The 67,940-nt window shown below is 64.7% G+C and overlaps 2 protein-coding genes across 4 annotated transcripts; one reads left to right on the top strand and one right to left on the bottom strand.

The window, feature by feature from the left end:
- The first annotated feature begins 24,941 nt into the window (after positions 1–24,941).
- Positions 24,942–26,119, top strand: FAM163B (family with sequence similarity 163, member B). The gene is made up of 2 exons (XM_012664703.1): positions 24,942–25,057; positions 25,511–26,119. Exons 1-2 carry the CDS (start codon positions 24,965–24,967, stop codon positions 25,913–25,915), a joined length of 498 nt encoding a protein of 165 aa, XP_012520157.1. The 5' UTR covers positions 24,942–24,964; the 3' UTR covers positions 25,916–26,119.
- A 3,405-nt stretch (positions 26,120–29,524) lies between these two features.
- Positions 29,525–60,745, bottom strand: ADAMTSL2 (ADAMTS-like 2). 3 transcript variants are annotated; one of them, XM_012664716.1, is made up of 19 exons: positions 60,616–60,745; positions 58,813–58,903; positions 58,149–58,291; positions 57,315–57,390; positions 55,926–56,028; positions 55,135–55,256; positions 54,869–54,992; positions 52,073–52,153; positions 49,565–49,740; positions 44,588–44,936; positions 43,349–43,721; positions 38,906–39,003; positions 36,497–36,623; positions 35,179–35,392; positions 34,935–35,090; positions 34,155–34,325; positions 33,319–33,495; positions 30,483–30,627; positions 29,525–29,970 (listed from the first exon to the last, which is right to left on the bottom strand). In XM_012664716.1, the coding sequence occupies exons 2-19, from the start codon at positions 58,900–58,902 to the stop codon at positions 29,852–29,854; spliced, it is 2,844 nt and encodes a 947-aa protein (XP_012520170.1). In that variant the 5' UTR covers position 58,903; positions 60,616–60,745; the 3' UTR covers positions 29,525–29,851. The 3 variants fall into 3 exon arrangements, with proteins under 3 accessions (XP_012520170.1, XP_012520169.1, XP_012520171.1); XM_012664715.1 differs by having other exon boundaries at positions 55,111–55,256; XM_012664717.1 differs by lacking the exon at positions 57,315–57,390 and having other exon boundaries at positions 55,116–55,256.
- Positions 60,746–67,940: the final 7,195 nt, after the last annotated feature.

A 67,940-nucleotide genomic window follows, 5' to 3' on the forward strand; every position in this document is an offset into this window, starting at 1 on the left:
GACCCCGGGTGGGCCTAGAGGAGACACAGCACGTGCATGAGATTCACCCTGAGAGAGCAAGACTGGTCACCCTGCATCCCGGCCCCTACACTATGCCTGCACGCAGTAGGTGCTCAACAAGTGTGTGAGTCAGTCTACGTGGCCCTAGGCTTAAGGTGCTCATGCTCAAACAGAGTTAAACAATTGTAGAAGAGGCAACATTACAATTTTGGTCAAAGTGCTATGTGATGTCTTTGACCCTCCTGGTCTCCGAGAGACTGCAACATTGGAGCCGGGCCTTGCAGGGTGAATAGGAGTTCACCACTGGGTAGGGATAGGCAGGGAGGGTGTCTCTGGCAGAGGGACCCAAGAGGTGTGAAAGTCTGAGGATGTCCAATTGCTGGGTGTAGCTGGGGCACCAGGCCTGGGGCGGGGGAAGGGGCCTTGAGTGGCGTGCCGAGGGCTGGACTCCATCCTGGAGGGGGGAAGGTGCCAGGGCTTCCTGCAGGGGAGGGTTCCCTGGCTGAGAGAGCTCCAGACACGCGCGGGATGGGCTGGGGAGGTGGGGAGGGGGCGTGGGCGGGGGGGCCGAAGACCCCCCGGGTGCCTGGCGTGGTCCAGCCTCCCCAGGGCAGCTGACCGAGCCGGCTCTGCCCGTTCTCCAGGGAGCCCGGGGTGTGGGGACGGGGCTCTGGGCTGCTCATCATCCCCATCCGCCTGGCCGGCCACTTGCCCGTTGCTGCCTCGGTGTCCCCCTCTGTCCAACAGGAAGAATGGTGGTGGCCAGTGGCTCCAGAGTGGGCTACACGCCTCTGGATGACGGGCACCCTGGGGCCAGCTGTGTTTTCAGGGGACACCGCATCCGACTCCGCAGAGCCCCGGGCAGATGCTTTCTCACGAGAACACCATTCATTCACTCCACACACAGCTGCCGCAGCTCGTGCTGGGCGACAGCAGAGAATAAGAGACGCGGAGCCCCTGCCCCGCGGCTTCCAGCGCAGAGGGCAGAGGAGGAAGGAGCAGACGGCGGCCGCTGCAGAAGCACCAGGGCGGTCAGGAGAATGCGCAGGCGCGGTGCAGGCAGAGGCTAGGTGGGAGAGCCCGGTGCAAACCGTCCCCCGGGGCATCTTCCCAGTTCACAGCTCGGGGACGGGCCCAAGCCACGGGGGTCACCCGCTCGTGAACAGACCAGTGCTCTTTCGGCTGCCCTAGGCCACGGAGGGTGAGGGAGGTGGCGGCTGAGGCCAGAGCAGGAGGGAGCTCAGGCCCCCACGGCCCCCGCAGCTCTGGCCGCCCCTCGACCCCTGCGCCGGTCTGCGTCCCTGCCCTGCCACGCTCACCTGGCATCCGGCAGTCAGCCCTGCCACCCCCTCTTTCTCTCCTCCTGCGCCCTCCTCTCCCCTACTCCAAATCTGCCGTCGTCGGCCAGACGCCGGGCTGGTGGCTCTGGCAGACTCTGACAGGAGGGCAGGGCAAGTCCAGGTCTTTGTCCTTGTGCCCGAGAAGAGACCACGTCCGTGGGTGGCAGAGCTGCCGTGGGCACTCTCGGAGACTGTCCTGAGGGGAGGAACGGCTCTTCCCCCTCTGAAATGAAAGGGCGTCCGTCTGGCGTGACAGTTTGCTGTCATGTCACGGTGCCGGCCTGTGTCCGTCACGGAAGCGCTCTGCTTCCATCCTGTCACTGCAATGAGCAGGGCTTGGCGCCCGCCACCAGCCTGCGCTAATGGAAGCAGAAAGGCTGCAGGCAGGTTGCTTTAGTTTTAGGTTTGCCTCGTCCAAATGGGCAGTCTCATATTTTTATCTCTTATTTTTTGTCATGATAGATCCGGGGTCGTGCCTTGGGCACAGACATGTGGTCAGTGTGGATGTCGGGCCGGCGGGTCCTGGCCGCTGTGTGGCCTCAGGCGGTCTCTGCCTTCTCCAAGTCTCAGGGTCTCCGCCGGCAGTGGAGGGAGTAGGAGACTGTTCCTGCCTCGCTGGCCGTCAGGACAGATTAGTGACAGTCACGAGATAAGTGTGAGCTACCGATCGTGCGCCCTGGGCCTGCTCACCTCAGGGGACCCGGTCCGGCCAACCTCGGAAACCTCACCCACCTCCGGGCTCCCAGACACCGAGGACTCTGGCCTCTGTCGCTGCACCCAGGGTGTGTGGCAAATGAATGAATGCATGCGTGCACGCACCGCCTGGATTTGCTCGCGCTGGGAAGGGCTGGTGCGGCTGGGACGGGGAAGACAGGTTGGGAGCACTCAGTTAGTGCTTCTCTGGAGTAAAAAATCCCCGAAAGGGAGAACGGTTCTGAAACAATAAATCCTCCGCAACTCCCACCCCAGCCTCCTCCGCGCCGCGGGGACCTGTCAGGATGAGCCGTGATTCACCGCGGGAGCCCGAGAGACCCTTGACGGATCCCCGGGAGCCTCGCGCAGCGCCGTCTCCTCCTCATCCATCACCGCGGTGGTTTCTAAAGAATGAGCACATCGAGCCTGCTGTCACAACGTTTTAAAATGTTGCAGTAATTAAAAACCACCGTAATTTCTTTTCAAACAGGCAAGGCTGTCTCCCAGCCAGGGCCACGGAAACACCCCACACGCCACACGTGAACCCACACCCGCATGCACGCCCCACGTGCCGCCCGTCCCTTGCACGCTTGGTCGTCTGACCCCCTCGCCCTCTCCTGCACGCTTTGATGCCGCGTCCTCCCGGTCCTGCCTAAACAATGCCCAACCTAAAAGCTCAACCTGGGAGGCAAAGTGCGCTCCACCGAACATCACAAAATAATCTAGATTTCTTGCCGTTGCCCATCTCCCAATATTTCTTAAAAACCCACCTACTCTCTAAATGGGCTGGACCTGGACAGGTCTTTTGGAGCTGGGAGACCCAGGTTCAGTCACATAAATGGATCCAGCACCGGGCCCACTCTGTGAACCGCTGAACCCCCACCACTGCAGACTGAGATACGAGAACAACTCGACAACCAAACAAAGGTTAATTTAGTAACTGCCTGAAGCGCGGCTGATTTCCATAAGTAGCAACCGCTTCTGCCTTTGGCCTGGTGCCAGCTTGGGGGAAGACGAACTCGGAAAGCCTGGTGGGAGTCTCTCTTGGTGCCCGGACAGCCCAGAAGCCGGATCAGAGGCCAGGGAGGGAGGCCCAGCGCCGGCCAGCCGTGCTCCCCTTCTGAAATCTCACAGACCCCACACTGGAGGGGTCCCCAGGTGCCAGCCCTGCCACAGTGGACGGTCACCTCTGCTTCGACGTGTCTAGAGACAGCGACTCACCCCTTCCCGAGGGTTCCTAGAGAGGGAATTGGAAGAGCTCTTGGCTGTGGTTCTCCGGATCCTGGCAGGAACATTACTCCTTGAGCACTTTGCCCCGTCTGCCTTTGCAGAATGAGACTGTGGGTCGTAAACAGCCGCGGGGTGCTTGCCCTCTGCCTCCAAGAACCCAGCGCCCTCCATACGAGCGTGTGCATGGCCGTGCATGGCACGCGGGTGTGATTGGAGGTCATGGTCCCTCACCACTAGCTTTGGTTTCCCTATACATCCAGAGCGCACAGAGCCCCACAGAGAAACAAACGCGGTGCCTCCCTTCCAGAGGTGAACCTTTGAGTGATGGGGCATGCACCCTGGCCCCCGAGAAGTGGATGGACACAAAGCTTCTGTTTCCATAGCATCAAGCTGATCTTACAAAAGCCCCGTTTGCCCCGAGTGGAAAACGAACCTCTGTAAACCGCGGCACATCTTCCCACGTGTTGGGGTTTTTTCAACGGACTTGGCCATCTGTTGGCTTTGGGTTACATCCATGAAGCGCTGTGTTGTGGGAAGACACTGAGGGTGAGGACAGAGTAGCTGCCACCCGCTCAAGTTGCCAGGAGACTGAAAAGCATATTGTAGTGGAAGGGGTGCCAGCAGGGTGGCAGAATGCTGCTTCTCCGCCCCCAGGCCTGTTTTTGGCCAACCTGAAAGAACTGCGCGTAACTGGAGCCCTTTTTGGCGCACAGCAGGAGCGCTGGCTATTTATGGAAACCTGGTGGTGAATTGTTTCTGTCGAGCCAGACAAAAGGCTCCTTCTTATCTCCCCCTACCCATTTTTATTTTTGGAAATTGGGTTTTGCTTAAAATTAGGGCACGCTTTTGTACACAGAGGATGAGTTAGGTGGTGACCATCTGGCACCGCTACCCAAATGAAAGCTGTTGAGTGCGGCCACCTCCTTGCGGGCTGTGTGACCTTAGGTAAGTCACTTCCCCCCTCTGTTACCATCTGTAAAGTGAGGATAATACAGACAGCTACCTTCCATATCGTGGGTAATATCGAGTCCTGGTTTGAATAAAATGGGCTCGGTTTTAAGCAAGATCGCGTCATCACGAGCATCAGGAACACGGCCCTCCGCACAGCCCGGGAGAGAGACCGGCGCGCAGGAGCTACGAGTCTGAGCCGGTTCCACAGAGGTTCGGCCGCTCAGACCCACAGCTGCAGGGTCTGCCGAGTGAATGGAACGTAGACGCGGCGAGAAGTGGCGGCACGGCGCTGGGGCTGGCTGGTGAAGACGGCGCTTGGCGGCGATGCCACTTTTAAAATTCTCGGCACACACTTGCCAGGATCTAAGCAACCCCAAAATAAAAAACAAGTTGCTCAGTTGTCATAATGGGGCTTTTGACTAAAAATGTTGATTTAAAGGACTCCCGCGCCGACTCCTGGGGCATCGACGGGCTGGTGTGCATCTGCCCCTGGCAGCAGCGGTCTCGCGCTGTCTCTCTCTCTCTCCTTATATGGAATTTCTGCTAGTGTTTACCACCCTTTTTTCTAGGTGGGAGTAGTTGGGGAGAAAATGGAAGATCTGGAAGAAGGGTGTTAGGAGCGATGCTTGGGAGCCGGTCAGACCCAACTCAGGCCAGCTGCTGCTAGGCCCGAAGGTCCCATCGCAAAGCCAGGGCAAGGACAGTGTCTACATCTCCCCGTTTCGCGGAGGGGACTAGATGAGCCCTGCACGCAGTGTTAGCCTCGTGTCTGGAATGCATCGAGTGCATAATGGGTGGTGTTTATCCCGAGATAAGTGCCCGGTGGAAGCAGGTACTGCTCACAGTTAATTAGCGAATCAAACACAGCCGCTGGTCCCTTGGGAAATGAGGCAGGTGACTTTAATTATCCTGCTTGGAAGGGACACAGATACACACAGGGCTGGGGCCAGCTCTTCCCATCAGTTCAGAGAAATGAAAGATTGTCAGTTGGCTGTAAGGAAACTCTCCATGGTCAACGTGACCTGACCGGCTCTGAGAAACTTGGCAGGGGGCCCTTGCTGGGGGGCCGAGCAGGGGAGGGGGCAGGAGGGCACCTGGAGCTTGTCTGTCCGTGCCCCGTTTGGCGTGAGAGCATCCGCCTCTCGCACCTGAGCACGCGTCGCTCACCCTCCTGTGCCCGGCCCATCTGTGACGGGGAGATGGACTCCAAGCAGTGATCTCTAGAATGGGGGCGAAGCACGGTCGTGGGCGCTACCAGGATGTCGCATCTGAGAGAGAACTTAAAGCTCAACAATAATAAAGGCAGCCGTTGATATGTTGCTCTCAATGTGCCAGGCACAGCCCTCAGTGCTTTACACGTTCTGACTCCAAAGCCCTTTTCTTGCCAGATTTCTCATTCCGGGGTCCCTGTGACTGCAGCCTCTGCCTCTGCCGGGGTACATACAGGGACAGAGGCCACTGCCTCTCGTCGGGGCACCTCTTGCACAAGGAAGGGCCTAGGATCAGAAAGTTCTGCCCCATCCCCAGCCCAGGTCTGCCTTGCTTCAACTCCCAGCCATCGGTCCTGGCTCTGCACTCTGGGCCAGGTGGGAGAGGTCTCGGAGGATCTGAAGGCAGCCACTGCCCCAGACACCCACCTGCCCCGGGCAGAAGTAGCACTGCCCTTCGCCCAACAGCCAGGTCCTGCTGACCCAGCCGATGGAAACCAGTCACCTGGGCGAGCCCTTATTAAGCACTTCCGTTGTGCGGGGACGCTAGACAGGGTAGAATTCCATTCTCAGACCAACATCAGAGGTGCTGCTGTGAACCCCATTTTAAAGATGAGAAGCGGAAACTCGGCGAGGGAAAGGGACTTGCCCCAAGGTCGCACTGTGGCTAAGCTTCGGCCCGACTCCAGATCCTAACGCGGCAGAAGCCACGGAAGTGGCGCGGAGCAAAGAGAGCCCGCAGGGGCTGCCAGGCTGGGGCCACCCCAGGCCCCGCAGGAGGTCGCCAGCCCCGGGCCCGCAGGACGAGCCATCAGCACCGGGGACAGCTCCCAGCCGCTCCCGGCATCCCCCGACGACGCGCGCGCGGAGCCGGCGACGCGCGCTCCTGCCAGGCTCGGGCGCGCGCCCTCCCCGCCAGCGCGCGCCCTGCGCCCGGGACTGGGCTGGAGCCGCGCGCGCCGCTCGCAGGAGCCAGCCCGGGCGTCCGGAACGGCGGCCGCAGCGCGCAGCTGGCAGGGGCTCCCGCCCAGGCACGCAGTCGCCTCCCCGGGGGCTTCCCGGGCCTCTCGGCGCCCACCTCGCCCGCCGGCCCCAGCAGGCGCCACGGCCCGGCCTGGGCATGAGCGGAGGCTACTAGCTGCGCCCTGCCCGGGACGGACGCCCGCCCGCCCCGTCACGTGCGCCCAGGTCCCGGCCGGGACAGCACCGTTCCCATGGTTCAAGGTAAGGGCCGAGCGGGCGCGCGGGTCACGGGGTGTGGGGGCGGACGACGCAGGCTGGGGAGCACCTGCCTGGTGCCCACGTCTGGAGAGCCCACTGCAGCCCGCCTGGCCGCCTTGCGCCAGGTCCCTGCCCTACGCAGCTGTCCGCCTCGTACCCCGTCCGACACCGTCTCCCTCAAAGTGCGCCGCTGTGGAGGAGGCTGAGACGGGAGGAGCAGCGCGGGCCTAAGGGAGAGGACGGGACCCACGGTAGGAAGGGACGCTTCATTTCCCTCCAGCAGTGGCCTGGGGGGGTGGGGGGCAGTACTAGGGAGGGAAAGTTTCCCAGAAGAGCCCAGGGAGACCTGGCCCCATTCTTTCCCTGCCAGGAGCTGAGACCTTGTCATTCACCGAGATTTGCCTGTGCCAGACCCCATCCTGGTCACTTGACCTGCCTGTTATCCCTCATTCAACCCCCCCAACGCCCATGAGAAAGGGGACATTGGCCCCACTTCACAGATGCAGAAACTGAGCCTCAGAGAAGTTTGGTCTCTTGCCAAAGGTCGCACAGCCAGTAAGTGGCAGAGCCAGCCTCAAACCCACCAGCCTGTCCCCACCGCCTCACACCTACCTTGGTCTGTTTGGAGCCTTGGCTTGAACGGCAGGCGGGGGGCACCAGACTGGCATTTGGGATTTCCCAGCCAGGAATGAAAAGACCAAACACGAAAACCCAAGAGAGATTTCACATCCACCCTCGGGCTCCACTGCCTCACCCCACTCAGTGTCCCGTCTTCCTGTGACCAGGGACTGCCTGGGCACAAGTGGCCCTGCCAGAGAGCATCTGGAGCAGCCCCAGTGGCTCTGAGACAAGAAGCTTAAGGGTCAAGTTCGTGGACCCTTCTCTAGGAGAGTCCTGGAGGCTGAGCCCAGGTCCCCCCGGCACCTTCCCCAGGAAGCCTGAGCTCGGGAGTGCCGGAGAGATGCTCCGCCAGCCCGCTTCCCTGCGCTCCCCTGCACCCCTGCCAGCCCAGGCTCTTGGGGGGCTCCCAGGGACAGTGAGAACTTCCAGCACCCCAAAAGTTCAGGCTGGGAAAGCACCTGTTTCCATCTTCCCACCTTTCCTGCTAAACAGAATTGTGAGCAGAGCCAGGGTGACCAGGGCTCTGCCCACCTGAGCAGGCGGGTACAAGTGCTCCCTGGGCTGGGGCTGGTGGCTTTAACTCTCCGTGCGCTGACTACAAGCTTTCTAAACAGCTTGGGTGCTGGCAGCTTGTGCAAAAATCCCTCCCCCCTTGAGGGAGGGGGTTCAGGAAACGTGGGGTTTTGTTCACTCGTCCTGCTGTGTGACCGCAGGTTTATTGAGCAACTACATGATGCTATGGAAAAAAACGGACAGGTGGTCTTGGTGCCCTGGACCCCGCTGGGCTTTGGTTTCCCCATCAGCTGGATTTCTGTGGGTCTGGCTGGTCTGGACCCACCTGGAAAGCTTGGAAAGGGCCTGCTGAAGGGTTCGGAGTCTCGGAAGGACCCACAGGCTGTCCCAGCCTCAGCGCCCCAGATCACGGGGATGGTGGTGGGAGCACCAGCAGGCCTGCGCGGTGTGCCAGCACCGTCTAGAACACTGGCACACGCAGTGTGCAGCTTCTCCACGCTCGCACAGAGCCCCTGTCGGCCTCTTAGGTTGAGCCCCCAAACGCACACGGGCTCTGCCAGCACAGCCGGTGAACACGAACAAGGGCGCCTGGGAAATGGCGGGCGCAGACGGAGAGGTCACGTTCTGCCCAGTTCTGTCCACCTTGCTGGGTGACCTTGGACAAGCCACTTTCCCTCTCTAGACCTTCTATAAGATGATCCCCTTTCTATAAGATGATCAGGTGGATCATTTTATGTCCCTACTGGTCATGGCGGCTCTGTCCCTCTCGGCCCCGAGGCAGTGGGGGAGGCCGGGGGAGTGGAGTCCTTCCCTGTGCGCCCTGGCGTTGACCGGGTGCCGAGTGGTTTTGAGATCTCCGGGCCGACCTGAGTTCAAGCCCCCAGTCCCTGCCAACCCTACTCCCCACTCACATGATCACCCCAGTTTTTCACGTTTGGGGCCCAGCTGCAAATCCCCGGCTCTTGGTGCTGGTCCTGGGTGAGGCTTCTCAGCACGGGGACCCACCCCTGCAGGGGGACCTCTGGCTCCTGCCACGCGGGCCTGCTCTGCAGCGCTCGGCCGGGAGGGATTTATTTCACCTCAGTCAGTTACATCTGACTCTGACCTCCCGGGCAGGAGGGGAGGCACAGTGGCGGCCGGGCCTCGCTCTGTCCCCCACCCAGCTCCCGCCCCACTGCCACCTCCCCCCCAGAGTCGCAAGTCCTGATCCGTGTGTCAGTAAGACGGCAATTCGGCAATTCGTGTGGTGGAGAGAGTGGATTCCAGGCCGTCGCTCGGCACCCCCATGTGCAGGAACCCTGGGGGGCCACCGTGAACCCGGGCCCAAGGCTGCGGGCGTCCAGCACTCGGTGTCAGGCCCACCCTGCGGGGGCCGCAGTGGGGCTGGGGGCTGCTCCGCTTGGCTCCGCTGCTGTTCCTGGCGCTGGTTTTCCCCGCAGAGCCTCAGGCCCGTTGGACTTGCTCCAGCGGGGGTTGGACAGGTCCCGCGTCTTCAGCTCTGGGCCCCCCTTCCACTCCGGGTGGGGCGGGCTCGTGCCGTGGGCTGCACTGGTCTCTCTTCCCGAAGCTTTGTTCCCTTCGGAATTAGGACCCTGAACAGGCTCACGCTGTTGAATCTCCCCCAGCCTTGGCCCAGCCTCCCTCGCTGCCGTGCAGGGGTGCGCTGGGGAGACAGCCCTGCGCCGGGGAGGGGGCTGCGAAGGACCCGTAGACCGGGGACCGAGGAGCGAGGTGGGGTTCAAAGCCCGGCTCTGCTGCTCCCTGGCTGTGGGCTCCTGGCTTTGAAGTGGGGACCGGGCCCCTGCTTCCCTGGGGCCTCGCACAGGGCCGGGGGCTGGAGAGGCCGGTGGGGTGGGATCAGGCCACTGGTCAGCCCTGCACCGAGATCCCACAGGAGCCACAGGCCGTGGGAGCCTGGAAGGGACGCAAACACGCTCAGGCTGCAACAGGGAGGCGACCTGGGGAGGGAGCCTGTGGCCCGGGGCTCCCGAGGCCTCTGCGTCAGCCCAAAGGGGAGCATGGAGGCCTGGGCCGTGCTGTAGGAGATGGGCAGATGCCAGGCACACGGGTGGTGACATGTGCGCTGGGGCAATGGGAAGTGGCCCAGGACTGAGCAAATACCCCCTCTGTGACACTCCTCCAGGCCGAGTTCAGGCAGAGCCCACCTTGGCCAGAGACCGTGGCGGGGGACGGCTGGGATGGCCACGTGTGAGCAGTGAGGACGCAGCCCGCGGGGCATCCTTCAGCCGGAACTACATGTCAGCCCGTTCATCCCGCCTGGCTGGGTGGTGCCGCCTGTGCTCTGGGCTCTGCCAGCCGTCACGGAGGGTGTCTGTGGGTGCCCTGGCCAGGCCCAGCCGGTCTCCTGTACCCTGTACTCGGCTTTCCCAGGTGGCAGAGGTGGGAGAAGGCTGGACCACCTGGGAGGCCCAGGTGGGGGCTGGCAGGGACCTGGGCAGTGGCCCGGGAATAAGCCAGGCTCCCAGGGCTGCAGCCTTGTCAGTCACATTCCCTGGCTGCTGGGGGTGGCAGGGTGGCCGTGTGGAAAAGAGCACAGCCATGTGTATGCCCACGCTGTGTGTTCTCAGTGAACTTACTTAGCCTCTCTGGGCCCCAGGTTCTTAATTCAGAAAATGGCAATAATGACATCCACCTTGCAAGATGTGCCACCTTACCTCTGGGCCAGCTGACCGGGAGGAGGGTCCATGCACTGCTGAGCCCTCGAAAAGGCCTCTCTCACAGGCTGCGTCCGCCCCAGACGGCCCCAGCCAGCGTTCCCTTCCCAGCTCATCCATAGCCTCGGGGCTGCAAGCAGGCAGACCCCACACAGTGGGACGGCTGTGGCTCCCTGACCACGGTGTTCACGAAAGGCAGAGCTGTGGCCTCCTGCATCTCAGTTCTTCCACCCAGTCACGGCTTCTGCATGCACCGGTGATGGCGGAGCTGGCCCTCGGGGCACTGCCTGGCTGGCCCTGGGTGAGGGCTGGGCCTGCAGGCAGCTCCCGCGTCCCTGGAGCGTAGACCTCTCTCTTGCTGTCACTGTCCGTGTGCGCCGTGTGTAGTTGCACATGACTTATAAATCCGGAACAGCGCTACTCAGACGTGGTCCGAGGACAAGCAGCGTTCGCGTCCCTGGGAACCTGTGAAAAATGCGGGTGCTCAGGCCCCTCCAGCCCCGTCTGAACAAGCCCACAGGGAGTCTGTGCTCCATGAAGTGTGAGACGCGCACTGCGCCACACGGCGGCGCGGTTCTGTTTGCACAAAGCTGCTGTAGGGAACCACGTCTGCTTCATGCTGCGTACGTGATTAATCAGTGTACATTAAGCTCTAATATATACTGAAGGGTTTTCACTGAAAGAAAGGCCTGCTTTCTGTCGAGGAAGCCCGGCAGTCCAGCTTTTGTCGGTCTTGCAGTTTCCTGGCCAGGGCCCCCAGCGCCCAGCGCTGTGGCAGTATGCGTGTCAGCCGCAGAGGGCGCCCGGGGGCCAGGCTGTGCGTGCTCCCTCCTGCCCTTACCGTGACAGGTCTTGGCAGTGTCTGCGTGTCCACAGCCGTTCTCCCGTGCGTCCGCCTGGACCCCTGTCAGCAGCGGTCGTGTAGGTCACGCGCAGGCTCTGCTCTCCGTCGTGCTCATTTTATAGACTTGTTCAGCGACGTGATCGCTCCAGGCCGGGATGCCATGGTGGGGCGTGGGACGTGCTCTTGTGAATAGAGAGAAATAGCGGCGCCGGCGCAGCTCTCTGTGGACTGGACGTGGGCGCAGGGCAGCAGGGGCCCAGACCCCAAGGCACACCGTGGGCTGGAGCAGGCGGGAGGGCTTCCTGGAGGCAGGGCTGGAGCTGCGCCCTGAGGATGAGCGTGAGGGGGAGCGGCAGGCGTGGCACAGAGACGGGCAGGACGGGCAACACTGTCTGTTGGCGCTGGCTGGTAGTCGGCGGCCTGCCAAAGATGCCCCTGGATTTTCTCCTCTCCCTTTGAGGGTGAAAGGGAAGCAGCGGGCCACTTGCTGCCGTCTCGAAACCGTGCTGTGACCAGCCGGGGTTGGGTTTCCCATGCACTGTCCCCCGCTCCCCTCCTCCCGCCCCTCTGCTGGCCCAAGACCTGCCCCTGCTTCCCCCCCACTGTGGATGAGCGAGGGGCGCTGCACCCAGCTCTGCCTCAGCTCACCCTCGCCCCGCGCCGGCCACCCCTCCACACCGCCACCTGCCACCATCCCCCTGGCATCAGCCCCTCCTTTGGTCAGGAGTGCTGGGAGGCAGGGGAGGAAAAGGTCGTGGGTGGGGAGCCCTAGGGAAGGGGGCACCCCCCATCGCAGGGGCCGCCTGGGGCAGCAGTGGCGCTTTGAAGAGGGCCTCGCCTTTGTGTTTGAAACGTCCGTTCACATCTGGTCACCGATTCCAGGGTGTGCTGGCCCCACAGTCTCACTGGGTGGTCGGGGAGCTTCCCTAAGGCAAGATGAAGATGTTCATTTCTGCGGCTCAGAGGCAGGCACCCTCCACACGCCCCTTCCCCGGTGCTGGCCTGAGGGGGGTCCACACCCCGGGCCGGGAGCCCCGTCTCAGTCCCCGCTGAGTGCCTCCACTGGTCGTTGCCTCGAGGGGCCGAGTCTGGAGCACGACGTCGCTCTCTGGCAGGAAGGAAGACGGTGTGAAGAGTGCGCTGTTTCCCTGGGAGATGGCAGCTTCCGTGCGCGGCGCTGGCGGCCGTGAGCCTCCGCTCTTTACCTGCGTTTGGAGTCTGTTTGGCTGAAGCGCTCGCCTCGCAGGGGCTCCCAGCTCCGGGGGACCCATTCGCAGAGTTAAAACTGCAGCCAGTCCAACTTTAATTTTACCTTCACGAACTTCCCACACGAGAATTCCCTCTAATTACTAAACAGATCTCTATTTCAAAGAAAAAGATTGTTTTACCACACAGTGTGTTGAGTAATCAGTGTTGTGGCTGTTTTTATCGCCACTGGACTGGGCCCTGTGGCTCCCTGCCGGCCTGGCCTTCCCGGGAGCCCCGGGGCAGGAGCAGAGGAGGGGCCGGCCGCAGGGAGGAGAGGGAGCCGCGGGCGCTCTGAACAGGCTCCCGGGGTAGGACCCGCCAGCCCCGCCCGGGCCCTGACTCCCGCTGGTGGGCGCAGCTACTCTCCTAAGCCTCTCTGTGCCCTAGATTCTCCGTCTGCAGAGTCGGGCATGGCTCTTCCCCCGCAGGGTGGTGATGAAGCTTCGTCGTCACCCATAGATGATCCTGGACGCCCAGTGGGCGTGTGACAATGGCGCCTGACGCTGGATTCCGGGCTCTCTGGGCACCGCTGGGGGCGGGTGGCCCCGGGTGGAGCTGAGGCCGAGATCTCAGACCAACACCCAGCTGCAGGGTCCCGCTGGGGTGGCCCCGCTAGTCCACGGAACTTAAAGTGGGGCGGCGAAGCCGGGAAACGCATACCCGCGGCGCACACCCCTGCCCTGGCTGCCAGGTGGCCAGCGGTCCCTCGGGATGGGGCAGGCTGCCGACTCCGCCTTCGCCTCTGCCCCTCGTTCCAGGTCAGCGCTGCACACTCGCGCACGCAAAGACACGTGCACAGACACACACGGACACACACACACGCAGGCACACGCACACACACGCAGGCTTCAGCGGCTGTCGGGCTTGGAATGGGGTCCAAGATCTGAGCAAGAGGCCGCGACAGCCATGCGAGGGGCGGACGGCGGCTGCAGGTGGGCAGACACGAGGAGGCGGGGCCAGTGCCTGGCAAAAAGGCCGAGTGGCTGGAGCCCAGAGTCAGGACCAGAGGAGGGTGAGGGACAACGCCGAGGGAGTGAGGCCCAGGCCGGTGGCGACAGCAGCCGGGAGGTGCAGACGGAGGGTGCAGGGCTGCTCCCAGGGAGCAGGAGGGCAGCACCCTGAGCAGGCGCGGCCGAGTCCCGCGGGGCCGGCTGATGCCAGCCTCGTCTCCCCGGGCTCTCTGCGGCGCGGCAGGGACCTCGGGGCGTCTCTGTCTGGCCGAGCAGCCCGGGCTTTCCTTTCCCTGTCTGCTATTTGCCGGTGACTCCGACCCGTCCCAGAGCCACCTGTGAAGTAAGGCGGGGACCCCCGTCTCCCCCACCCTCGGGGCTGCTCTCCAGGGAGATGCTACACCCGAAACCTCCACCGAAGCTGCGGAGCACTGAGGAACACAGGTGTGATTCCAGTTAGCCACTGACGTCACAGTCCTGGGGACAAGCGGCCCCTCCGCCCTCCAGCAGCAGAGATTGTCCAGCGCCCCAGCGTGCCCCACCTCCTCACCACAGCCCGCGCAGCCCGCGGCTGTAGCCATGGAAACTGCCTGTAACCTTTTGGATAGCTAAAGTATACATTGTTTTGTTTGTTGTTTAAAAAATATTTTACATGGATGTCTCCTTTGTTTTCACACCCCTGTGGCGATGGGTTTGGCTGACGTGTAAGACACGAGGTCACTGTGTGCCCAAGCCCTGTGCCTCGCTCTGCACCATGCTTGCACCAAAGGACCCATGTCCAAGGGGCCGGGGTCACTGAGGGGAGAGTCCCTCCAGAGCTGCCATCCCCTCCACCCGGCCTCCGCAAGACAAGCCACACTGCGCCCAGGGACCCGTGAGCACAGCCCCGCCCAGCTGGCCCCGGAGGGGTCACAGAACTGCCGAAGGCCCGGCAGGGAGCTCCGGAGCGGCCCACTCGGATGTTGCCACCACTGCTCAGGTTGGGCCTCTGGGAACCCAAACCCGGTGAGAAAGTCAGAACCCGCCAGCGATGGGTCCAAAGGGCGTGCCCTGGCAAGGCACGGAGCTGGGGACCCTCCCGGAGTAGTCTGGAAGGAAGAAGACTCGAATGTGCCTCTTTATTTCACCGGCTCTTCTCTGCAGAGCACATTCCGGGTTGACGGCTGCGGCTCTTTTTTCAGTACTTGAGGGCTGTCGTTCCACTGTCCCCTGGCTTCCATTGTCCCCGACGCACAGTCTGCCGCCATCCTCATCCTCGCTCCTCCGTGGGTTGTGCACCCCTTTCTCTGTTTTAGATTTTCTCTTTGTGGCTGGTTTAAGCCGTTTGGTTATAATGTCCCTTGGTGTTTTCTTCGTGTTTCTTGTATTTGTAGTTTGTTGAGCTCTGTCGGGGCCCCGGAAGGCAGACGACGGTGCCCGGGAGCTGGGCCTGCCTTCCCAGAGCCGCCTGCCGTGGGACCAGCGCAGAGTCCGCCCGCCACATTCGAGAGGCAGGCGCCGCTGTCGCAGAGCCCGCACTGCCCTGGGCGGGTCCTTTCCGAAAGGTAGCGGTGGTGTCCAGGGTTCTCTTGACCCGGCCCCGCAGGTCCCTGTTCCGACTGAAACACGGACACAGCCCAGCCCAGCGCGGGACACGGCGTGTGCAGTAATGGGAGCTCGGACCGCCCCAGGGTCCCGGCCCGGCCCTCCCTCCCATCTGCCTTCCGGGCCCTGTTCTCGGAAGAGGAAGTTGAAAACAAACAACAGAAAACTTAAGTCCCGCAGCAGAAAGGGCCCTAAGAACGCAACTTCTGCACGTAGTTATGTTTAAGGGCAAGAAAACACGAGCCCCTCAGCAGCTGGGCCGGGACCTGCCTGGCTCCCTGTTCCCCACCTCCCGCCGCCTGAGGGCACTGCGTCGGCCTTTCCCCCCCCCGCCCCGCACCCATGGTGGGATCCCCCGGAAGCTCGGCCGAGCTGCCTGGACCCCCAGCAGGAGCACAGACCTGGTGGCCGGAGGACTAGGAGCCACAGGAAACTAGGTCTCGCCTTCCCGCGGCTGCGGGGGTGGGCCAGCTGGACTTACCCTCGACCCTCCCGCCTGCACGCAAGTGGGGTGGGGGCACGAGACGTCCGCTTCGGGGTAGCGCACCCTGTTCACCCCCCGGCACCCCAGCCTTCAACGTGGGACCTCTCCCCATGCTGAGGTCCCTGGCTCTGTGTCCTTGTCTGCAAAACGCCCAGACTGTCCTAGGGGTTAAAGGAGACGTTGGTGAAAAGTGTCACCCGTCACAGAGGCAGCGGTGCTCAGTACGGGACGACGTGCTTATTATTATGCAGAGGCATTGGGAGCACTACAGGGTGTTTGAGGGAGGCAGCGTCCTGTCCAGACGTAGGGTTCAGGAACCCCCGTGGGGCATTGCAGGACGGCAGGGGCAGGAGCCCCAGTCGGGGGATTACCCCGGTCCCAGGGATTTTTCTGAGCGTTCTCTTTGTTGAGAGCAGATTTCTCTACACTGTTGGGATCAGCAGCGTCAGTGGCTGAAGGGCTGGCCAGAGAGATGGACGTGAACCCAGATAGGCGAGCTGCTTCGTGGACGTGCATAAATACATCAGACCACGAGGTGCGGGGACCAGGGGAGCTCTGGGGACTTCTGGGAGAGTCTGCTGAGCTCAGCACCCAGAAGCCTGGTCCCTTCCCCTCCTACCCCCCACACCACCACCTTGGGGCCCAGAGGCAGTTCAGGCTGGCTGGGCTGTGTCCAGTCGTCACTCTGCAGCAGAGATGCAAGGTGACCTGGGCAAGGCCCCTTCTCTGGGGGGGCTCAACACCCATCTGCACAACGAGGGGGTGGGCCTCATGCTAGATCCTTCTGTGCCACTGCACGCAGCCCCAGAGCTGAGGATCCAGCCTCCTGGACCACACAGCCCAGTGGCCGCCCTCTGGGCAAGCAGGACCCCAGCCAGAGGCCACAGCTCCAGGCCTGACAGCAGTGGTGACAGCCCAAGCTTGGCTGTTGCAGGATCTCCCAAGCTTTGTCTTCCGAGGGCTTTATTATTATTATTATTATTATTATTGTATATTTTTTTGAGACAGAGTCTCGCTCTGTCAGCTGGGTAGAGTGCCGTGGCGTCATCGTAGCTCACTGTAGCCTCAATCTCTTGAGCTCAAGCGATCCTCCTGCCTCAGCCTCCCAAGTAACTGGGACTACAGGCGTGCACCACCACACTCGGCTAATTTTTCTATTTTTACTAGACATGGGGTCTCGCTCTTGCTCAGGCTGGTCTCAAACTCCTGACCTCAAGTGATCCTCCTGCCTCAGCCTCCCAGAGTGCCAGGATTATAGGTGTGAGCCATCTCTCGGGGCCTTGTTCTGAGGGCTTTATATGGCACAGTAGCCTGCCTGACAGAAGCGCCCCGCAGCAGGGCTCCCGCCGGCGTGATCTCCCCAGGCCCCCTGCACCCACCGTGGCCAGCGGAGGCAGCGGCCCCAGGTCTGCCGCACAGGCCCTGACCGGGGAGCCCCACACAGCTTCAGAGCAGCCCATGATAGAAGCCGGGGGTGGGCTGGAGCCCCTCCTGACGCCCTCTGCCCCACCCCAAGTTTCCTGAGATTCGGGGACAGTCACTGCCTGTGGACTGTGCCAGGAGGGGTGGCCACCCACCTGGGATGCCTTCTTTCCCTAGGTAGTGGGAGGCTGAGCCCCCTGGCCAGCCCAGGTGGGGCAAACACCTGCTCCCTCCAGTTTCCTGCTTCCTGGTCGTGGACCAGGGGCCTCCAGCCACCCGCGGCCCTGGGGTCTGCACCAGCCCCTCTCTTCTGGGGCCACAGCACCCCCCAGACTCCCCTCCCCAAGACCAAGCCATGTCCTTGGTGGGCCAAGCAGGGCTCCAGCCCCGGGTCTGCTCTGGCCTCAGGCAGCAGGAGCCGGCCCTGAGCGTGACCTCTGTGGCTTGGTCACCAGACAAGGACCGGCTTTGAGCTCCATCCTGGCCTCTGGGGCAGGACGGGTGTCCGTCCAGCGGGCTTTCTGCTCGCTGAGTGGATGGTCTCGCTCTTTGGCCTCCATTTACTCCCTGGAAGATGTGTCAGGTCACCTCCCTGCAGAGAGGTGTCGAAGCCTGGCTCCCCAGCAGGCCCAGGGAGTGTGTCCCTGGCTGGTAGCTTTGCACCCGTGCCTCAGCTGACTCTGCCACCAGGGAAGGTCGTCTCCCCCAGAGGAGCCCAGGCTGTGGTGAGGTCAGTGCAGCAGACATGGCGCGTGGCGCAGAGCGCCCACGAAGCCGGCAAATGGTGTCCCTGTGCACTTTCTGAGGGGCCCCCAAGACATCTGGGCCACCAAGTGGGCCAGCCCAGGGCACCCGCCAGTTTCCTGAACCCCAGCCCTGCCGGGGCATTGCTGGCATCCCTGGCTCCCGCCCTGGCACTGGCACAGCCGAGCCCAGGGGCTGCTCCGGCCGAGGCTGGGCTTACAGGGAGACGCTGGGTGCTGGGAGCTGCGTCCAGGCCCCAGCCCCTCCCCCGGCCCGCCCCCGCTGGGCTCTGGGTAATATCTCGGAGACCAACCGCGGCAGCTGAGCACTTCCTCGCCTGTTTATTACGGAACGCAGGAATCCGGGAGCCCGCGGAGCATGAAATTAGGAACAAATGTGGAGGAGGTCTAGACAGGAACTCTGTGGGCCGCGCTCCGCTCACGGGCGACGGGGCCCTTGGGCTTCCAGGTAGCGGGAGCGCCTTGTAGCCAAACAGACGTGTGAGTGGAGGGAACGGAGTCCTGGTGTCCGAGCCCTGGAGAGACGCCGGCCTGGGGCAGAGTCTGGCGGTGAGGTGGAGAACCTGGCGGCCCAGCCCGGCTCCGCCCGCGCCCCAGGGCCAGCCCTCCACCGGCCTTGGTTTCCCCATCTGGACACGAGCCGCACTTTCCCCTGTTGGTTGGGAGGCACGTGTTAAGCCGTGTACTCCAGGCCCCCGCGGTGCCTGGGCGCCTGCGTGTTCGCCAGGCTCTCCGGTCTGGTCCCGGCGGGTTTGGAAGTCCCTGGGCTGGGTGAGCCGCAGGGCCCGGCCAGCACAGAGGGTGCTGGACATGGCTTCTCCTGGGCGCCTGCAGGGCACTGGGTCACAGGTGAACCAGGCGGACAGAAGCCTTCACTAAGCATGGCTGCGTGCCCTGCGCCACGCCAGGCACCGGCTGGGCCTTGGCACAAAATAAACAGACGGGGGAGGTCCGGTCCCCGCTGCCTTTAGGGCGGGTGAGGGCTGGGGTTGCAGCGAGAGGGACAGAGAAAAATGGAAGTGTCTGGAACTGAGCACAGGACATGTGGTCCAGATGGCAGTGAGGCGGGGCCTGCGGGGGGCAGGTGAGGCCGGCGTCTGGCCCTGCGGCCAGGTGTTTCCTGCCCGCCCCAGCTCCGCGCCGTGGGGTCTCCGGTGCCGCGGGAGACGATCCCGGCTTGTAAACGCGCTGGCTGTCCTCGCCAGCCACGGGAGGAGGCCTGGGGCTACCGGAGAGGACTGTTGCCTGCGCCCCTCACCCCACAGACTCCGGGGGTGAGGGTGGGGGGTGCACAGAAGAGCCTGTCTCACAACCTGTCTCTAAAAATCCAGAGTGGGAACAGGGAAGCAAAGCCATTTGTAAAGCTTTAAAACCGTTTACGGTCCCAGGGGGCAGATTAACAATTCAGCGCTATTCTCGCCAAATTGTCTTGGCTGGCAGCACGGAGACAGCAGGGCAAGCTGGAGGAGGGTGTGCCCGGGTGCAACCAGGCAGCAGAGCAGCTTCCGCCAGGTTGTCCCTGGGCCTGCCTGGCACCTCTCTGCCTCGAGCTTCTGCCTGTGCTGTTCCTGCACCCGCAGCCCCTCTCCCCCTTCTTGCGGCCCAGCCAGTCAAGACAGCCCTCCTCAAGGACCGGCTCAGAGCCTCCTCCTCCAGGAAGCTCCCATTGGTTTACCCCCCCATTACCGTCATCTGCAGCCCAGAGCCCCAGGGACCCCCCACTACTCTCTCAGGCACCCAGCATTCTCAGAACACAAGTGTCCCTGGGACACTGGGTCAGCCCCACTGACCGAGAAAGGCCCCAGGCAGGTACGAATCAGAGTGTCTGCAGCCATCCCCTTCTCTGCCCACCCTTGGGTGGTGCCATCTTGACTCACCGCCGGCACTTTTTCACATTCGTGATCCTTGAACCCTGTTAAGGTATCTACATCACCTGGGCCCTCCCTGGGCTAATTAAAAACAAAAGCCCCACAGAGCCCGGGGGAATCGGTTGCCTAAACCTCGCCATACGCACTTTGCAGATAAGCACACAGCCCAGGAGAGAGGCCCCCGCCCACGTCACCAGCAGGTACTTAGCCGGATACCCCTCGCCTGCTGCCCTGTTGGGCAGGACTCATGTCACGCGTGGTGCAGCCAGGTGGAGTCCCAGGACCCACCGGGATCTGCAGGCTCAGAGCAGCGCAGGGCGTGGGGGAGGGAAAACAGCCCCGGGTCGGCATCCTGCTCTTCCCTGTGAAGTGGTGGGGGGAGGGGGTCCCTCCGGCACTGGCATTACGAGGTTCCGTGACATGCGTTAGAGAAGTTCAGGAAGTCTTCCTGGAGGAGGAAGGCACCTGCTTGGCTCTGACGCCAGGGTAGGCCAGGAGGCGGGGGCGCCCCAAGTGTGGGGACGAGGAGGGTGGGGTCCCGGGGGCTGTGTTGCTCTCGGGGCTGTTGGGAGTTAACTGTGGACTGATGTGGGGCCGGTGCTGGCGGAGTTGCCAGCGGCGTGTGCGTCTGTCGGCCGGGCCTGGCCGGGACCTGGCGCCCGCCGCAGGCGTTGCTGCTCCTCGGCGTGTGCGTATCTGCAGAGTGAGGCTGAGACGCTCCAGCTGGACGGGCCCGGGTGTCGGAGGGTGGCTGCTGACAGCCCTGGGCGCCTGGCCCGAGGCAGCACCCTTCCCGTCATGCTGCCAGGCTGCCGGCCGCCAGAGGGGACCTGGGCCCGGAGGAGCCGCGGCCTGGGGCCTGCAGTGCCAGGCGGAGCGCCGGGCCGTCTGTGTCTCGGGCCTGGCGGAGAGACTCCAGGAGTGTGGCTGCTCCCTCAGGGCCCTGAGACAGGACTTGGACCCAGAGCACAGCCCCCGCCAACCACAGAGCCCTCGTCCTCCGCACGTCACAGAGACACAGGGACACTGAGGCCCGCCCTGCAGCCAGCCAGACGCGGAGCTGGGCTGGCCATCGGGGTCCCGTCTGAGTGCACTGTGGGGGTTGGGCCGGGGTGTGCGGACCGCAGCCTGGGCCTCCCTGCGCTGGTCTCCTCTCTCCCTCCTGGACCGGCTCTGTTTGGCTCTCCACACACATGGCTGAAAATGCCACCCCTGCCCACAAGGTCAGGTGACCACAGGGACCAGCCAGTGTCCCAGGTCCCGATTCTATGTCCCAGGGGAGAAGCTGGCCCAGCCGGGCACACGTCCATGCTGACCCGGCCAGCTGTAGACACAGGGGCAGCAGACGTGGGGCAGAGGTGGCTTCCGGCTTCTTGGCTCAGGGCAGGACACAGAGCAGAAGGCCGGGACTGCCTACACCCCAAAACCGGCACAGAGTGTGCTCCCCTAAGAGTGCCGCAGGACTCGGGCTGCTCACACGGGGGCGGGGGCTGGGCAGCACTCAGGGATGGCAGCAGCAGGTGCGGCCCTGACCCGACCCCTCACCTCACTGCGCTGGGCCCGGGCAGCTGCGTCTCCTTGCCAGGCCGTGGTGTGCGCGTCTTCAAAGTAGGCCGCACACCCTGGGGCTGCTGTGGGGTCTCCGGAGGACCCGCCTGGCAGGTGCCGGATGGGATGATGGGGTCGGCAATGGCTTCTGTGCCCAGGCGGCCCTGGGCTCCCGTGCAGGCCGTGGGGCGCGTGGCCCTGATGTCGTAGCTTTCAGCTGTGAGGGGGCCCGTTTGCCAGGATGGCGCACACAGACCAGCCTTGCCCCGGGGGTTGCTGGGGCTTGGCTCTGTCACCCGGGGGTGGCCCTGCCCTCCCCAGGCTGTCCGCGTTCCTGGGGCTCCAGCAGTGTCCCTGCGGGCCTCCGAGAGGAAGAGCCCCACGCTCCAGCAGCCACCTGCTTGGCTTTGCCTGTCCTTGGAGAAGAGTGTGGAAGCCTCTGGACCCCTCACCAGCCCCTCCGCACATCCGGCCCCGTGGGGCCTGCCTGGGGTCAGCCTGTACCCTCAGCAGGGCCGGGCGGGCCAGCTGGCCCCAGCCACCCGGGAGGCCGAGGTGTGCAGGAAAGTGGGGTCCTGGGGCTCCTTCTCCGTCTGTGTCTGTCTCTGCCTGATGTCTCGTCGCTGGGTCTGTGTGGATCTCCGCTCCATCTGCTTCGTGGGGTCCGGGTCCACTCCCGGCCCGGCCAGAGCTGCCTGGGCAGGCCCCGTGTCGGCACAGGCCCACGCCCTCCACCTGTCATCCCTGCCTGGCCAGGGCCCTCCGGGCCTTCGACCCCCCCCAACTCTTGCTGCGTAGTCTGCAGGGACACCACGATGCCTGCGACCTCCCCCACATCCCTCCCCGCACCCCCTGTCCCCACCCGCCCACCACCCAGACCTTGAGTTTCCAAACAAAAACCCCATCTGTCAGTTATTCTCACACATTCCAGGAAGGGGATAAATTGGCCCAAATTCCAGCAAGTACTTGGCAGCATTTACCAAAAACTTCAGAAATGTTCATGCCACAAAGCTCTCCCTCGCACATTTCTGTGATGGCGCAAAGTGGGAACCACGCGCTGCCGCCCAGGGCCCGGCGGATGCGCTGGGGCCGCCCCGCACGGCGGGGCACAGGCAGCCGGGACAGGGGCCTGCGCGCCCCACGCCCGCTCTGGAGGGACCCTCGAGGACAGCTGTCACATCGAGGGGCCGGCTGCTGAATGAAGGGAAGGAAGTACACATAGACGCCACTTCCTTTTAAATGGGGAAGGGAAACATCTCTGCTTGTATTTTTAGAAAGAGGCGAAGGAAGGGTGAGCCCCAGAGCGAAGTAGGACTGTTACCTCTGGGGTGGAAGCAAGACCCCCCTGAACGCAGCTGCTTTGATGCTTCGACTTCGGAACCAAATGTTTTCTACAATTAAAAAGCAAAATTAAATAAATTTTTAAAATTAGAAACAAACCGAAAAATAAACCTGAGTATCAAGTTGGTGGAAATAATCACACTAAGAATTGTTTCAAATGACTCTGAAACAGTTTTTTTACAACACATCCTAAAGGATAAGAACAAAAAGGTTAAAGGAAAACCAAATTCCTCCCAGTAGACTTGTTGGTAAAGATATTGGTGAAGTTATTTCAAAATTATTATATGTAATTGGAAAGAGTAAATAGGTTAATAATATTTGGAACAAGATTTTCACTGTAAAAGTTACATAGACATCAAATTTTAACCAGTAAAAACCCTGTAATCTCTAATTTTAAGCGGAAATATTGGGATGATCTCATGTTTCATTTTTTCTCTTTCTAAAAAATGAGAAAGTCTTGCCCCGTCGCTGAAAACGCCCAGAGCCGCGGAGAGCAGGAGCGACGCGCGCCTTCGCGCCACGCCGTGTTCTCGATGAACCGCTTCCCCCCGGCAGAGCCCCGGCGAGGCGTGGCGGGCGTCACCGAGTGACGCAGGAGGCAGCGCGGCGGCTCCACGCCCACCACCCCGTGAATAACGACAGCAGCGGCTTGAAACACACCGAATATATTTTTACAAAACCAGCGAGGTCACAGGGAGGCTATAAAACACCCGCAAACCCGCAGGGCACCAGCCTCCCTGCAGATGGGCAGCGCCGGGACTGAGCATCTGCGCCTCCCTCTGCAGACTGCGTTTCAGGGTAACCACGTAGGGCATAAGGGAAAGTTCTTTAGGGTTTGTTTTTTTTTAAAAAGAACCGGAGCCCATACATGTGGAAGAGATGACCGCATTTGGAAAGTCGCTATTTGTGAGTCCCCAGACGTAGGGATCCAGGCAGAGCGCGAGGATCGCCGCAGGGGTTCCACGGGAGGCCAATGGGGACACTGCCGGGAGTGGCTGAGCCCAGTGGGCCATCGCGACGTCACAAGAAGGACAAGCAGACATCAGGCCCCTGGGAGTGACGCGAGACAGCGAGAAAGGAACACGTCAGACGCCACATGGGGAACCCAGCCAGCTCCATCAGACGAACCGGCTTCTTCGACGGACAACGCAAAGTGGGTTGGGAGTGGGCAGACGAGAGTGAGCAGGAGCTGAACGGTTCTAGAACAAAAGGGGCCAGACGCACCCGGACCCTGATTTGGACGCACCAAACATAAAAAGGCATTTTGGGATGTGACGGGAGAACGCCAAACGCAGACCGGGCATTGTTTGACGTCCTCGCCAGTGAGACGTTGCGCGGCAGCATTTGTGGGTGAACCGGGATGCTCCGAGACGCCACCCCTGCACCCAGGCCCTGCGAGAAAGGGCCAGGCCGGGGAAGCAAGGCGACTGGAAGGAACCGGCTCCCGCTGGCCGTGAGCGGCGACCGTGCACGTTCCGGAATTCCGTCAGCCGGTCGTGCGACCCCGCTCCAGCTGAGGCAGGCGGTGGCGGGAACACCCCCAGCAGGAAACGCAGCTACTCCTGCAGGTCAGGGCACTTCTCCTCCGCACACGGCGGGACAGCGGCCGCGGGCAGCGCTGTCCCAGCCCCGCCGTGTTGCGTGTGCTGGGCGTTCCTGCGGCAGAGTTTGCAGGGCGCATCGCCTCGGGCCTCGAACCCCCCTTCTAAGAACTTCGCTGAAGTGGGTTCTGTAATTCAAGCGGCTCGCATTCCTTAGCTACAAAGCTGCCTATTAAAACATCGCTGGACGTATTTCTTAACGTGAGCCCCCCAGATACAAAAGGGCATCGGTTTTCCATTCTGCAAGACGGAGAAGTCTGGAGATCCGCTGCATGGCAGTGCGGGTAGACGTCACGCTACTCAACCGTGCCCTCAAAAACTGTTCAGAAGGGAAACGTTATGTGTACTCTACCACAATTAAAAGTTTAAAAGCAATGGCATCGCTTACATTAAACAGTGGAATATGGTTAGAAATTATGTTGCAGAGGAAGACTGAATGATATGGAAAAATAAGGGTAGCCCCGTTCGGAGCAAATGCAGGGAAGCGGGTTGAAAACCGTATGTTCAGCTTGACTGCATTTGGGTAAATGTGAAAATGTGTGAGCCTGCAGAGCCAGGCTGGAAGGGTGCCACGCCCCGCCAGTGCGCCACGCAGCGCTGAGGCACGCGCCGTGAGAGTGTCGAGGGACCCCACGCTCTCAGTGTCCACCTCTACGGACGTGGAAACTGAGGCCAGGAGGGGGAAGAGGCCGGCGGGGCAGAGGGGGGCCGATCTCCTGCCCATGTCGTCCTGGGGTGTCTCCTGTTCCTGAGACTTGTCCTTTCAGTTCCCTAAAGTAGCGTGGTGGCCTCGTGATGAGGAGCGGTGACGCTGTGGCTGTGGCGTGTGTTGCAGGCCGTTGATGGAGAAGGGGGCGGATGACAGCCGGGACGGTGGTGATCACCGGCGGCATCTTGGCGACTGTGATTCTGCTCTGCATCATCGCGGTCCTGTGCTACTGCCGGCTCCAGGTACTCCCCGGGGCCCTGGGCGGGAGCCTGGGGGCTGGGGCCAGGGGGTGGGAGGGACACGGGGCCAGGTGACGCCCTGGGGGGATGGAGAGGCGCAGGCAGACAGCCCTGGCAGAGCCCAGGCCGCCGGACGCCTTCGCCCGAGAGGAGAAGGGAGTGGCCGAGGGCACAGGCCGCCCCAACCCGCGTCTTCCTGGGAGGGCGGGGGAGCCCTCCGTGCAGGGCCGGCTGCACCGCCAGCACCCACAAACCTGGCTCTGCGGCTTCGGCTACCTGTCCTTCTGTGCCTCAGTCTCCCCACCTGCAAAATGGAGTGGGGGTGAGCATGATGGCGACGTGCTCAGCACTGCCTGGCGGGCGAGGCCCCGCGCAGTGCACACGAGCAGGTGTCTGGGCTGGGCGCGGTGCGGGCTGTGGCGGGCAGCGCGGTCACCAGCCCCCACCCGCCCGCAGTACTACTGCTGCAAGAAGGACGGGTCCGAGGAGGACGAGGAGGAGCCGGACTTCGAGGCGCACTCGCACCTGCCGCCGCTGCACTCCAACCGCAACCTGGTGCTGACCAACGGCCCCGCGCTCTACCCGGCCGCCTCCACCTCCTTCAGCCAGCGGTCCCCGCAGGCCCGCGCCCTCTGCCGCAGCTGCTCCTACCGGGAGCCGCCCGCCTTCTTCCTGCAGGAGCCGGAGGACGAGGACGACGTGCTCAACGGCGGCGAGCGCGTGGTCTACAAGAGCCTCAGCCAGGAGGACGTGGGGCCGCCCCCCGGGGGCTTCGGAGGCCTGCAGGCGCTGAACCCCAACCGCCTCTCGGCCATGCGGGAGGCCTTCTCGCGGAGCCGCAGCGTCAGCACCGACGTGTGACCGGCACCCACGGCGCCAGGGCACCCTGAGACCATGGCGGGGTTCCGTGGCGCACCAGCCCGGCCCTGGGCCGGCGCCTGCTGCCCTGTCCTCAGGCTGGCCCAGGCTTGGGAGCCCCCAGGCCCCCCACAGGGATAAGGCTCACTGGGTGTGGGCCTGTCCTGCAGGGGTAGGGCCAGCTGGGGCCAGGGGCTGGGAGGGACACAGGGCCAGGTGACGCTGCAGAGGGAGGGGGCTGGGCGTGGACCAGGGCGCTCAGGCACCGGGCCACCGTGCGGGGGCCGTGGGAGTATGGCCCCTGTCCCAGCCCCAGCACTCGGCCATCGCTGGGTGGCCTTGGTGTGACACCCCTGCCCTGGGATTCGGCCCTCCTGCTCCAGGGCGGGGCGGCCTCAGCGACGCTAGGGGCCCTGCAGCCCCCGCCTTCCCTGGGACCCTGCACCAAGGATTCGCACCCTCCCCCGGTCCCAAACTCGTGAGCCCCCTCCCTCCCCTTCTCTCTCCCTCTCCCTCTTCCCCTCCTCTCCCTCCCTATCTCCCTCCATCTCCCCCCATCTCTCCCTCCCTCCCTCTCAATCCACCCCCTGCCCGCCCACACACACACACACACACACACACACACACACACACACACGCTCCCAGCTTCCAGGGCTGAGACGCTGGCTGTGCTGAGCCCCCCGCAGATGGACGGGTCCCCCCAGGAGGGCGCGTTCCGGGGCAGCAGGTCTCTGGGATGCTCGGCCTGACTGGCTTTTTGGTGAAAGGAGGCACAGGGACCCGGAAGAGGCTGAAAGGCCGTTGCCTGGTCCTCAGCCCCAACCGTGGCTGACAGGCAGGACCCCCAAGAGACAGCCTGAGGCTGGGTGGGGTTGGCAGAGCCACGGCCCAGGGTTAAGGACCCCCCCAGCTGCCCCCGGGCCGCAGTCTCCCCACCCTGTGTGGTGAGGGGCTGGTCTCAGCCCTTTGAGCCCTCTCTCTCATCCGGAATGAGGCCACCCTCTGCTCCGGCTCCTCGGCAGGATCTGGGAGCCAGGCCGGCCCCGCCCGGGCCGACCCAGTGGGCCCCAGGCAGCCAGCGCGAAGACCCCATCTGGGCCACTCTCCGCCAGCTCCAGCTGGGCCATGGGCTCCCAGGCAATTCTGACCGATCCCCAGCTCCATCCGTCTAAGGAAACGGGGCCCGGTGAGTGGCACGGAGAGACATGCCCAGACCCGGGCACCAGCGTGGGCAACGCGGCTCCCCCACCCAGAGGGAGGCACTGTTTCTTCCTGGCAGCCGGGCCACGGAGCCCCAGCGGGACAGCCCTTCTGCCAGGGGAGGCACCTTCCTGAGAGACACACTTTGGGGCCGGCGGCCTCCGTGAGCCGGGGGCGGCCGGAGCAGGACGCTTCTCACTCTGCCCCCAGAGCGCCGAGGTGCAGGTGAAGACTTGCTATTTTTGGCAGTCTCAATTTTTTCCTCCTCTTCTTCCTTTTCTCCTCCTGCCTGGTCGGGACACGCTAATGGATTCGTCCCAAGGCCCCTGAGCCCCTTCTGCGGCTTCCGTTGTCCAGTCCCCTCCCAGTGGAGTTTGCTTCTGATGCATCAGCTTGCGGGGGGGGGGCCCGGAGGCGGCACTTCCTGCGGCTGTTCTGTCTCCATTTCCCACTTCCTTTCTGCTCTCCATCCTCTCTGTGTAGACACATAGGCCTCTTTGAAACGAAATAAGCTCCATCCATCCTAGCCCACTCCGCTCCACCATGGGGACCTGCCAGGGAGCTGCCGGCTCCCCAAGGAAAGCGAAAGCCAATAAAACTTGTCTCCCACTTACCTGCTGAGTCTTCAGTCTGCGGGGCGTAGGCCGGTCCAGACCCCTCTGGAGCTTCCGGGGAGGTGCCATGTCCTGCCTGGTGCTGGGCAGAGTCCGCCTTCCCTCTCGGGCCGGGTGGCAGGGCCAGGGCTGTCGGGCGAGGGCGCACCGCGGCATGCCTCGAGGGCCTTCGTGTTCCGGGGGCGTCTGTGTCGATCTTCCAAGATTAGGATCCCCCCAGCGTGGACTCCTGGAGAGCGGGTTGTGGGTGACCAGCTGGGTCACCTGGGACATGTGACCGACCCTCTCTGGGCCTCAGTTTTAACATCCACACGATGGTGATGACATCGGCTTCAAGGGGCTTTTAGGAAGATGAAACCAGGCAGTGCCGACGCAGTGCTTGGCACAGAGCCCGGCATACAGCAAGCGCACAATAAGTGTTGGCAGAAAGGAGGGTCGGGGAGGAGAAGATACGGTAAGAGAATGTGGGGGGGAGGGGGAGCAGGGAGGGCAGAGGTGAAGACGGGCAGGGATGAGGTGCGGGCAGACGCCCCAGAGCCCTGGGCCACGGGCGCTCAGCCCTGCCCGGGCCACAGGCGCTGACCTGCGGCAGGCCCGTCCCGCCGGCCTCTAACTCCTGGACTTTGGGGACCGAAAAGAACCTTCGATGGCAGTCGCCCGGTTGCAGCCCCCTTGGGGCACACACATGCAGGCACATGTGCACAGACAGGAACTTCTGGGGGGGGGGGGCTGCTGCCTCAGTTTCCCCAAAGCCCCAAGTCCTTCGGAAGCCGTCCTTCTAAAACTGTGTGATGGACCCCGCTCCGGTCCCAGTCAGGAAGCGACGTGGTGGCCATCGCCTCCCTGCTGCCGGTGCCCAAAGGGGACACTTCCTGTGCCGTGCTCGGCCCAGGACGGACTTGCTGTCCCGTGGCGGGTGTGCCACATCCTCCCTCCACTGCATCCTCCACGAGGCTCTGTGCCTGCTGTTGGTTCCTCCTGTTTACATTCTTCCCACCCTCTGGCCTGGGAAGAGCCACTCCTGCTGCGGGATCGGCCGGAACAGCAGCTCCGAGCTGCGAGGCCAGGTCCGGAGCCCCCGGGAGGCCCAGGACGCAGTGGTGGGCCTCTGTCACCTCTCACCTCCTATTCTTCCCGCACACCCCCAGGGGGAGCTCCTGGGTCAGGCTCTGGGTGGAGGGCAGCAGCTCCTGCCACGTCCCTCCAGGCCACCGGTGAGCCCCCTGCTCCAGGGATGACGGACTTGAGGTTTCGGCTCCATGCAGACTCCAGCCCCCACATCCTGATGTTCCACAAGTGCTGCTCCCACGCGCCCCGCTCGTCGCCTTCGTGCTCTCCTGACTGCTGTCTCTCAGAGCAGGTGCCACAGTCCCTGCCCGCCCGCCCTGCACCGCGGCCTCGGCGAGCCGGAGAGACCCGCTCAGCCACACTCGGGCTTCCGATCCCCAGGCCGCCCACCCCTCGGGCCAGAAGCCAGAGAGCCCACGATGCCGCCATAAATACGACCACTTTATTAACATACACAGACCAGCACTGACGGCGACGGGGGCGGAGCCCGCGGTCCATAACCACACGCCCGTGGAAACAGCCTCCCACGGGGGCGTGACGTGTGGCGGCCCCGCCGCGCACACGGGCTCTGCACACGGGAAGCCGAGCGGAGGCCAAGCTGTGAGAGGGTCCTGTGGAAGGAGGGCACCCGGCCTCCGGCTGCCCGGGCCCTCCTTGCCCCCCAGGGTGCTCCCCAGTAGGGATCACCTGCAGGCTCCTCGAGAAGGCCCCGCCCCCCCGGAGCAAACGGCTCCCCCGCTCCCCGCTGGCCTTCGGGCCTGGGCCCCTTGGCTGGGGACCGCTAGGCTAGGGAGCGGGAACCGCAGCCCAGGAGCCACACGGGCAGATGTGCGAGTTCCCACAGCGGGGCGGCTCTGTCCGGGAGGGGTGGAGGAGCGCTGGGGGCCCCCGCACAGGTCCGTGGGCTGTGGGGTGTCCCTGTTCGACAGCCGAGGCTCAGTGTCACACTCGCAGCACAAGCGCCCTGCGGGACGGTGTCTGTGGGGCCCCCCCGAATCTGCAGCAGCCCTAGGGCGGGGTGCTCTGTCTGGGTCTCCAAGGGGCTGCAGCCGCCGGCCTAGGAGTGGGGGGGCCTGCAGGAGTGGCAGCACGCCTTGCTGTAGTACCAGTGGCCGCACAGGTTCACCTTGATGGCCAGGGCGCAGTTGGTGCCCGGCTGGTCCTGGCAGCTGTCGTCTGGGGGAGGAACGTGGAGGGGCAGGCATGTCAGGAGGCGGTGATGGGGTGAGCACCCCACGGGACCCTCCGCCTCTGCTCCTCCGCTGCCGGAGGACGGCCCTGGTGGCCGCGCCCCTGTGGACAGGTGGACCCATGCACCGTGTCCAGGTGCAGGGCAGCAGGCCTCCCACCCGGCAGGGCTCCGGTTCCGGCTCTCTTCTGCTCCCCGAGGTGTCCCAGATCCCGTCAAGTGATCTGATCTGTGCACCAAGGGGGCGACCCCCAGGGGCCAGGATGTGGAGGAGCTGCCGGTCTCATCCAGGGGTCCAAACACCCCAGGAACTGCACAGGTGCCTCCCCCGCCCACCGCGCGACACGTCCAAAGCAGGACCCATCGCCTGCCACGCCCACACCCACCTCGGCCCGGCACCTTCCTCCATCTCCCAGGTGCCTAGGCCGGTGGCCCGCTCCAGCCCTCCCTCCCTGGCCCCATGTGCCAGCGCCTGGCGTGCCAGCTGAGCCCTCCTCACCTGGGGGCTCCGTGGGGCAGGGCTGCAGGTCACAGGCCTGTCTGCTGACGGGCTTCACCAGCGGGTCGCAGCCTCGGACGATGTCTGTCCCCTGGTAGCACTTCACGTCCCGCATCCTCACGCCCACCCCGCAGGTCTTGGTGCACTGTGGGGAGACGGGCGGCATGGGCCAGGCCCCCGCCGGACGGGGCAGGGGTTGGGGCAGGAGGAGGAGACCTTCCCCACCCTGCCCGCCGACCTTCCCCACCCTGCCGGCTCCCAGGCTGACGAGGGAGGTGCAGAAGCTCATCTGAAACTAGAGCCTGCAGCTCCAGGGCCGAGTGTAGGCGACCAGGAGGAGAGGGCACAGGCAGGCGGCCAGACACTGACTCTCGTTCCTGCCCAGCCTGCCTCAGTCTCCCCAGTGCACGGTGAGGGCGTCCCCTCCTCCCTCAGCTCCTGCTTGCTGGGTCTGTGACGCAAAGTGCTCGTCGTGTGCCAATCAAACGCGTCTGCCAAGGCCACCACCCCACCATGGCTCCCTCGTCCAGATGTTCCCCTTGGAAAACCCCGCTGCCCTCCCAGGACACCAACTACCCTGCTGTCCTGCCAAGATCCTAGGGGCGCGGCTCCCTCACACTCTCCCAACACAGTGACCCCACATCACCCAGGCACGTCTGGGACCCAAGCCCTCAGTTGCCTGAGGCGTGGGGTGGCGGGTCCCAGGCCAGGCTCCTCTCCAGTTCTGTTTGCAAAGGCGCAGGGAGAACCCACTACCACTGGGCAGAAAGGCTGCCCGCCCCGAGCTGGCGCGGTCTGGGGGCCAGACGACAGTCGCCCTTTGGCAGGAGCCCCGGGGAACCTCTGGACGTGCCCTGGAGACCACGCTGGCCCTGGTGCCAGCCCCGCCGTCCCCAGGGAGTGGACAGGGTGGGGTAGTGAGAGGCACAAACACTTGCCGAGCCACTGCTGTGCCCCAGCACCGTGGGGGACAGCCACAGGGGAAGGGGGGCTGCCAACTGGGGCGAAAGTGACAGAGGCCCACGTGCCCTCCACGCATCTGTGCCAGCCCCTCCTCCACCGTGCAGTAGAGGGGCCTCTGTCGCAGCTCTCGGGCCTTCCTTTTGGGGTCCTCCCCTTCACGGCTCTCCCTCCTGCCCCAGCCCAGCACCCAGTGAGATACGTGCACCCCGCAGTGGCCCCCCCGACCTGAAGCCGACGCTCTTCCCAAGGACAGTTCTCAGCGGGGCTCCTGGCCCCCACCCTCGCCTCCCAGCTGGGCTTGGCCGTTCCAGGGGGCAACCTGCGCTCCCAGCAGCCGGGGTCTCTGCCACTGGCTCCGGGCTGACGCCTGCTCCTCCTGTGGGCCTAGCTCTACCCGGAGAGCCCCCGCACCCCAGCCTGCCCCTCCTCACCTGGGGGTTCCTTTTGTGGGCCACAGCGGAAGGATGTCACCTCGCACAGGCGTGTGTGGTGAGGACAGGGTGGGGCCCAAACGCTGGGCCTGGGTGGGTGCAGGAGGTCCTGGACCCCACATTCCGAGTAGGGGCAGCACTGTTGTGGCCCCAGCCTCGCCCCATTTGCAGACTCTTGGGATCTTCCCTTTGAGCTCCTAGGTTTTAGGATCTGGCCTCTACCCGCCACAGCGGCCCAGGGCGCCAGGGCCTTGGACACATTGTGGAGCATCTCGGTGCACAAATGGGCTCCAAGTCTCATCTGATGCCCCTGTTTTGTCCCCTGGGCATGAAGAAACTGAGGCCAGAGGCGGCAGAGGCCCAGGTCACATGGTCTGGCCATGGCGGCCCTAGCCTTGCTCTCCAGTAGCGCTCACGGAGCCTGGCACCTCCCCAGGTGGCCCCGGGAGCACGCGGCCCTGCCAGGTGGGGACGGCAGGGCACGGGCGGCACTGCTGCCAAGGGGACCATGCAGAGTGTCTGGCACGTGCTATGAACACGGGCGTGTCTTACGGCCGTCAGACACGCCTGCCGCTGTGGTGCAGGAAAGGCTGGGGGCTCACGCCCCCAGGGCCGCACAGGGAGGGGCCCGAGAGGCGGATCCGCCCGCTGCACTCTGCCTGCCAGGCCGCCCGGTGAAGCCAGGCCTCCTGCCCACCTCGGGCTCCCCACCTGGCCCCCGGGCAGGCTGGTCGGGGCCTCCCTTCACGCCGCAGAGCACTCACTCCACCTGGGCTTGGCCCCTGGGACAACGGACAGACCTGGGCCCCAGTGTCCCTCCCCCCAGGAACCGTGGAACCCTGAGCGGGTCGGGTATCTCTGAACTTCAGTCTCCTCCTCTGAGAAATGGGCAGAGGAGCCCTCCGCATGGCGCTCTGAGGAGAGAGGACGCTCTAGGGGCAAAAGCTGGGCCTGGGCTGCCCACTTGGGCCCTGCTCCCTCGGCAGAGAGGGGAGACTTCAGCCTGTCCCCCCCCCCCGACATCCTGAAGGCCGCGGGGTCTGTGGGCTAAGGAGCCCACGGAATCACGAGGGGCCAGGCCTGTGCCCTCCCCTGGGGCCCTGCCTTGGCTGTGGCTCCCTGGGACCAGGCCCGAGTCTGACTCAGCCTGGATGACCCCAGTGACCCCCAGGGTCTGCCTGCCCTGGCGCGTCAGCCACGCGTGCAGCCACACGCACAACGTGGAGGCCACGACTCAAGGCCAGAGCGACTGGGCCAAAGCACACCCAGGACGGGCGCTGCAGGGAGCCCAGGGTGAGATCGGGGACGGTTTCCGGAGCGAGTGGCCCCGCGCCCGCCAACTTGGCGGAGCTGAGAGGGCTTCCCAGACAGGCAGCCCCGACAGAGGCCGTTGGAGGGGAGGTGCGTGGCGGGATGGGCGCTCTGGCCAGGCGGGAGCTCACCTCAGACCACGGGCTGGTGTACCACTTGAAGCAGGGCCTCTCGAAGCACGTGCTCTCCTCGGGGGGCTTCTTGGCGAGCCCGCACTCGGGGCCGCTGCGCGTCTGCGGCTTCCCGTTGGCCAGCTCCATGCACAGCACCAGCCGCTTCTTCACACCACGCCCACAGGTGGTGTTGCACTGCGGCGGGGACAGGGGGACGGGTCAGTGGCCGGACGGCCGAGACGCACGGCCCACGGCCCACAACGGCTGGCGCCGACAGTGTGGGCCACGGCCATCAGGAGCAAATGCTCGGATCAATGGCAACTGGCTGAGAACTCTCTGTTCGATAACCACTTGGCCCCAGATGGATTTGATCAAAAGCAATTTAGCACAAAACCATCTGTTTTGGAACAAATTTGCTAACAACAATTTGGCCAAAATCAACTTAGCAGAAAACAATTTGGCCTAAGATTATTTGGTTAATAGTGATCTGCCCCAAACAATTGGTCGAAAGCAATCTGTCTGAGAGCAAGTCGTCTGAAATGACAAGTTGGTGACAATGACGGTTGGGTAGGGAGGATACATTGGTCCTGACAAAAGGCCGCTCAGGCCAAAAGCACACGCAGCTAAACAACCCCCGCCCTGGTTTTCCAAATATCAGGAAGTCGGGGGCCCAGACAAGGCCAGTTCCGATCTGGGAAATTGTAAGGTGTTCTGTACCTGTGTGGCCTTTTGTAGTTAAATTAATTCACAGCGAATCGTGCCTCCGTCATTTGCAATCAATTCCTCATTTTCCCCGATCTGCATTCCCAGCCACTTGGCTGCAGGCAGCCGGGCTTGGGCTCCAGCACACTCACCCGCTCCCAGTCCTGGGCCAGCCAGTGGGCGGGGCAGCTCTTGTCCCCACAGGGGTGGATGGCCAGAGGCTTGGTCTCCACCTGGCACTGGGACTCGGGCACCACCCGTCCGTCGCTGGTCTTGCAGTACACGTGCCTGATGGTGCGCCCCTGCCCGCAGCTGCCGCTGCACTGCAGGGGCGCGGGGCAGCGGGTGAGAGGCGGCGGCCACTCCACGAGGGCCCCAGACAGCAGCCCCGGGGGAGGAGTGGCTCCCCAGCCAGTGTGGGGAAGCGGTTGCTGCGGTAACCATTTTTTAAATAGCATTTTCTGTTCTAATTACAGAAATAATGCGTGCTCAATGAAAAACACAAAGAAAAGCACACCTAAAAGGGTCATCTGTGCACCCACCACCCAGAGGTGCCCGGAGCTGACACCTGAGCACCTGTCTCTCCCAGATGAGAGGCAGAGACAGGAGAGCCATGGAGAGACAAAGGTGGGGAGAGACATGCAGAGAGACAGAGACAGGGAGAGATGCAGAGAGACAAAACTGGGGAGAGACATGCAGAGGCAGACGGAAAGGTTATAGAAGGGAGCGTGCTGGTGGCCACTTGCTTTTAGATAAAGGTTTTGATTCTTACAACAGCAGTGGAGAAAGGCCAGTAGGCATTCTCCCTTCACATCTTTGCTCCAGAAAAATAGGGAAACCGAGGCACATCAAACCAGAGCGCTGGGGTCCCCTCTCACTAGCCTCACGCCCCCTCCCCCCTCAACACAGGCCCCTCCTGGCCCTGCCCTCACCGGCCCCCAGTCGGACACAGTCCACTGGCGGTCGCAGGGGGGGCCCGTGCAGTTCTTCTCCCCGACAGGCCTGGTGTTGGGGTCGCACAGCTTCTCGTCCTCCGAGCAGCGGATGTCCCTGGTCACCACGCTGCGCTCCCCACACTTGGCCGTGCACTGCGAGGAAGGGGAGGGACGGTCACGACGCCGACGCCCGACCTGCAGCCGCCCGGCCGCCCGCCCCCCCCGCGCCCGCGCAGCTCACCTCCGACCACTCGGACATCTCCCACTGGGGCCCGCAGGCCGGGTTCCGGCACGTCTTGCGCTCCTCGGGCCGCACGGCCTCGGCCGCCTCACACAGGTCGCTGTACACGGAGCTGTCGAAGCCGGGCGACAGCATCTTCCAGCAGCGGACGATGCGGAACTGGTAGCCCTCACCGCAGGTGCGCGAGCACTCGCTCCAGCTGCTGGTCTCCCACCTGCCTCGGGCGGGGATGGCCTTCAGTGACCCCCACTCTGCGGCCAGGACCCCCACAACCCCACACCCCCGAAGATGATGTGCCCCCCCCCGCCCCTGTGGTCCAAAACCACGACAGGCCGGGCAGACGGGAGGGCGTGGGCTGCTGCTGTGAGACACACGGTGGTCTCCAGGGAGCACCCGAGCCGGGTCGGGGGAGGGCGCCTGAGTGTGCCTTAGACTTTAGTGACCTTCACGCCCCGCCGAGTCACACCGGTGGCTACGGCCCCCACAGGGCTGAGCGATGGGGGGCAGTGAACAGAGAGGAGCCTCGCTAGCGTGCCAGCACAGACCCCGCACCCCTACTCGGCCTGAGCAGGCCGGATTGTGGACAAGACCCCAAAGTCCTCCAGGAAGACAGACTTGGAATAAGGGGGCCAAGCCAGTGGGGCTCCGAGGGGAAGGACAGGCCCAGCCAGACCACCCTGGCGGGCCCAGGCAGCGCTCCAGAGACGGCCGGGGTCTTCTGCCCTCCCCAGAAAGGAGCAAATGTGCAAGGAGCATGAGGCGGGGCTGGCGCAGGCCGGAGGGACAGAGGGAGTGTGGCCCTGTGGGAGCAGGAGCGTTCAGCCTCCGACTCCTGTCGCTGGAGCCAGCACCCTTGGGCTCATCTGGGGACCCTGGTTGTCACTAGGGAGGTGTGCTCAGGGCTCAGCCTGCACCTGCGAGGCCAGGTGGGAGGCCTGGAGGCCAGAAAGCCAGGGCCTCCACCCCATCCGAGGGACGGCCAGTCGGCATGGAGCTTCAGGGGTAACCCCTTTGGCTTACAAACACCCGAGATGCGCCCAGCAGGCTGGGGGGCAAAGACAGCACTGTAGTCAAGAGTGACGTTGACAGTGTTTCCTAAATCTACAGTGGCAAGCATTTATGAGCACCTACTTCGTGCGAGGCACAGTGACAGATTTGACTGCAACTCCGGGTTACTGTGCCCCTGCTTGCAGGCCCCCACGGCCCTGCCCACAGCGCACCACTAAGGGGCAGGACGCTGAGTCCAGCCGCCGCTCTGGGCAGGGCAAGGCAGATCTCGCCCCCACCAGCACCCTCCCGTGGCCCCTGGGGCAGGTACCTGGGCTGGCATTCCCGCCCCGCGCAGAACTCGTGGACGGGCTCGGGACGGGTCAGGGCGTCGCAGTAGCTGTCGTCCACCTCAACGCCGTCGTAGCGGACGCACATGGCGTACGTTGACATGACCCCTGGGTCAGGACAGGGAAGGGCCTGTGAGGCACGTGGTTCACAGCCAGGACCTGGGGACCCCCGGCAAGTCACTGGACCTCTCAGGGCCTGCCCGGCTTCCTGGCTTGAGGGTCACGACAGTCACCAACTCATGGGGCAGTTGGGCAGGGACAGCTCTGGGGCTGAGCTGGCTGCCTGCAGGGTCCGACTCTTCTCTTTGCAGCCCACCCAGCCCCTCCAGCCCAGGCTGGGCACCCAGGTCCCCTGTCACTCCCCTGGGCCTTGAGCAAGCCCAGACTGGCCCTTGCAGAGGCAGGTGCAGCAGGTGCCACCTGCTCAGTCACCAAGCAGCCACCATCTGTGGACGGTGGGGGGAGGGGTGAGCCATCCAGCCCTTGGCAGCTTCTCAGACGTCGTGTTCGGTTTGCAGCCCTCCCTGCCCTCCGGCATGTCTCAGTTCCTAACAAATGTCATCTCAAACTTTCTTAATTCGTCACTATGTGTTTGCTTGCATGGGGCCGGGGTTCGCTGCTGCTGTGCGTCTGCGCACGCGCATGGGAGGGACAGACCGGCCTTCCCGGGTGACGGGCATCACAGAACAGTGCTCCCGTGGGTGCCAACTTCCCCAGGAGGAAATCGATTTCCCTGTCGGAGGGCCCAGCCACTCACGCCCCTTCCTCGCGACGCGTGTCTGAAGGCCGCGTGTCCTGCTCCCCAGCCTCAGCTCGGACAGAACGGCCGGGCCTGGGAAGTGGCCGCCGCGGGGCTTCTCCTTCCCTACTGGCCGGGCTGGGCCGCGATGGCGGTTCCCCTCCCACCAGAGCTGGGCTGTGCAGTCTCCAGCCTTCTCTGAGGGGAGGCGGCTTCCTGGCCAGCCTGCTTGGAATGTTCCGGGCCTCAGAGACACCAGCCTGGGGCCCAGGGCTCGGGGCTGGGGACTCAGAGCCCGCCAGGAGCGTGATTGCTCATCCTGCCTCCCCGGCGAGTGGGGACACAGCAGGCCTCGGTCAAGACAGGCTGCAGTTCGAGTCCCAGCTCAGCGTCTCCGGGGGTGACACGGCCACCCTCAGGCTCTTCAGGCCTCACTTGCTCAGCCCCGAAACGGAACCTTCTACAAAGGTCACCCGGGAGACTCGGGGGCAGGAGCCCATCACAGGGTGGAAGCTCTGCCCCCCACCCTGTGTGCCCCTCTGTCTCTCTCTCTCCCCACCCCCCCGCCCAGGTGGTGCGAGCAGGGTTCATCCTGCAGTCCCCAAGGGGGGTCCTCCCCTCCAGAAGGCCAGGTGTGGGGACAGGATGGGCATGTCCGTGCCCTGCGCCCGGGGCCCTGCTCAGAGCCTCTGGTAACTGGAGAAGAACCCCGTTCTCCAGCCCGAGAGAGGCAGGGCCAGCGTGAGCAGAGTGTGAGGCTCACAGCCACCGGGCCACCTCTCTCCTTCCCCGTCTTCAGGGCCCGTCCCCTGAGACGCACCAGGCTGTGGGGTGGGGCTGCCGTCAAGCCCAGACGGCCAGCCCACTGCCCGGCATCCTCACCAGCCAGGGAATGCAGGCTGTCCCAAGCCCTGGCCGGCTGAGGGTGCCGAGAGCATCCTACATTTTGAGGGGCAGCCAGGCACCATCTACACACACCACGAAGTCCCAGGTAGAAGTGTGGCCGCAGAGCCGGCACTCGGGCTGTCTCCACCACCGCCCCTGCATCCTGGTCCGGGTTGACATCGAACCTCGCGGCACCCCCAGGGGAGAGAGCCAGAGGGGGCAGCAGTCGCGGCCCCCGCCCTAGAGCCTGGGCCAACGTCTCAGTGTGCCGGTGTCGGCCACACCATAGTCCCACAGACGTGGGCTCAGATCCCAGCTGGACACCTGCCAGTCGCAGGTGTGTGTCTGTCTAGGCTCTACCGGGAGGTAGGTCGCTGCCCCCCAACTCCTCCCCTGCTGGTCCGGTCCTAGAATCTGACTGATTCCTGGGTCACTCACAGATCACAGCGTCTATTTCTCTCTTCCCACGCTTGCTGCGAACAGAAGTCCTCACCGCCTAGGTCTCTCACTTCCAACCCAAAGGGCGTGCGCCCCAGTGAGATGAAACATGAATGGCAGCAGATGCGAGGTCACTGGGGGTGGCTTGGTGGCCCCCCAGGGCCTGGGCCTGGCCATGGCACCATGAGAACTGGGGTGCCCGCATCCGACACCCTAACTCCCGACACATCCTGCCCCCGGGTCAGGAAGCCACCAGACAAGTGCCCTGTGGGAAGTTTGGGGCTCCCCCAGCCCCAATCCCCACTACCTTGGCACCCCACGACAGTACCTGTGGTGCAGGTGGCACTGCAGGGCTCGTGGGACGAGAGCTTCCACCGGTACATGTCCGCGGGACTCACGCCCTGCTTGCGTGCCTTGGGCCTGGGCCTGGGAAGGAGGCCGGGAGAGAAGGTGGTGAGAACCCTGGTGCCCACCAGGGGCCTGCCTGAGCCCCAGGCCATGTCCCTACCCCTCCGAGTCCCCCAGTCTCAGGCAGAAGGGGGTGACGTGCCCAGGGGGCACCTTCAGGGCTGAGCAGACATTGGCATGTTTTCCACTCCACAACTGCACCGAGAGGCCGGAGCTCCTCGGGTGTGGGCAGCGTGTTGGAGAACACGGGGCCAGCGTGGTGAGGCCCTGCTCACACACAGCCTTCGCCTTATCGCACGGCTGGCAGGCTCCTCCTTCCCTCCCGGCAGGGGGCCTGGGAAGGCAGAGCCCTCGCCTGCCGCCCTCAGCCCGGACACTGGCCATTCAGCCTCCAAGGATCAAAGCGAAGCCACTGGGCTGCAGACAGGGCGTGGCCAGGGCGCTCGTGGCGGCCCAGGTCTGCGATGGCTGCACAGCCCGGGGAGGGAGGGGGGCATGCTGGGTCCCGGCCAGCCACCAGCTATGATTCTTGGCCGGAACTCAGGCAGCCAAAGCCACTATTGTTAGGACTGTTCGCTTCTTTGAACCAGTAGGTGTGCCTGGGCCCAGCCTCCGCATCCACATGCGACTGGCAGGCGCATTTGGGACTCAGCAGGGAAGGAGGGAAGCAGACACAGCCCCGTGGCCCAGGCGTCTGCTCTGTCCCCAGAGCGGCCCAGCCAGCAGCGGCCTCAGGCTTCTCCTTCCCTGTTAAACTGGGCTGTGCTGCCAGCTCCACTGTGCTCTGGGTGGCCCGGGCTGGCTAAGGACGACCCTGAGCTAGCGTCCTTCACAGGTCCTTTCCTCGGGACACTCTGTCCCCGGGGGGGTCAGGCGCAGGGTGTCTGTCATGGGGCGCCACACCCCGAAAGGCTTTCTGGCTGACTCCACGATGGAGACAGCGGCTGGCACTGAACTGGGAGTTTGCGACCAGCAGTCGGTGGGGAAGTGCCCTTGGGTTTGCTTGTCCCTCCCAGAGTGTCCCGGCGACGGCGAACTTCAGGGACGGACGTTGCCCTAACGCACGTCTCTGACCCAGGAAACGATCTACCAACGGGGGCTTAAATAATGGTTTCACCGATGTGGTTCCCAAACTCGGCGGGAGAGGAGAGCGGGGGAGGAGGCCGGCGGGCTGGGGGCTGGTCTCCCTGTGTGCTCGAAGCCAGGTGGCCTCCCGCACCTGGAGCCTGTTCGGCCCTTTTCCAGGCGTCAAGGGGAAGCGAAGTCCCCTCTCCCCTATTTAAAAATGAGAGGAAACTTTTTAAATGGGGGCTGTCCCAAGACCCTGTCACGTCAGAACAAAGGGCTGTGGAAACTCGCAGAGCTCCCCGGTGACATCTGCGAGCACACCCAGCCCGGGTGAGCAGATCGTTTTGGGGAGGAGGAGCCCAGAGACCAGTCCCTAATCTTGATTCAGAAAACACCCAGCCTTGCTGATCAGGTCCCCGCCCTGCTTTCCACAGCTTTAAATCCTCCCCAGGAGCAAAGGGGACGAAAGGACCCAGCTCCCGCCCCCCCCACCCCCACCCGCCACGGAGAAGCCCCATCTTTCTCTAATTACGCCCCGGCCAGCAGGCAGCGTGACTCATCCTCGGCTCGAGAGAGCCGCCCGGTTCAAAATAACCCTCTGGATGCGAAGCACCAAAGGTATTTCTGGAGGGGCTGCCCACACGTCACTCTCCGCGGCGCCGCGGCGCGTGTGCGCATGGCACGTGCAACTCTCGAACAGAACCCTGCATATATTCGCACAACAGTGCAACGCCTCACAGGCCCCTTCTTGGAAGCGGCACCAAGAAGCAAAACACCCAGGAAATCGCCGAACCACCAGCCCTTCCCTCGCCCGCGTGGGAGGGAGGAGACGGCCCCCCCAGCCGCGAGAGTCAGGGCTGCTAGACATGGCTCGTGACGGCTGCGGAGTCGCTGGGATGTTCCGAGTCGCCTGTGGCCACACGGGGTCCCTGCCCAGCTGCCGGGCTGGATGCAGCTCAGGCAGCCCCCGCGGGAGAAGGTCCGAGATGACCGTGTTTGTTTACAAACGAAACAGAAAGCGGCTGTTTCTGTCCCTCCCCCAGGCGGGGACTCTGGGTCTCAGAGGCTTGTTCCTGATGTCTGAGTCTGGTGACAAGGGCCCCTCCCTTGATTATTTGAAGCTCTTCTGGGAAGATGAAAATAGCCCTTCCTTTCTGGGCCGCCTTCTCTCCTAGCAGACGCGACTTCCTGTGTTTGGACGGCTTGGCCGAGACGTGGCTATTTCGGCCTGGCAGGTCCCCTCTGCCCTTTATCTCTGCGGAACATCTTCGCGGCTGTGGCAGCGTCCTTTGATGGCAGCCGGCTGGGGGAGCCACTGCGCCTCCCCACGCTGGGCCTTTCCGAGTGCTGACAGCCTATTTTGTCGATCCTGCGCCCCCGGACGGGCCCTGGAAACCCAATCTGTCCCCAAGGCGCGAGGCAATGGGGCAGGGAGACTTTAACACGTGGCTTGAGGGTCTGAAAGCCATGCCATGCCCCCCGTCCTGGGCATCGTTGAATATCTGAGCCAGTGGGCCCCGAGGGCACCCCCCCACAAGCCCCGCACTGAGAAATGGGGAAACTGAGGCCCAGAGGAGGGCAGGGACGTGTCCCTCTCACACAGTGGGTCAGCTGCCGGCATTCTCAAACCCTGAGCGCCCTGGTCCCCCTGATAAGGCCCAGTAGCTGGCTGTGCCACCCAAGCCACGGTCCTGGGAGCCCCCGCAAGGCTCAATGTATTATTTATCATTAATGTTGCCAGCTTCAGCTCCCTGGGTCCCCCCTGCCTTGTGTCACACTCGGCACACAGGGCCACGCCCTGCGTGACCCGCGCTGATGGTGCAGAAGCCAGGCTCACAGCTAGAGTGACGCCCAGTCACACAGCCAAGTGCTGGCGGACTCTGCTCTCCCCGCTCAGGCTCACATCCTGCACCCCCAGAGCAAAGCCTGTCCCTCTCTGCCAGCTACCGAGTCCCCCACGCCAGCGAGAGGCCCCTCTCTGGAGGCTTTGAGGGTGCCAGGGTGGGTGACCAGACAGCCTGGTGCCATGCTTGTGGGCAGAGGGGCAGCCGGAGGGGGCTCCAAGGCTCCACTCTGTCCACCCAGAGCACGTCGGAAGTGGCCCCAGACGTGCCCCAAGCCCCACAGCCCCGGCGTCCTGTGGGAGCCAGAGACCTCAGACAGCACTCCGAGAAAGGGGCAGGCACCCCTGGGCTCCAGGCTCGCCAGGGAGGCAGCTTTGCTGCTCTTGTCCCCTGGAGACGGGTGAGAGGTAGCCCCAAACCACATCACCTCTAGAGTAAACCTCGGATCTCCTAAGGAGGCCCACGTCGGCCCCCCAGCCTGGCTGGGTCGAAGTCCTGCTTGGGGCTAAAGTCAAGGGCTTGGGCAGGTGCTCGGAAAACAGAAAAAAGCGAACAGCAGTGGGCCCAACCCACCCCCAGTCCCCCCCAGCCCAGCAGGGACCGGGACGGGCTCAGTCTGACCAGAGACAGCCTCCCGGCCCATTTGAGCTGCTGGGGAGAAGAGCAGGGACTGGCAAGGTGGCCACCCTCTGTCCAGGGGGCTTATCGCCAGGGACCTCCGCGGGGGACACAGTGGGGCCACCCTGCTCCCAGCGGGCGCCTGACCCAGGGAGGCTCCTGACCTTGGGCCCCTCCAGGCCTGGCTGTGACTGCCCAGGCGTCCCCAGCTGCGGCCTCGGCTCTGGGGGCCTGGCCCCAGGTGGACTCTCACGGCTGGTGTCAGCTACAGCCAGTCTTGTCCTCAGTCCCTGACTGGGGTCTGGCCTCTGGGTGAGGAGCCCCTGGGTCCTGCTCCACCTTCTCTCTGCCTGTGGTGGAGGCTGGCACTGGCCCGCTCTGCACCTGAGGGTGGCCTGGGCACCCGCGTCCTGCCGCACAGCCAGGGGCCCCAAGTCCTCGGCTCTGTGACCTCGAGTACCTCGTGCGCCCTCCCTGAGCCCCGCTAAGGCAGTGGTGACGATCACGTTTGCACGCATGTAAACTGCTGAGCCCCGTCCCTGGCTCTTGCAGGGTGCTCGGCACTGTTGGCTTCCTGCCCAGGCAGCAGCTCCGCACGGGCCGTGACCCGTGGACCTAACGCCAGGGGCAGACGTGCTGCAGCCTCTGGCCTCGTGCTCAGATCCACCGGGCGGCAGGTGGGGCCCTGCGGGGGAGTGGCCCTCCCTCTCTTACCTCCAGGTCCCCGCCCTCCCGGCCAGACCCTGCAGCCTGGCCTCACTGCCCCCTGGGCCTTGGCACCGGCCACCCCACAGGGCCCTGGACGGGGCTGGGGGTCTACCTGTGCCGCCTACCTGGCCTTGTGAGTCCTGTTCCCAGCTGAGGTGGGGAGGCTGGCGCTGACGCTGGGGACGGGCGCCTCGGAGGAGGCGTTGGTGGCCCTGTCGCTGCTCAGCTCCAGGTAGGACCCGTTGAGCAGGTAGGCGCCGGCTTCCTCAGGGTCCTCGTAGTCAACGGGGAGGCTCTCGGCCAGGGAGCTCCGCGGGGCACCCTGTGCAAAGATGCTGTTCACCGTCTCGTTGAGGGAGAGCTCTTTGGAGTCGGAGCCCGCGCCCAGGAGCTGGTCGGAGATGGCGTTGGCCGAGAGGAACTCCTGGGAGGCGAGACGGGCGTCAGCCTCTCGGTCATCCTTGTCCCCCGCGAGAGCGGTCCCGGTGGTGTTGCGGTCTACAGAGGGAGACAGGCGGCTCAACCCCAAGCCTCCCACGCCTGGGGGCCAGGGCTGCCCGGGGGAGGGACCTGGACAGGCGGGGCTGAAGTCAAGCGGCTGGACTGGGAAGCCCCCAGAAGGCAGGTTTCTGCCCAACTAAAGGACACGGTTTGGCCGAGATTCCCCACGTGGGGGCCTGGACAGTGTCCTGCGAGGGGACAGTCACCATCTGCAGTGGGCATCTTGGGATAGGACCCTTTGTGTGTGCACGTCTCAGAGGCACGATGGACCGATGGAGATTGGGAGGGTGGCGGGACAGGGTGGATGACGAGACACAGCACATGTATCTGGGGGATGGACACCCCGAAAGCCCTGACTTCACCACGACGCAATCTGTGCGCGTAACGAAATTGCGCTGGTACCCACACATCATACAAATAGAACGTGACCTTATTTGGAAATAGGGTCCTTGTAGCTGTGATCAGCTAAGAATCTTCAGATGAAATTGTCATGGATTTGGGGTGGGCCCTAAATTCAAAGACTGGCATCCTTATCAGAAGAGAGGACACGCGGGGACACACAGACACAGGACAAGTGAGCACGGATGCAGCCCATGGGCTCAGGCCATCCTCCCTAGGGGACGTGTGACTTGGGCAAGTCACTCCTGCCATCTAAGCCTCAGTGTCCCCACCTGTCCAGTGGGGACAATCACATCTGCCACAGAGAAGGCCTGTAGGTACGGACAGACCCCGAGTCCTCAGCCCTGTGCCTGCCTGGGGTGGGTCTGCGGTTCCTGGCCCCTGTTAACCTCTGCAGACCAGAGAGGGCCTGAAGACCCTTCCCCAGGGCCCCGTCCCCAGAGACCCCACTCCCTCCTGGGTACCTCGGAAGCCCTTGGGCCTGGCTGGCGCCTCGCAGGCCGCGCCGCCGGGCTGTTCGCACACCTCGTTGGTCTCCTGGCCCTTGCTCAGGCCCAGCTCCAGCTCCAGGCCCGGGTGGCCAAACAGCCGGTTGTCCAGGCCCAGCCGCTCCGAGGAGGCCTGGCTGTAGAGCGAGCCATTGTGAGGCACGAAGCCCAGAGGCCCGGCCCCGTCCAGCTCCTGGCTCTCGGCGCTGTCGGAGCCGGGCTCGGGGAAGCCGTAGTACACGGGCGGGATGCGGTGCGCGTGCGGCGGCTGCAGCAGCGTGTACTCGAAGGTGATGGAGGGGCTCTTGCCATTCTGGTTCCACACCTGGGGAGGCAGGAGAGTGGGATCCCGGCCCCTCCCCACTCTCCCCAGCCCCTCGAGCGGCTGTGGCGCACCGTGTCCCTCGCCCAAGGCCACACCCAGCCTGGGGCAGGAATGTGGGGACACACTGCGTGGAGCGGGTGTTATCTGAGTAACCACCAGCATTCGATTCTCGCCACGTGCCAGAAATCCCACGTAACAACGTAATAACGGGGTCTCCCTCCCACCACCCTCCGAGCCAGACCCACCCCCCAGCAGGCCAGTGGGGGTGGGCAAAGACCCAGGCCCCGCCTCAGCTGGGACAAGCGGAAGGTCGCCCAGCTCCAGCGGTCCCCGCGGGGTGGGCCGAGGCAGACCCCTGCAGCCCCTCCCCGGGAGCGTCTTCCGTCTTCTTCCAGAGACTCCAGCCAAGCACAGTGGTGTCAGCAGGGGGGGCCTAGGACGAGGACTCTAGGATGGGGTTTTGGAGGAGCAGGGCCACCTGCCGGCAGGGGGGTGGGAGCCCACCATGGGGCACCGAGGAAAAGGTCACCAGTGGGGAACGGGGAGCTGACACCGGCGGAGGAAATGCACTATTGGCGTAACAGCTCCAGGGTTTGAGAGTCGGCTGGGGACAGGGGTAGGGGTTAGAAAGTCATAAGGGACTGCGGAGCCACACCGAGGGCTGGGGGAGGAGCCCCCACCTAACCACCCTTGCCGGCTGGGCCGCGGTCATGTGCTGTCGTGTGCTACAGTGGAGGGCGGAGAACCAGGGAGGTTGGAGTCTAGCCAGCTGGAACCCTGAGACTTGGGATGTGGGGATCTGAGTGAATACGCTTGAAAATTTTCAAATCTCTGATTCCTTTGAATCTTCCGGGCCTAAAAATGTAGCCTCTTCCTCCCTGGTATAGCCGGCACTCCTCCTGCGGAGACCTCTGCCCCACGACCCCCTGGGCCCCTCTGGACCCATCCCACTCTCCTCACCTGGCTACCAGACCAATAGCTCAGGCTGAAGTCACGTCTCAGTCCTGGGGGAGAAGGGACCACACACCACGGCACCCCGGCCACCGACCGGAACGGTGGGGGATTCGCGCATCACGAGAACTTTGGGAGAAGTGGCTCACGTGCTACTAGGGGGCTCGCAGAAGCTCGGAGGAAGCGAGGGCCGGCCTGACGCAGGGCGCGAGCCCATCGGATCCCGCGCTTGATGCAGCACTTTGGCGCCCACAGTAGCGAGACAGACCTCGGTTCTGCCGTCAGAGCGCAGCAGAGTCCTGCACCCTCAACCCCACAGAGGCACCTGCGCCTCCTCCAGAGCAGACCGGCCTGGCCCCAGGCTGGTCCTGGGCGGCCACTGGTCTGGAAAACACGTTCTCTTCCCTCCCCCTCAGGAGGAAGGGCAGAGCGATTTTTGTTTGCACAGGGTGGGCGGCAACGGCACACACGGGGGCTTTGACCCAGGGCTACGACAGCCCCCACTCCCAGCGACAACACAGCACAAAGGGGTTGGGCCGCCCCGAGCACATCACGTCGTCCACAGTGCCGGCAGCGTGGTGGTCGGGCAGCTGAGCGGGACGTGGCGCTGGCGGCCTTGGGAAAGCACGTGTGTCTTAAAGGATCCGAGTCAACCCTCTGCAGACTCGGTGCCCCCACATCGGTGACAACGCCAGGCTCCAGGGATCTGGGGTGTGCCAGGACACCCCCTGAGAGGAAAACTGTTGCATTTCATACCCTCCACCATGCAGAATTCTGGGACAGCCTGCTCCGCGCCGGGAATATCGGTTCAGTCCGCACACCGGGTGATATATTCGTAGGAAGTTGCCCACTCTGAGTGGGACTGAGTAGACGGGCTCTGCCGCAGGCCCAGGCCGTGCCGTGAGCAGCCTGCCACCGGGCCATACGGCCTGGCAGGTCCTACAGGGACAGGGACATCTGTGGTGGGGAGAGATGTCCTATGGAGTTTCTGGAAAGCCTCACTAGGAAAAGCACAACGCGGACCCCGTGGCTCTGGGGCGAGGCCGCCCGCGGCAGACAGACACGCAGCCTTTGGGAACGAGCTTCTGGCCACAGGCCCTGGGGGAGCCAGAACTCTGCTTCAGGCCATCGCATGAGCCACACGGCCGGAGCTTTCAGCCCCACAAAGTCACGCGGTGGGGAGGCCCAGCTGCGATCCAGCACAAGACGGAAGGGTCCCCCCAGGAATAGACATGGTCAGCGCCGGGCACACGAGAAAGCGGCATCAGCCAGCATTTAGACTCCCACCGTCCGGGACGCCGGAGCCCGCCCCGCTCAGCTCACGCTGCCCTTGCGGTGCGGTGAGCGGAGAAAAGTGGTCGGACCTGGCTCGGATGGGGGGGCTCGGTGTGCAGGCTGGAAATGGGGTCTGCGTCCCCAACACCCCGTGCAGGGGTGGCCTTGACAGACGGCGGTGGAAGAAAGTCCCTCCCAGGGGCTTCAGGCAGTGCACGATGGGATCGCCCAGTTTGCAGGGACAGCAGAGTGGCCCGAGATAGGAACGGGCACCGAACCGCGGGCAGTGGCACCTGGCCTGGCCGAGCGGTCGGAGCCCGCGTGGGCAGAGGAGGAGCCTGGGCAGCGGGCGCTGGGGAGGCTGTCGTGCGGGGACGGGGAGGGGCAGGAAACGCGCAGGTCTCCGCACCGCTTGGCCATGCCTGCCAGGGAGCGTCCACCACGCCGGGCCCCGAACAGCCACGTACGAGAGCGTGGCTTTGCCAGTTGACACAGGCCAGCCTCTGCCATCGGTCAGCCCCTGCCATCGGTCACCCCACATGGTACAAGGGGTGTGTGAATGGAACAGCCACGTGGCCAAGAGGAAACCACACACAGGCTGACAGCACGGTGTCACACAAGCAAAAGCCCAGCCAGCGGCGACACTGAGCCCGTGACGCAGCACCGCCCCCAAGACAGCGCCGGTTCCTGCTTGGCAAGGTAGTCACGTCAGACCCTCCCATCCTGGAAGCGGAAGTGGCGAATCTTACTCGAAAAATACGGTTGCCCTTCCCGCCCAGGGGGCCTCCGCCAGCCCGACGTCCACGGACTCACGGAGTGCTTGGTCCACTGAGACGAGACGCCACGTGACGCTGCACTGGACAAAGGGACCCACTTACGGCAAAGGTGCCAAGTGGGCACGTGACTATGGGATGCACCGGGCCAGCCGTGTGCTGTGCCACCCAGAAACCACCAGGCTGACGGAGCGACGGGGCGAAGACGAGGCGCCAGCTTGGAGGCGACACGCCCCACAGGATGCACTGGGGCAGCCCCACGAGGCAGCACACACAGAAGCCACCGCCTGGACGGAGAGCTTGTCCCAAGAGGTGGACCGTGTGGGGCTGGGAAGCAAAGGGGCACAGTGCTGTCATTCCCAGCGACCGCTTGGGGACTCTGTGCTCCCCATCTGTGCAGCTGGAGCAGCTGGGACCCAGAGACCCCAGTTCCCATGCAGGGACACTTCCGCGAGAAGACACAGCAACAGTTTCATCAAAGGTTAAGCGACAACTGCCCCCTGCTCTCTGTGGGGCCCTGGTGCCGAGAGGCCAGCGGCAAGGAAAGGGTGGGGTGTCCCGCAGGGGCACGGACCCTAACCGGGAGGAGGATGGTGCTGTTGGACCTCAGGGGCCAAGAATGGATCTGGTACCCCGTGGATCCACTGGGACATCTCTTGGCAAACCCCTGCCCAGTTGTGATGGCAACCGGATGAGGACAGCAGCCTGGGACAGGGAAGGGCACAGAGACCACGGTCACCTCGCCAGGTGAGCCACTGGGGCCAGCTGAGGCACCGGTTGAGGCTAAAGGGACCCAGCACAGGCAGAAGAGGGGAAGCATGAGCGGCCCTGACCAGCGGCAGGTCACCCGCCGGCCCTCCTCACTGAAGGTTCCTGGGAAGGAAACCAGCCGGGACTCCGGAGGAGCCATCTCCCGTGGACAGATTCTGGGGGCGCAGCACCCACAGCCCTGCTGACCCCCAGCACACGCACCGCGACGTCCAGGCCCTGCGTGGTCGCCCCCAAGCACACGCACCGCGATGTCCAGGCCCTGCTGACCCCCAGCACACGCACCGCGACGTCCAGGCCCCGCGTGGTCCCCCCAAGCACACGCACCGCGATGTCCAGGCCCCGCGTGGTCCCCCCAAGCACACGCACCGCGATGTCCAGGCCCTGCTGACCCCCAGCACACGCACCGCGACGTCCAGGCCCCGCGTGGTCCCCCCCAAGCACACGCACCGCGACGTCCAGGCCCTGCTGACCCCCAGCACACGCACCGCGACGTCCAGGCCCCGCGTGGTCCCCCCCAAGCACACGCACCGCGACGTCCAGGCCCTGCTGACCCCCAGCACACGCACCGCGACGTCCAGGCCCTGCGTGGTCCCCCCCAAGCACACGCACCGCGATGTCCAGGCCCTGCTGACCCCCAGCACACGCACCGCGACATCCAGGCCCTGCGTGGTCCCCCCCAAGCACATGCAACGCGACGTCCAGGCCCTGCGTGATCCCCCCAGCACACGCACCACGACATCCAGGCCCCGCGTGGTCCCCCCCAAGCACATGCAACGCGACGTCCAGGCCCTGCGTGATCCCCCCAGCACACGCACCGCGACGTCCAGGCCCTGCGTGGTCCCCCCACAGCACACGCACCATGACGTTCAGGCCCTGCGTGGTGGGCCCCTGTGCCACAATGTACTCGATGCCGGTCTCGTAGATGTCCATGGGCCGCCGGTACTTGACCACAGTGCCGGCGATGTTGAAGTTCTTGGGGCTGTCCACCTTGTAGTTGCCGTTGAAGAAATAGTAGCCGGCTTCGTCTGCAAGGGCTGAGAGGGCACAGCTGCCCGTCACAGGGCCGGGCAGCTGGGGGAGACACCAGCGCCGCACCCTCGGGGACCATGGCCAGCCCTGCCCTCTGCTACCCTGGAGATGGAGACCTCGTGCCGGGGCCGGCGTCTGCCCGAGCCGGCGCGGGGTCCTGGCCGGGGACTGCCGCAGAGGTGCAAATGCTCTTTCCCTCAGCCTAAAACAGACACCTGGACGCATCTGGATGGCTGGACAGAGCTGTCTGGGGACCCTCTTGGTCCTTTCCTCCAGCTGCCTTTGAAGGGGATAAGGGCTATGAAGTGACAAGCTGGCACCATGACCAGGTGGCCCGACCTGGCCCAGGAGAGGCAGCACCTGTGGAAGGTGCGTGCCGGACGGCAGTTGTGGGCCGGGTATGGGCAGGAGGTACCGCCCGGCTCCGTGCAGACTCGCTGTGTGGCCTGGGCAAGGCACCACCCCCAGCTTCCCCACCTGGACAGGGAGGACGGGCCTCTAGGCCTCTTGCAGCACCGCACTGAGGGACACCCAGGCCTCCCTGGGCCCACCCGAGCTGGCCGGCCCCGGTTCTCTCCAAGGAGTCGCACGTCCTGCTGCCTGGGCTGCCCAGACCTGGCTGCGGGGCCCGATCAGGCAGGAGGGTGGCCTGGCACATTCTCAGCCACCCTGTCCCTGATCGGGCATGGGTGGGTGGACACTCCCAGGCCCTAAGAGAAGCTCAGGACAGGCAGGCGTGTGCGCAGAGCCCTGCCAGCTGGGGCAGCTGCCAGAGCTGCTGTGATTGTCTGGGGTGCCCGTCCTCCCGGGGCTGCGGGCGTGAGCAGAGACAGAGCCTGCAGCGCTGGGACAGGAGGGAGGGGGCAGAGCGGGCACTCGGGGACACTGTCTTCCAAAGGATGTCCTTAAGGCCAGTTCCAGGAACTGGCCAATGGGAGGAGAGGACTTCAGCTTCTGAAGTCCCTGATGCAACGTGAGCAGAGGAGCCGGGCAACGGATTTACTATCGGACAGACGCAGCGAGGGGGGTGTCTGCTGGAGAAACGTCCTGCACGCCGCGATGTTGGAGATAACGGAAACTAGGGCCCGGGTTCTGCGAGGCGGGAGCTGCCCGGGCCTGGCTGTTTCAGCGCAGCTTGCAGGTATATGCCCAGGCTGGAACCCCAGGCCCTCGTCTAAACCTGCTTCCCCACAGCAATGGCCTTGCTTCCTGCGGCCTTCGCAGAGCTCCGAGCTGTCCCTGGTGTTCCCACGTGTCTGTCTCGAGAGCGGGGCTGTGCAGCCAGCTCAGGAAGCACGGGGTTTCCCAGCCTCTCCACTCACCCAGCAGGCCAGTGACAAGGCAGCCAGCCTGGTGGGAGGCTGGCGCCCCGCTTGGGCCAGGGGCAGCTCCCAGGGTGGTGGGCGGTGGGGCCTGAGGCCTACAGCCCTGCTGACCCCCAGGGCCCACATGGAGGGCCAGCCTTGGGCTCCGGGCAGGGGGTGGGGGATGGGGTCTTCAGCAAAGCCTCTCCCCTCCCAGCATCCCCTCCCAGGGGCAGGGTCCGGCCGCCAGGCCTGGCTCCCATGCAGGCACTGAGGCCCGAGGAGATGAGGCAGGCGGGAGGAGTGAGCCCAGGAATGTGGGGTTTGGAAACACACCTGCACCTGCAAACAGTGTCCCCATACAGCCTGGGTCCCCAGCCTGCCCTGCACAGGGCAGGGCCAAGCACAGAGTGGCCACAGGTGTCAGCACCTGCCCACCATGGCCCAAGGGGCCTCAGGCCACCTCCTGGGATGCAGACGTGGCATAGCGCCAGGCCGATGCTCAGCTCCACATGGAGCCCTTCCAGAAGTTGGCCACAAGATGGGGCCCGACTGCCCTGGCCACCATGCAAATAGTCCCAGGATCCTCAAGTTAGAGGACACCACCCCGCCCCGCACCTGGCCCACACCTGCCCACTGCAGACCGCCCCTCGGCTAGAGCCTCAACGTGGGGCCCCCAGCCCTGCGTGTAGACCCCACTTCTGCTTCTCTGTCTCTCGTGACCTTGGGGTGGCCACATACTTCCTACTTCCTGTCACTTCCAGAGACTCACTCCCCGCCCCACAGGGACCCCGGCTCCCGCACCCCAGCTCCACCACCTGCTGTCACGACCCCGCCGCTGTCCGAAGCTCTGAGGACAAGGTCCTCCCACCCGCGGGGGTGACATCTGCTTCCCTGCGACCCCTGCAGCCGCTCCCACAGCTGGCTCCCAGGCCACGCCCACAGTGCTCGGCCGTCCCTTCTTGAAGGGGACACAGGGTCAAGCGCCCCTTCCCCACCACCCACGACGCCCCATGGCCGACGGCTCACCCACCCAGCACATCGGCCGACTTCTTCCTCTCCACGATCTGGATGTCTCGGGCGCCGGCCGGGATATAGGTCACCAGAGAGTAACCTGGAGGCAGACAGATGGCGGTGAGAGCCGGTGGCCCGTCCCTGGCCACAGCGAAGCCCTGAGCTGGGGTGCATCCCAAGGAAGGCGCGAGGCCCGGAAGGCACCACCGCCTCTCCATTGTAGAGTCAGCCCCGGATGGCACTCACCACCTCCCAGGGTCTGAGGGCGGCCTGCCCCCTCACAGCTGTGTGGGGCTCACCTGGGCCCTGTCCTGCCCCGGAGGCTGACCCACCCTGCCAGGTACCTGCTCAGGTTCACTCTTTCCTACCAAGGCCATGGGTGGCACATCGGTGCCTGCCCCAGCTCCCCCAGGGGACACTGAGGAACACAGGGACCTTTAACCTTCTGGAGTCAGCAGACTTCAGTCCGTCTCAGCCACATTATCACCCAGGAGACCTGGGGCAATCACTGGAGCCCCAGCAGCCTCTGTGCTCCCACCGACACAAGTGCTTTGCTGCTGCTATTAGTATTATTATCGAACCCATCTTGTCCTGACTTCACGTTGATTTTAAAGGCTTACCGCACGCAAAGACGTGGATGAAAAGTACAGAAGTGCAAATAGAAGCTGACAACTCCGCCAAGCCCTTCCTAAGTGCCAGCCCCAGGCCGAGGTCCGTATCGGGCAACGTCGATAGGCCCAGAGGCTGTCGCCAAGGAAGTGGAGGCAGCCGCAAAGTCCCCCAGACAGAAAGGGGCCAGGGCTCTGCACGGGGGTGGGGGCCGACGGGGAGGAAGGAGGGTGTGCTAAGTAAGCTGCAGGATAGAAGTCTCCTGGGAGGGCTGTCAGAAATGAAAGGTTTCCTGGGGGTTGACAGTCATTTCATTGGTTCCTCAGGGAAGGGGCAGAGCCCGCAAGCGTCTGCCGGCCGGAGTGAGCCTGGCACCCGCCTGTCACTGCCCTGAGCCCACCACACTCCCAGGTCCCTGGAGATCCCGTCCTGCCACGGTGCCCTGGTCAATGCCTGACACTGGCTCTCTGGGGCACGGGAGGCAGAGCCCTGATCTGCAGCGCGGGCCTGTGTTCCTGGTGCAAACGCTCCCACTGTGGCCACCTTCAAACACCAACTTTAAACGTGTCCCTGGGCACAGAAGAGGGAAGCGACACAGCAGCCCACCTGCGCAGCGCGTGCACCGCACAGCGTAGTTACGGAGGTAAAAGTATGGGGAAGCGATGCCTTCGTTTCAGGATAGTGTCTTTAAATGTAGGTTTATATACTTTAGTTTTTAAATTAGCAAGCAGGTCACAGGATTCCTGAGCATTTAATACGCGTCTCTCATGGGCAGGCACGGGCTGGTGGTAGCACAAGGCACGGCCCTCGCCGTGGTGAACAAGCTCACATTGCCGGGGAGGAGAAGGGCTCAGTGCCAGGACCACAGACCCAGGAGCCAGCCGCCCTGGTGGCTGTGTGACCTTAGGTGAGTTACTTAACCTCTCTCTGCCCGTTCATGCGTATTTGGCAGCAGTGGTAGTGCCTTGGAGAGACATTGCCAAGCAGGAATGGGTTAAACCGCGCCAGCTGTGGCTCAGTGTGGTCACACTAAGCACTCAGCGGCACTAGGTGGGGCTGTTTTCAGATCAGCCCGGGCCCGGGATGGTCCCATGCGGGCACAGACCTGCCTACTGGGCCTTACTGCCCCTGCAGCCCCTGGCACATAGTAGGTGCTGTGGACGACATGTGCTGCCTGAGCGCCAGGCTCGCGTCCACGGCCCCGGGGCCAGCAGGCCATGCTAGCAGGTTGGGGGTCGTGGGGGGCAGGGGAGGAAACCACACGCCTTTGCTTTGCCCGTCCTGGAGGGAGGCCTCCGAGAAAGGGCCTCTGCCACCGCGCCTGGCCAGACGCTCGGCGCACAGCACTCATGCCCGTCTGGCTGCCCTGCGGACACCGCCCCCCTCCCAGCCTGTCCCGCTCCATCCGGCAGGCCATCCCCAGGCCCAAATCCAAGCCCCACCCTCTCCAGCGCCCTCCTGCAGGACCTCCTAGAACGGCCACAAACCCCACAATTATCCCTCACGCGGGGTGCAGGCTGTCCCTGAGCCTTCAGGACCTCACCAGGGTCTGACACTGGGTCATCTGTGGCCCCAGAAGCATCACTTCCGGCCCAGACTCGCCCGGCCTCACCGGGCTCCTCAGCAGGCTATTCCCGCCTGGGCCTCAGTTTCCTCGCCTGTGAGGTGGTTTTGCGCCGTCCTGCCTGCCCGCGTGCAGAGGCGGTGGTAGCCCGGCTCAATCCCACCGGCCTTTCTCGAGACCCAGAAATGCATCCAGCCCAACCCTGCGCGTCACAACTGACGTCGTCCCAAAAGCATAAAGCGCGGCCACCTGCTCAGACCCCATCTCCGCGAGGGCCGGGCCAGAGCTAGACACAGACAGGTGGCCACACGCACACGGCTCTGAAAAGGGACGAGCACTGCCCGGGAAGGCGGGCTCTGGCTGAGCCAGCCTGGCTGACGGGGGGTCCACCCCAACCCCGAGTCACATCTCACAGCCCCTGCGGGCTGGGACTCGTGCCGCAGCAGCTCCCTTTGCCAAGTGCGGCGTGACACCTCCCTGCAGGTGGCCTCCAGGGTCACACGTGATCCCCAAGCCAGGAAGCTGCAGGCACGCAGGGAGCACGCAGCGGACACACAGCAGCTGCGCATCACGGCCACGCAGGGGAGGCTGCGAGCCCCAGGCCGGCCCACCCGGGCCTGGAAGGAGAGCGCGGGCGCTTACCGAGGTGGGTGCCGCCCTTGCGGTAGTTGCCCGTCACGTGGGTGCAGCTGCTCCCGTCCCCCTGGCAGACGCCGCACTTGTCCAGCGCGTGTGTGGAGAAGAGCACCCCGTCACAGCCGATGGGCTGCAGGAAGGCAGGAGAGGGCGGCTGGGAGGGCGCTGCGGCCGGGCCGGGGCCGCCACCACCGCAGACGGGCAGGCGCAGTGAGACCGGCGGTACTTTTGCTGCAACGTTTAACAACCTCACATTTTCCAGACACGCAAACCCCTCGCAGGTCGGCGAGCTTGCAGGACGTGCCGTCGCGGGCGGGGACCATGAGCTGCCGCTGGCCGTCCACGGTGGTGCAGTGCAGGTCGCACGGCTTGCTGGAGATGTGTACGTAGTCGTCTGGCGGGGCAGACAGGACGGGTCTCAGCTGGGGAGGGAGCGCGGACTCAAGGGACTTCCCCTTTCCTCCCACTGCCACAGCGCCCATTGCACAGACGGGGAAACTGAGGCTGGAGAGAAGGGGCGTCGTGCCCAGGGCCTCAGTGGCAGAAACGGTCCGGGACACAGCTCACCTGGCTCAGCCCAGGCTCCGTGAGGTGCAGCCTCTGCCTCCCCGTGAGTGGGGCCGCACCTGAGACCCACACAGGGTCCAGGGAGGCTGAGCCAACTCGCTGACCCTGGCGGCCAGCCCTGGGCACCCCAGCGCCAGGTCTCACCCGGGGAACGGGCGAGGCTGGCTGACTCACACTGTCATCTGAACTGTTTCCTCACCCCCCAGGAGAGAGGGAGAGAGAGAAAATAGCCACTTTGGGCAGCCCAGGCCCCGTGGGACAGTGTGGTCAGTCCCCATCTGGGATCAGCTAGGCTGGTTCCCGTCTGTGCCCAGGAGCCAGCAAGTGGGAGAGTCACCTCTGCCCTCGGAGACCGGGCCTGGGCACGGGACACCCAGGTCTGCCCCGGCTCTGACCACCTCAGCGCCCCCACTGCCCACCCCTCGGGTCTGGTCCTGGTCTGGAAGGGCCCCACACACACTCTGCTCCCGCAGGGGGTCCCCAGGGCCGCAGGTACCCGGGTACAGAGGCTTCCACTGGTACGTCCGCCCGTTGTACACGTGGGAGTTGAAAGAGACGCACTGCTCCTCGCGGAAGCTCCTCCCGTCCAGCGGACAGTCCTGGGGAGCGGGAAACAGGCGGGAGGCTCCAGGAGGAACTCGGCCGACAAAGGCGTTTTTGTCCAAGCTGAGCAGGAAGTGGCAGCAGCCCAGGACGGCCGCGCGGGGCCATGGCCACAGGGCGGCCTCTCGTGCTCCCGCCCACCAGATCTCCCTGGCACCCACCCACTCTCGGGAGCGGAAGGGCAGCGGGCAACCCCCAACGCCACCGTGGTCCGGCCCTCCTCGCGCTCGGGACATGCCCTCCCACCTCCCTCCCACCCACCTCTGGCCTCGCCGCGGCTCTGCCACGTGGGCGCCCCCACCCTCCATGTTCGGCAGACCCTCTGCGTGCCGCAGACGCGGCCACAGCCCCCGGAACACCCTCGACAGCCGTGCGCCCTGAGTCAGGAAGAGGGACCCACGGTGCTGAGGAGAGACTTGCCCAGGGCCCAGCCGAGTCCTGTGGGAGCCAGAACTTGAACTTGAGTCCGTCTCACTCCAGAGCTCGTGAGTGTCCCCCCGTGCCCTGGCTGCACCATCCCAAGAGGATAGCTGACCACGGGGCGATGCCAACACAGAGCTGGGGCCGCCTGCCTCCCTTCAGCCCCGAACTCCCCGCAGGTGCATACACCTGTCCCCAGCGACATGCAGGGAGACCCCAGCAGCTCGGCCTTCCCGGCCCAGGCAAGCCAAGCAAGCCATCCTGGGGACCCAGACCCCAGCTCCGCGTGTCCGGCCTCACAGCCCCGCGGGCCTCAGGTGTTCCGGTTCAGACTGACTGTGGCCCCACCGAGAACTTGGTGCCCGGCGCAGGTTAACCAGGAAGCCCAGAGCTGAGGACACCTGGCAGCAGAAGACACCCACGGCGGCTCGGAAAGCAGCCCAGGGGGGCGTCCATGACCGGGACCAGGAAGCCCGGTGACTGATCAGTCTCTCAGCGAGCGCCTGTTACGTGAACGCCGTGAGCAAAGGGGGGCTGCAGCCAGAGACCCCAAACCTCGAGGCTGCACTTGAAGTTCCATGAGCAAAAGTGAGTCCGTCCATCTGTCTGTCCCTGCACGTGCTGCGCGCGCATGGGCATGAACCGTGGTCCGATGCCCAAAGGAGGCCCTGGTCTCAGCCGGGCGCGGGCCCCGCAGCTTCTCCCCCACAGGACGTCAGCCTGCCCGGCCCGGCTCTCCTTGCAGGGGCAGGCCCAGGACAGAATGTCCAGGAGGCACGAGGCCACCGGAGAGACCCCTGAGAACCGCCTGAGGAAGGGCAGGCAGGCAGGTCGTGTCCCAGCCCGGCCAGGCCGCCCTCACCTGCGCTCTGCAGAGCTGGTAGCGCTTGGAGGTGCCCGTGCAGGTCCTGTTCCCGGCGCCTGTGACAGACTTCCTCCTGGCAGGGAGAGCGTGCTGAGAGGGGCTGGGGCGGGGGCTACAGGCCCTGACCCCGGTTCAGGGACGGCCTCTGGGCTGCCCCACGGGTTCCAGATGCCTTCCCTGGTCCCTGACCGAGAAGGCTCCTTCCTCCCACTTTTCTGCTGACCCCGACCCGAGCAGTGCAGGAACGACATTCTGAGATTCTATTCCATTCACCTCTGCATCCCTGGCACATGGCACAGGGCGCGACACACGGCCTTGGTGACAGTGATAAGCACGTTTGCCAGGAGCCAGGCCTGTGCTCACATGCGTGCACACATCAGCTTGTGTGCCCTCAGAAGCATGGGGGGGGGCGGGGGCGGCTCCAGCACGCTCTCTATGCTACAGGCGAGGAAACTGGTGCTCAGAGAGGTTGAGTGACTTGCCCAAGGTCACATAGCGGGGAAGTAGCAGAGGCGATATTCGAACCCAGGCCTGCCTGACTGTGAAGGCTCTCAGCTGCTGTAGCCATGCCTTCCCCTCTGGTCCTCAGGAGAGAAGGTCAGGGTGGGCCCTTCATTGATGGAAGGGAAAGGCTTCTCTGGTACCCGGGAGCACGAGGAACTCCGGGACACCATGGCCAGAGACCCATCAGAAGTCACGTCCCAGGATAGGGCCGTGGAAGACTGAGCCCCCTCCCAGGGTGAGAAGTCACCAGGCTGGAGGGCAGGCCACCCTCTCCTGTCTGCTGCCCCACCCTCATGCCAGCCCCTCGGGGCCACGCTCGACTCCCACCTCTGCTGCAGGCAGTGCCGCTCCTGGGACATCACCCCGCCCCCACAGCTGCGGGAGCACGCCGTCCACTTGGTCCACTCCCCCCACCAGTAGGCCGTGGCGTCAGCGCCCCCCTCCAGGCTGTTGGACGTTGGGCTGTTGTCCTGGGTGAGAGGCCCCCACAGACATCAGAAGGCTCAAGCGCCCAGCAGGACGGGCTGCCCCACCCCATGCCCGAGGGCATTGCTGTCAGCTGGACAGCAGGACACGGCTCCCTGGCTGGGCCCCCCAAGAGGTCACTCAGCAACCAGGGTTGAGATCTCCCGGGTGGTCTCAGAGGGAACTCCCAGGGAGCCGTGGGCCCTGGGTCCTTCCTGACCTGCGGATCCAGGACAATCTGGGAGCTCCGCACGTCCCGCAGGCACAGCCCACCCACCCACGTGCCTCACGTGGCCTTTGCCTGGAGGGAAGCCCTTTGCTTAGCCTCAGCCCTCCCCTGCAAGGGTCCAGGGGCTCCAGGGTGGCCGCAGCGCCAGGGCTGGTTGACTGGCTCTGTGAACAAGTTCTGGGGAGCCGAGGCGGGCTCTGGGACCCTGAGGCACGTACTCCACGCAGCCCCTCCAAGCCGGCCCACGTGGGAGCGAGCACAGCTCCCGGGGAGGGCCCAGACCCACGCCCCGCTCACCGTGGCCCCTGTTGACATCGCACCGCCAGCCACAACTGCCACGGCCAGCAGGGACCAGGCCCAGCGAGAATGCTGCCGTCTGCCGTCCATCCTGGAAAGCAAGGCCACTGTCACCCCAGGCCCCGCCCAGTTCCTCTTCCAGTGGACCAGGGTGCACTTCGGGAAGGGCCCTTGGTGTCCACCCAGCGCCCCAGGCCTCGAGCCACCATGCAGGGTCAGCAGCAAGAGCTCGGCAAGTGATTGGAGATGTCTGCAGGGGCCTGGGACAGAGAGGTGGCGTGTGTGCCAAGGCTGCGCCACCCTCCATCCCAGGGCGTGCAGGAGGCCTGCTGCACGTTGCCTCTGAAGGCCTGAGCTCAGAGAACGGCCGAGACCAGGAACCACTTAGGGGCCGGGGGCCAGGCCTGCGGAGAGGCTGCCGTGAGAAGCACAGGGCACCATCAGCCGGGACACCAAGGCCGTCGCTCGGCTGGAGCCCCTTGGGAGTTTTACCTGCTGCTGGCCTCGTGGGAAAAGGACCCCCCACCACCGACTGCATGAGATGGCCAAAGGGGTCAAAGCATGGGGGTGGGCTGTGCCAGGGCCCCCCGCCTCAGCTACCCTACCCGAGGCTGGCCCAGGGCCCTGGGGAGCCCCAGCCTGGCCCTCCCAGAGCACCCTCAGGCGTAGCATCAGCGGCAGCTGGCACCTGGGCCTGTGCCGCCTGCTCCTGGGAGGTAGGATGGGGTGGGAGGAGCCCCGTGCCAGCCTGTCCGCAGCCCAGGGCTGGGCGGCAGCCCCTCTCTGCCTTCTGCCAAGTTGGCACCCCCTGCTCAAAACACCTGCCAGAGTCAGGTCCAGCCCAAACAAGGGGGGCTTCCAGCCTCTGAGCATGGACCCTGCCCTTTCGGAGGGAAGGACAGAGACCACTCGTGGCCTCTGTCTGGGGTTTGTCTCAGGTCCTGAGTGTCACTTGCCAGGGGCTAGAGAAGGGGCATTAGAAACCACCAAGCCTGGACCCAAATTCTGGAGCCCAGAGAGAGAAGCCCACTTGCCTGAAGCCACCCAGCAAGGCTGCCAACCAGCAAACTCAGGGATGCGTCCCCACACCAGCTAATCCCAGAGGAAGAAGATATAGAGGTCACCCCTCACCCCTGCCAGCTCTGAAGCCAACTCCAGGTCTGCCCCTCCCTTCTCAGCAGCCTCATCCAGCTGAGTTTCCTGGCAGGTCAAGCACCTGCGGGTTTCCGGGAGCCGCGCCAAGACCCCTCGCACCCAGACGATGCGGCAGTGAGCCCCGGGGCCAGGAGCCGAGTGCTTGAGACCCCCCCGCCTGCCCCTGCCCCCCTGGCCACCCTCCACAGCTCTCCCTCTGCACCCCCAGCCTCACCAGGAGGAGCCCCCCACAGTCCCATTGGCGGACGGGCGCCCGGCCCTGCCTGCAGGCTGAAGACAGGTGCCAGCGGGCTCACACTTGGTTTTCATTAAGGCTCCCAGACACGGCTGGCCTGGGGCCAGGCCCCGCTCTCCGGGATCCATCCTCCCTGGGGTCTAAAGGCAGCGGCCGGCCGGCCGGCCGGCGGGCCAGAGGTAGGAGACGTTCGCAAGCAGAGCTTCAGGGGCCCGAGGCTGAGGGACGGGGGCCACCCTGCACCCTGCTCTGCGGCCGCCCCCACCCCTTGAGCCCCCCCTGTTATGTAACGTCTCCCGAGGGTGCGGGGCGCTCCTGCCCCCGGCCACACTCAGCTGGCCTGGGTGGGCTGCATCCCACGCACCGGGAGGGCTGCAACGTGAGCAGGACGGGGACTGGGACGGGTGGCCTACCTGGCCCGGGGTCAGCAGGTTGTCCTCCCAGAGAAAAGGCCGAGAGCTGCGGAGGGCAGGCGGGCCAGGTGCGCGGCGCGGGAGGCTGAGTGCAGACGCCGGCTCTGCCTGTCTCCCGTCCCCTCCTCCCTCTCCCACTTCAAAGAGCGTCCAAGAGAGGGGTTCCCGGAGGGGCGCAGCCCAGTGGCGGCTCTGGGCCGGCGGCCGCCTTTATAGCTGTCAGGCAGACGGGGAGGAACTCACACTTCCCTCCAGGCCGCTCCCCCGCCCGCCGCCGGCCTGGCGCACACTTTAACCCGCTCCGCGCCTCTGGAGCCCGGCCAGGCCGGCCCAGCTGCCTGCTGGCTGCCGGCAGCGGCGGCGGCCCAGGAGCGGCGAGCAGGGAGGCCGGCCTTCCCGGGTCCAGAACTGGGGACCACATGTCGGGTGTCCAGACGGAGCCACTGCTAGCCTGAGGTCACAGGGGCGGTTGGCGGTGTTAGAGCCAAGCCCCATAGTGGGGCCCAAGCCCTGACGCTCCCGAGAACGGGGTCTGGGAGGCGGGAGGGCCAGTCTGAAGGCTCCAGGTTGTAAGGGAAAGACCAAGTCCCACGGGAGACCACGTGCCCGGGTCACCAGCTGGGCAAGCTGCTGAGGAGCAGGGGCCTGAGCAGGTGGGGAGACTGAGGCAGACCTAGTGAGGGCGCAGCGAGGGGCTCCAAGGAGGGACAGAGGCGCCCGTGGGCTGCTGACCAGACAACCAGAATGGCCAGGGCCAGCGAGAGAGGCGGAGGGAACTCTCTGCAGATGTTCAGCACCAGCTTGGCCGGGCACGGCGGCCTGGCTGGGCCCGGGCCAGCTGGGCAGCTCCTGGCAGGCCAGGTCTGGGGCTCTGGGCCTCTGTCCTGCTGAGTCAGGGCACAGAGCGGGCAGGGAGTGGGCAGCGTGGATGGAGCCCCTCTGGGAAGCCCCAGAAGCCCCCAGACTTTGCCTGCCTGCCCCTGAAGCAGGCCAGGTGCCCACCCTGCGCGCCAGCCTCCCCAGAGCCCGCACCCCGGGAAACAGAGGCCCCTCCAAATGTGGTGGGTGTTTTGAGCAGGGGGTGCTCACCTGTGCCCCCTGCCCCAGGCCCTGCCTCCATGCAGCAGACATCATGCGCCCAAGGCGGTGCCTGGAGAACCCTCCCCCTTCCCTCTGTCCCCTCCAGCAGGCCTGAAAGGACAGTGGCAAGCTCCTCCAGCTGCCTCCTTGGGAAAGTTCTGCTCCTTGTCTGACCACTGTCCAGAAAGGCCGGAACCCATAATAGCGTAAAAACGTCGGTGCCTATGACAGTTTGCTGCGCTTGTCCCACGTACCAAGAGCTGCCGAGTCAGCATCTTCGTCGTCCCCATTTCACAGGTGGGGACGGAGGCTCAGGGCCCGAGTGACCTGCCCAAGGCCACACGTCTAGTAGGTGGCAAATCCGGGACGCCTGCACTCCAGGTGTGGGGTCCCCTCGTCTTCCGGGTCTCTGCAGGCGCATGCTCCTTTCTTGTTCAGCACAGTTCCTGCTGCGGCCGCAGGGCACACGGTGGCTGCTCCTAGTCACACGGCCGCCTGCGGCCTGGAACCAACACGAACCCTAATCCGAACCCTAACCCGGGTCCACACTGCCCCCTGGGGTCGGTGTGCTGAAGCACAGACGTGATGGCACCTGGCACCCGGCATACCCGCACGCACCCGCGTACACATACGTGCACACGCGCACGGTCCCTCTCGTGTGATTGGATTGCCCTCACTCGGGAAGCCCAGGCCACCCTGTTGCCCTCCCCTCCGGTGACCGCCAGCCCTGCTCACCCTGGCACAGTCCCCAAGCTCCCCTGGCTCCCACGTCCAGCCAGCGCCAGGTGACTAACGGTTTCCCCTGGGAGGGACCCCACAGCCGACCAACACAAACACCCGCTGCGTCCTCTCCTGGCTCACAGGACAGCACAGGCTGCGCCCGGCCACCTGCCTGGGAGACGGGCCGAGGGCCAGCCACCCCCGCTGCGTGGCCTCCTGCAGGTGCGCGCCCCTCCAGGCAGGGAGCTGGCCACACCCCACCCCCCACAGCTCCAGGGGCCCCCAGACTCAAGGCCCACAGGGAGCCGTGGCTGCTTCCTTGGCCACGTGGCCTGAGGGTCTCAGAGGAGACACCAGCAGCGAGGGAAGGCCTCTGGGGGTCCTGAAGACCCTTGGGAATTTGGGCAGGGGACAGTGAAGAATTCAGCAGGGGCAGGAAGCCTCTTTGAAGCCCACGCCACGTGCCAAATGCATTAGCCCCATGGGGAGGAGGCCGGGACAGTTCCCCCCCTGTCGGGCAGGCAGTGCCTCTCTCCTCTCTCAAGCCCTTGGGTGACCTCTGGGCCTCAGTGCCCCCAGGCCCAACGTGCCTGAGGAGTCGCCAAGCCAGCTGCACACACCTGCCGCCAGGACGGTGGCACAGGGCCCCACGCTCAGAGGGGCCTGCCTCTGGGACTTATGCTCCAAGGCCACCGTCTTGAAATTCTTAATCACGTCATCTTCCGAGTCCAACGGGCCCGTGGAACACGGGGGCGCCGGGAGCCACGGCTCGCTCGAAGGCCCAGCTCCCCCTCCCAGCAACAGCAGCCGCCCTCCCCCTCAGTGGGGGCCTCGGTGCGAGTGCGGGGACAGCGGGGTCAGCCTGGGTCTCAGGGTGGACACTCACCCTCCAACATCCCGAGCCCAAAAAAGCATGGCATCGAGCAGCAGAGAAGACACCCGCGCTGGGTCAAGAGACACTGCTGGGAGAAAGAGAAGCTTGTCCTGCTTTTTGGACAAGGGACCCCACATTTTTCACGGAGCCCCACACATGACCCAGCTGGCCCCGGGAGTCGCTGCTTCCCTGGCCACATCCCTCCACGTCCAGGCCGCCTGCGGCTGGAAGAAAGGATGGTTCCAGGCCCCGCCCACCCCGCCCATCCCTCCCTCACAAGCCCCCTCCTCTGCACCCACCTCAACACGCTCAGCCCCCCAGGGTGCTATTCCGAGGCCACCTTTTCTGGGAAGCCCCCCGGGGCCCTAGCACTTTGTTGGCTTCTCAAGCGTGGCTGGCACTGCCTCCCCCTGGCAGTGCCAGGACCCGCAGAGCAGGGGGCCGCCTCCCCAGCGCCACGGAGGCCCAGCCCGTGGCAGGAGCTCCATGAGGCCAGGGCTCCTCATCCTGCGGGGCAGCGGGCGAGGCGCCCCCTCCACTCGCCCCAGACCAGGCTCTATCCCCGGCCTGCAAACACCTGGCCTCCCAGGGCCTCCCCACGCAGGACAGCCCCAGCCCACCACCCCCTGGCACTTGTTGGGGCCACAGCACCTGTCTTTGGAAGGAGATCATCTGCACCAGAGCTCTCCAGACGTCTGAGGAGCAGTTTAGGAACAGGAAAGCGGATGCATCTCTGGGGGAGGCCGGGGAGCGGGCGAGGAACAAGCATGGAGAGGCCAGCCTGGGGCCGGCACGGCTGCTTTGGAGGTTCCTCAGGGAGTGGGCGTCGGACACCGTCACGCCAGGGCCCATTCTGCACCATGGAGTGTCCAGGGCAAGCACAAGCACCCGGGGGGGGGGGGGGGGACCAAGGGCAACACACAGGCACCCTCAGGCCCCGCTGGCCGGCGGCCAGCCAAGGCCTCGAAGGCAGCCTGCCTCTGCTGTCCGCCATCCTCCCCAGACCCCACTGTCCTCTCTGCCACCTGCCCAGCACCCAGAACACCCCGGGGGCCCCTGAGCAGACCTGGCCAGAGCCCTCACACCCAACAGGCCCTGGGCCACCAAGGAGTCCTTGGGCAGCTTGGAGGTGGCTGGCCAGGCCGGGGTGAGGGTAGGTCCCGGAGGGCAGCCCCAGAGGCCAGCCCCTTGGCAAGAGCTCCCTGCCCAGCCCAGGGCAGAAGCCAACTGCCCCCCAGGGCTCTACTCTGGGCTCAGGACTGAACACAAGGTGGGCACTCCCCCCTCCCTGGCTAGTCCCAGATCCACACGCGACCACTGCCTGGATAGGCCACCTCAGGCCACTTGTCCCCAACAGGCTGGGGCTCCTGGTCTGTTGCACAAGGTCAAGGTCCTCTTTTAGCCACAGAAATCTTGCAAGTACACCTAAGAGGCGACCCAGGCAAAAGCAGAGGTGGGCTTCCTGGCCCTCTCCTACCCCCAGCCGCCTTGGAGGCCCCTTCTTGGGCTCCTGGGAGCATTGTCTGAACGCGGGTACACCAGGCAGCCCCCGGCTCCTGGCACCTCCCAGGGGCTTTGCCTGCCTGCAGCCGTGACCTCCAGAGATAGTCTCCAGCCAAGGACATCCTGGGGGAGCAGTCACACAGTTGCCCATCAGTGAGCCCCCACACCACCCACGGAGACCTGGGGCCCCGGGCGTCACACTCAGGGGCCTCACCTTGGAGGCTCAGACGCGGGCCCAGCAGAAAGCAGCCGCTCCCCAGGCCGAGGCGGTTCCGCACGGGCTCCTGCCGTGCCCTGTCCGGTCTGCGGCCAGGCTCCTTGGGTTCAAATCCCGACTCGACCTCCTCCTCGCGGGGGATTTGGCGAGTGCTCAGACTTCTGTGTGGCCCACTCGCTCGCCTGTGAAATGAGGCTGGGAAGGGACGCCCCGCGCCGGGTTACTGTCCTGCAGGAGAAGTGCCCAGTGGCGGCTGGCAGAGGGAGGGGCTGTGTGCGGCTTTGCTCTGAGCTGCATTGGGGGACACTGGGCCCCGTGTTCCAACACACTGTTCCCTCCATGGTGACCAGACCACGGCAGGTAGTGTCTTCACGTGCGGACAGAGAAGCTGAGGCCGGGGCTGACTCTCAGCCCGGCCCACCGCTGTACGTCCAGGATTGGGCACACTGGGGTCCCAAAGGCGCCCAGCACAGCGAGTGTGCTCAGCCAGCCAAGGCCCCGCTCCCAGCACCGGGTCCTGGAGCCTCACAACCCTGACCCCGCCCCTCCTTCCTCTGCGCGGGGCTTCCCAGTAAGGGCTGTTGCGGACGTTCTGATGCAGAGAAGCCAGCTGGGGCAGGCAAGTGGCTGGGAGCAGAGGGGACGGCGCCCACCAAGTGGGCAGGGGCAGCCTGCTGTGAGGTGGGGCTGGGCTGGCCTGCTCCAGGGTCCTCCCCGCACACTGGGGCACCCCCATTTCCCCCGGGAGTGCTCCGTCCCCAGCGTCAAGCCCACCTTGGAGAACAGCCCTGCTCCTCCCTTCAGAGCCCGCCCTGAGGCCGCAGCCCCCTGGGGGGTCCTGGGCTGGACCACAGAACTGTTTCTCCTCCTGCTCTCTCAGCCAGGAGCAGTGGCTCCTGCAGGACCAGGGCTTGCAGCTCGAGGTGGGGGCACTCGGGCCTGTGGCTGGCAGAGACTGCCTAGGCCACTCCTGGTCTCAGACCCCAGGAGGAAGAGGGTCTTTGTCCCCGATCTGGAGCAAGGACGGGCCTGGGGACCCTGGCATGGCAGGCCGGGAGGCAAGCTCGCTGCACTGCAAGGAAGGCAGGCCGTGCAGGACCGACGGCTCCCAGCACGAGAGCCAGTGGGCAGCCGGGCAGTGGAGGTAAACGACCTCCCAGCAAACCTGCAAAAGCCAGCGAGGAGGGTCTCCTGCCCACCATCCCTGTCCCCTGCCTCAGGTCTCATCCCCAGGACAGGCTGGGTCCCCAGGTGCTGTGGGTCTGGGTTCCTGGGCCACAGGAGACTGCAGCCGTGGCTGCTGATGACCCGGCGTGTGGCCGGCCCCTCTCGGCCTTGCTCCGTGGCAGGCACTTGCCAGGCGTGGTCCAGCGGCACTGCCAGGGCAGCAGGTAGCAGCACAGGCTGTGCCAGGCGGACAAGCCTGGGCTTGAATCCCAGCCTGCCCCAGGCAGGGCCAGCAGGGAGCCACTGGCCTCTGTAGATGGAGGCTGAGACCCGCCTCTCCGAGGGCGGACACTCCTAGATCCCTTCGCACCTGCAGGCACCTGGGGGGCAGGCACGCCACAGCTCCATTCAGCAGACGAGGAAACTGAGGTTCACAGGGCACCGGCCCTGCTGAGGGCTGGGGCCGGGCGGGGTGGAGCCCTCTGCCTAGCTCACTGGCAGGTGTTCGGGGGCTGGAGGGGGCTCGAGCTGCTAAGGTTCAGCCAACAGCTGAAGACATCTGATTGTCTATCACCGGTTACCGCAGTCGCACGCACGGACACACAGCGCACTGAGCAAGGCCAGCCCCTGAAGGCCAGTCCAGGCATGGGGACCCCAAGGAAGGAGTCGGGAGCAGCGAAGCCCACGCCCCCTCCCAGGTACAGGAAGCCTCGGGGGGCTCCACACGAGAGCCAAGACACAAGGGCCACTGTGTTCTGGGGTGACCCAGCGCTGGAGGCGGGCGCTCACATGTTGCAGACGCAGGAGCTGCAGCGGCCAGCTCCATGGACCGCAGACGGACAGCTGTCTGGGAGGCGGAGCTGTGAGGTGTCCCAGGTGTGTCAGCACCTCTACAAACCGGGGCACTCCCGCAGCTGAGGGGCCCGGGACTGGCCTGCCGCGTCCCACCGGGATAGGTGCTGTCCGCTGGACGGAGGAGGGATGCCCAGGGGTGCGGGCGAAAGAGACAGGGAGGGAGAGGGCCAGGAGGGAGTCCGGTTGGTGGGTGACCTTGAGCAAGGCCCCTCCTCTCTGGGCCTCAGTCTCCGCCTCTGTGACATGGGGAGAGCAAAGGCATCCACCCCAGCCACCGTGACAAGGCATGACAAGTCCTTGGCACACGGCTGGCGCTGGACGCATGCCCATGCATGTAAGTGGTTTTCAAGATGCACTCAGAGCCCTGGGGGTTCTGAGAAGGGGGAGCCCCGCCCCGATGGGGGTCAGAGGGGCTGAGGCTCCAGGATGACCCGGCGGGCGTCTGGCAGGCCGTGTAGAACCAGAGCACGGAGGGCAAGTGGCGCTGGGGTCCGGTCTGGCCGGAACAGGGGAGGGTGGAGGGCGGGAGCTGAGGGGTGGAGGACGGCAGCCTCGCACAGCGGGCTGGCAGGTGGGGGCCGAGGGAGGGCTCAGGGGCGGGAGGGATGGGGTGCCAGCTCACGCCCCTGCTGGCTCAGAGCCTGCCCGGGTCGAGTTGGCTCCCAGCCTGGCCCCATGCTGCCCCCCACGTCTCCAGGGGCAGCGACACCCCCAAAGCTGCCGGCCTGCCTTTTTCCACTCTGCCCCCTTCAGCTCCCCGGCCAGTCACCTCCCCTGCTCCGGGAGAACCAAGGGTCATTTCAGTCCTGCTCAGAGCTGGACGCCTTCCCCGCAGCCGGCTGGTCTGTGTCCAGGCGGCCAGGCCTCGGACGGGAGCCACACACAGGCCACCCCCGCTCTGCGCCGCCC

The sequence above is a fragment of the Propithecus coquereli genome, unplaced genomic scaffold (assembly GCF_000956105.1).
Source record: "Propithecus coquereli isolate 6110/MARCELLA unplaced genomic scaffold, Pcoq_1.0 Scaffold907, whole genome shotgun sequence".
NCBI classification, from domain to species: domain Eukaryota; kingdom Metazoa; phylum Chordata; class Mammalia; order Primates; family Indriidae; genus Propithecus; species Propithecus coquereli.

Excerpts from the sequence above, each read along its gene's own strand:
- ADAMTSL2 (XM_012664715.1), bottom strand. The coding sequence starts at position 58,902 with ATGGACGGCAGACGGCAGCATTCTCGCTGGGCCTGGTCCCTGCTGGCC. Across the intron at positions 36,624-38,905 it reads CAGTGCCACCTGCACCACAG|GGGTCATGTCAACGTACGCC; the intron begins GTACTGTCGTGG and ends GTCCTGACCCAG. Across the intron at positions 35,393-36,496 it reads GGGCGGGAATGCCAGCCCAG|GTGGGAGACCAGCAGCTGGA; the intron begins GTACCTGCCCCA and ends CGCCCGAGGCAG.
- FAM163B (XM_012664703.1), top strand. The coding sequence starts at position 24,965 with ATGACAGCCGGGACGGTGGTGATCACCGGCGGCATCTTGGCGACTGTG. Across the intron at positions 25,058-25,510 it reads TGTGCTACTGCCGGCTCCAG|TACTACTGCTGCAAGAAGGA; the intron begins GTACTCCCCGGG and ends ACCCGCCCGCAG.